This window comes from Talpa occidentalis, unplaced genomic scaffold (genome assembly GCF_014898055.3).
Source record: "Talpa occidentalis isolate TD23 unplaced genomic scaffold, MPIMG_talOcc4v2.1 talOcc4.15, whole genome shotgun sequence".
Classification (NCBI taxonomy): Eukaryota; Metazoa; Chordata; class Mammalia; order Eulipotyphla; family Talpidae; genus Talpa; species Talpa occidentalis.
The window spans coordinates 76,546,509-76,618,206 of NW_023601543.1; the positions used below are offsets into that span (position 1 = coordinate 76,546,509).

The 71,698-nt window shown below is 46.7% G+C and overlaps 1 protein-coding gene across 1 annotated transcript; it reads right to left on the reverse strand.

The window, feature by feature from the left end:
• Positions 1-9,242: 9,242 nt before the first annotated feature.
• On the reverse strand, positions 9,243-57,076 carry PTCHD1 (patched domain containing 1). Its single transcript, XM_037511699.2, has 3 exons — positions 56,724-57,076; positions 21,832-22,492; positions 9,243-11,081 (listed from the first exon to the last, which is right to left on the reverse strand). Exons 1-3 carry the CDS (start codon positions 57,072-57,074, stop codon positions 9,427-9,429), a joined length of 2,667 nt encoding a protein of 888 aa, XP_037367596.2. The 5' UTR covers positions 57,075-57,076; the 3' UTR covers positions 9,243-9,426.
• Positions 57,077-71,698: the final 14,622 nt, after the last annotated feature.

Consider the following 71,698-nt stretch of genomic DNA (forward strand, 5'->3'; position numbering starts at 1 on the left):
TCCATACAGGTGTTGACTTACAATTAATATACCCAGTGTTTCCTCTCTTGTCCACTCCAAATGCCCATGGAAGACTAGATTTCTATAGAAAAGAGGTCAAACATATTTTTCTTAGGCCTCTATTGACTTGTTTTAAGCCCAGGTGTGTAGGTACATAGGGTGTTTCCTGCTATAATTGTATTGCCCTGCTTGTGATCATATGTTAAACTGAAGCCAGGAAATGGGTTTTTATACTCTTTTCTCCAGAGACAGAAGTGTAACATTGTGACCATTAAGCCAAAGAAGGCAGCATATGCAGGGTGTTATAAAGACATCTGCTGCTAAACAAACAAAAAAACCCCCAAATCTCTATCTGTAAGACACTGAGTCATATAGACTTTTTTTTTCATCATCTGCAAAAAACAAAACAACAAAGAACAATAGTAACTGCTGTTAAAGAGCACTGAGATGATCTGGACTCTGCCCTTTCTCTCTTTGGTCTGTGTCTATCAGAGGACTAGAAATCCATGTGAAAGAGTGCAAGCAGTTAAGTTTGAAATCTTCTTTATACTTGGACTTTGCTATCAAGATGGAACAAGATGCTCCATTGGAACATGAAAGGACCGTCAACAAAGGACTTGATCTCTTTGGCAGGAACCATTTTCCAGGCCTGGCGTGCTGAGTGTTCGTGGCTGTCTATAATCTATCAGTTCCATTTGCACACCTGAAATGTTGCCCTCCAGTAAAAGTTGGTCAGATGGAAAAGAACTGTGGGGTTGCCAATCATCAGTGGGATCATTTTCCCTGCTGATTTTGTTTTTGTGTAGGAGTGGGATGACGTAAATCCATATTTTAGGTGTCAGAGAAACCAAGTGGTGCAAAATATAGGACATTTTTTTCTTCTGAGTGGGTCATATTTTACTACGTGGATTTTCCTTAAACATGTTGGAATCTCTCTTGACTTTGGACAAAGACTGCATTTACTAATGCATCTTGAAAGAAACGTTTTAACTTTTTGTGGGAAAATTTTGGGGCCAAGTTTTTGGTGACTTCCAACCGAGCAGGTGCAGCCTGTGGTGGATCCGAGTGGTGTGACTCATACTTTCTCCAGCTTGGGCTGTAACTGCAGGCTTTTTCCCAGTAAGGCTTTATGCTTATCTGTCTGAAAACTGACCAAGCTGAAGCTGAACTAATTATGTGCTCTAGAAATTGTATATTCCTTCCTAGTTTAAAAATTATTCATTATTCTGAGAATCACCTATTTGCCAAGTGTGAAGAAACTCAATGAAAATACTGGGCAATAATGTGGGGGGCTCTTTTGGAGAAATAGATGATGAAATTTCTGAATTGCTGCATTAGTGATAAATCTGATTTGCAAAATGTGATCTTATCAATTGCCATGGAGACAACTTAAAAATTCATTGTGGTTTAACCCAAAACTTAACAAGATAATGTGTAATTTCAGATGCTTCTTTCATTGGCAATGCCAATTGCAGAAGGGCCACATTTTGCTATTTAAAGTGTTCTATGTCTATGGTGAGAATCTTTACCAACATCACCAAATATTTTGCATAAGCTCTTCTCTTCCCCTTTCTCATCTACTATAACCAGACCATAAAGGAACATTTAGCTTTTAAGAGTATTTTGTCATTAGTATTTGTCAGGGTTTATCTTTGATGTTAAAAAACTAAATGCATTGGCTATCTAGAGATGTTATTTACAACTTTGAAATGTGCACATTGATTGAGAAGAATGAGAGAAATTTCACTAAGGAATTACTAACTCCAAACTGAAACTTTCCTAATTTTGGCCTGGCATTCAGTAATTAATTCTGCTGGCAACTTCTAAGCTGGAGTGTGCATATATGATGAAGCGTGGGTGGTAGAATTATGGGATCACAGATAATAGGACTAGAACCTGAGTGAGTTCTCACCAAAATATTAAGGAGAAATTATGGGCTGAGAATTCAAAAGATTCTCAATTCAGATTCAGGCTCCATATCTTTCCTATAGCAATTCCCAAGCAACTCATTATTCCCAGCTCTTGCTTTCAGTCATTCCCCACAAATTTGATTGGTTTCAGCTTTCCAATAATTACTTCTTCCTGCCACACACTGTGAAATTTTTAGGAACTGCGCTAGGGCTTCCCTCTCCAACTCTTTTTAATGTCCACTCTGCAAGTAAGTGGGAATGTGTGGTTGGGAGGGAGGGAGGGAAGGGAGCCACTTTAAGTTTCTGGTCTTGGATCATTTCTTTCTGTTTCCTGTGTGACTATTCTCCCAAACTGGTGTTTCCTGTCACCAGGCTTCCTCCTTTTCTTGAGGAAAGGAACTAATTTTCCCATCAAATTAATTCTGGCGATAAATGAAAAATGCCCACCTCTTAAGACTAGGAGCTGCCAAGATGGAGTGAACCACTCCATATGGCCTTCCCCCTTCTACCCCTCCTTTCACTTTGTCTGGTTTGCGAAGTGAAATTTCTAGAATAGATTCACAATTCCAGACCTTGGAAGAGATGGTGGTTTGCGATCATTGCTGCTACTTACCTATGACTTAGACAGTTCCATCAAAGGCAGCTTCCCAATACAAAATGGTTAGTTAGCAGTTTGTAAATTCCAAGAAACATTCACTTCCCTGGGCTTCTATTATTTATAGTGTTACAGTTTGGCTGGTCTCATCTGTGCTCAGGCACAGAAGACATACAGAAGGGGAAGATAAGGTTTTTGATGGTTCCTGCAGATAGCTGAGCCCTTGGCCTGCCCAGCTCCACAGAACACAGGGCTCGACCTGCTATGGCATTGTAATGTGACTCAGATGTGTCAGGTGTAAAAGGCAGTTGCATGTCGTATGTGCGTGCAAGTGTGTATGTTTATGTGTGCCATGTGTCACAGGTGTATTGAGTATATATGTTACCTGCACATATATCGTGAGTTATCTGTGAGGTACAGTCAGTGGGTCATTTCCAGTTTTGACCAGTCATCGTGGTCCTGGGAGGCATCATGAAATTTGCCTTGGTGATTCTGGATAGGGGGCAAAGGGAATTTTGGCAGGATGTTAAAGAGTGAAAAGTCTGAAAGTTTGAATGAAACATGTTGAAGATTCACTCTGGAAATTAAGTACATTGTTTTGACAATGAGAATCATACAGGTTTTCTCAAGGATAAGCCTGCAACTGGTAATGGAAATAGGTTGAGTCTTTGCCATTTTGTAGAAAGTAAACAAAGCACTATAGGGATCTCACTGAAAAAAGCCTTGAAACTTCTTATCAGGTGCTACAAAGTAGGACTAACATTCCTCCATCTCAATGGAGGGCTTCCCTGGTTATGGCTGGGAAGATGTTCTGTAAATGCCACTGATCAGCTGCCAGTGCTTTCTTTGTGCTTCAAGGGAGTTCAAGTGGTGATTGCCCCAGCCTTGCCTTTAGGACCACCCAACTGCATTCTGTTGTGCCTCAGGTTGTACGAGAAGCAGCGCAGCCAACAGGTACAAACAGTCATTATTGCCCAGCCTCCTCCATCCAGAGACACTCTAGCTATGGCTAGGAGTCAGGAGAACTGACTTTCTATTTGCATATCTACATCCAAAACACGCCTTTCCTTAGAGGAAACCATAGGTCCATGGCCATGATTTCCTCTTTGCCCAATATAAATATTAGCAAGGTGAAGGGGACATGTTCTGTTTGTTGGCGAGTTACCTACTGCAAGGGTGGGCATCTCAAAATAGGCCCCTCTCCCCCCCCCCCCCCCCCAGGGGCAGCTCTTCCAAGGACAAGGTCTGGTGTTGCCATGTGGCATATCTCTCTGATATGAAAGTTGGCTGCTCTGTACCTGTCTTTTTAGCAGGGCCCACATCCCTAAGCTGGCTTTGCTGGCAGCCCCTTCTGTGTGGTTCTGTGGTTACTGTAAATTGGAGCTACATCTGCTTTGCTGGAACAGTGAGAGTGTGGTAGAAACCTGGTATTCTTCCTGCCAAGATGAGCACTGTGTAGAGAGTTCCTTTCCCTAGTCCTGTCCTGGAGAGTGTGTTTAGCTGGGGCTAGAACATAATTTGGACATTGGATATGTTTGCAGAATAAGAAATGTATGAGTGACAAATGAATGACTGGACTAGGCACTTGACTGGGCATGAAGGGACCAGTATTTGGAAGCAGTTTTGGTTCCTTGGAGAAAAGATGATTGGGAATTTCTTGACTGCCAATTAGCCAAAACAAGGATGCCAGGATCACATTCCCAATGAGGTTTTTATTAATTTAGGGCAGTGATTTTTTGCCCTTTTGGGGACAGAGACCTCTTTTGGAATATGATGACATCTGTGGAAATGTACATATCGAACATAGACTCATGCTTTTGCATATAATTTAATTTTAGGGGGTTCAGAGTCCTGCCCTCCCACTGACTCATTCATGGCCTGTGATGTAGGTACACAGAATTTGGCAGTAAAACAGCCGAATGCATGAAAAACTGAGGCCTGGGACCAGGAGACTTTCACAGTCTCCTGTGGACAATCATAGCCCTGTAACTGCTGCGCTAACCAGCACCATGCATGTAATGTCACTTCTCCAAGATCCCCTTTTTTCTTTCTTATGTGGAAAAAGTTTGGAGTGAACTTAAATCTCTCCAAAGATTCATCTGGTGTCAACATTCTAGAGGGAGAAGAGGCCGGCACATTCAATGGGAATAGCGCTCCTGCCCCCAAGCCGCCTCTGCGGGCTGCCTCCTTGGAACATATTTCTTTCTTTGTCCTTTGAAAAGAACCCTCCTTTTCCACCAGGTGGGTTCCTCCAAACCCTGGCAGTGTTCATTTCCATCTAACTTGAAAATGTGCACAGAGGCTCTTGCTCTCGGCTTGCCTTACTTCCTCTTGCCTTGCCTTGCACCCTCGCAGATAGCAAAGAGGACCTCAAACAAATCACTTGGGCACAAGGGGGGCCAGCAAGGGGCGTGCCGGTGAGGAGGTCTTGACACCGCCAATCAGCTGAACGGATTCTAGCTTATTTACTTTCCTCTTTGCTTTCTCCTGGACTGGCATGAAACAGAAATAAACAGTTGTAAGCACCGCGGGGAGCAACTCTGCAGTGTGCTGGCCGCAGCCATTGTCAGTTCTTGGCCAGAGAATCCAGTAGTACGAATTTAATCCTTTCCTTCACGTTGTAGGCTTACCTATGCTTTAAAAAAAAATAGGAACTTTGCCTTCCTGGTGCTTTTTATATAGCACAAACTTAAAAGTAAATTACTCAGAGGGACTGTTCAAATGTCTTCAGACCAGCCAGACATAGTAACTAAAGTGCCCTCCCTCCCTGCCTGGACCCCAAGTGCCAGTATCCCATTCTTTGAAGAATCACAGTCCAACCCCAACATCCAGGACTTGTGCCCCCTTTGACAGTCTTCCCACTGTGGCATCAGCCAGCTGAATGTTGAATGTCCTGAAATGACCAGGACAATTGGCTGCATCTTTATATAGCCCTAATCCTGGCCCCAAATCCGTAAAAATTTACTTTGTAGCTTTACCTCCTAAGCTCCAGTGCTACTGTGTGGGATAGACAAAGTACAAATAATAACAGTGTCTTGGGTTCCTTCTCCCACCAGACCTTGCCAGCCGGCTTTCTGAAAAACATCTCACTTAATCCTCACCAAATCTGCAACATCATTTAGCTGTAGGCTCTTCAAGGGCAGATATTTTTAAATCTGGTTTGTTCTCTGCTCTGTCCCCAGTCTCTGGAACAGTATCTGGGTGATATTAGGCACTCAGTAAATCTCTGCTGAATTTAAAGACAGTTATTGTTATTATCCCCATTTTACAGATGAAAAACACAGATTCACAGAGGTCAAACACTACTACAAGTTACAGGGCTACTTTAATAGGATTCAAAGGAAGAAAGCCTTTATGGGGAGGGTGCCATTTGTCCAAGAGGCTGTACCTCGTGCCACACCCCGAGGTGGCTCCCAACCCACCTGGTCTTGAGACACAGCCAAGCTCTACTGCTGGGGGACTGCAGCCATGGAGGATGGTATCGGATTGACTCACTTCTGACTGGAAATTGAATTGGTAAAAAGTGGTAGGGAAGTTAGGAGCAAAACAAGCAAACACAAGCAAACATATACCACAGACCAAACCAAAGCAAACCCAACACCCCCACCCCAGACCAGACCTAACCAAACCAAACCACACCACACCAAACCAGCACCCCCGACCTGGAAGGATGGAGAGGGAGTTTCACGAGGCCTTGTCTTATTTTTTCTGTGGAGCAAGTGTCTTCCTTTCGGCTCGAGGAGCCTCATGCTACTTGTTGGACCGTTGCTGTGGGACTCAACGATTACGTCCTATGTCAAGTAGCATTTTCTTTCTTGAAAACCCCAAGTTTCTTGCGAATTTAGTTCTTCTGCTGAGTTTTGCTTAATAAGGGAAGATCCCTGATCCTGGCTTTTCCTTTTCTCCCCCTTATGAATATCAAAGAAAACCCAAGTGTCACAGTTTTTGTTTTGTTTTGTTTTGTTTTTAGTTCACCAGGAGAAATATTTTTGATGAATGGAATATTGTCTTTGGTAAACAAGCAACAAACACCAACTCAAAACCAACCAAATAAGTTTCTTTGGTAAAGTGAACATTAATGTCTTGGTTGGAATTAACTGAAAAATAAAACTTTTGCAAGTGTTGGCTAGGATCATTCCTTCCCTCTTTATAGCAATTGAAAAAGTAAAACTTCATGAAGTAGTCTTAAATTTTATGGGGATGTGATTCTTAGTTACTTTTAAAGTGTCTTTTCCATGATGGGTTTAAACCAATGCTGTCAGAGCAGTAATCAGTAGTCAGTATTAACAAATAAATAATGATCTAACAATAAATAAGAAATAAGAAATCTTGACATGCAGAGTCCCCCAGTAAAAAAATTCATTCCACAGTCAGAATTCCATAAGCCTTGATTTCAAGTGCTGGAAAGAGAAGTTGACAAGGTTGAAAATGCCCTTCATTAAAAAATACAATATCCCAAGGTATATAGAGACTCGATCAAGTTGGAAAACTATCTGTCATAAAACAAAGTTTCACAGTAAGTCATTCAGGTTGATGAAACTGAATGATTAAATTCTCAACAAAACCCATTTACTTGGTGTGTATGTTGTATCAGTTTTGTGGAGTCACTTCAACTCAAGATGTTCCACCTGGCGATCACTAAATCAATGGCTGATTTAGAACAAGCTGTTCAGAAAATTATTTAGTAACATATGATTTAAGAATAAAGCCAATCCCCTCTTCAGCTGTTTTATAAATACTAGCCTAGTTGCAGGCCCCTTGGAGAGAGAATTGATCGCAGATCTAGTATGTGAATTTGCCCTTTTTCGAGGACTGTACTTGTCCTCAGATTAAAGCTCATTATCTTCTAGTTGAGTGCATAACACATTGGCATGATCACTTAGTGTGTCTGCAGGAGAGCTTTAACAAGTGTATGATGCACTAGCTACGAACCCTGCACATGTATTTAGAACTGTGGAAACAACGGTACATGAGATAGAAAGCACAGGTTTGCACTCGGTGTGGTTACATCTGAATCATTTGGGAACTTCTGCTGTTGGAAAAGACAATAGCAAACCTAAATCCCAAACATTACCCGGACATTAAAAAAAAAAAGTCTGCCTTGCAGCGGATAAAGTCCTATGTTCCTTCCTTGGAAATGTACTTTGAAGGGAGTGACAGCCCTCTTATGAGAGAATCTAGAATTGGCCTGCCCTGCCTTAGACATGCTACAGCAATGGAAACCCTCTAGTGGTGTGACCCTGGGTGAGTCTCTTTCTCCTTCTGGGTCTCCATTTCCTCCTCTGCAGAGGACGGGGAAGTTGCACAGTATGTCCGCTAAGGTCCAGAAAGGAAGGTGCTTTTGGGAAATGCTTACCACTACAGATGTCTAAATAAGCTACATCTCTACAAGGGAAAATGCCTCACATGTGACCGGGTTTTAGCTTCATTTTTACAGACTTAAAGAAATGCAGGGGTCGGGGGCAGTAGACAGCTTCTTCCGATCAAACCATTTGTTTTGATCCAGTAAGTACTGCAGGTCAACAGTATAAACATCTGGGGTTATTAATGTACAGAAGGGGCTGTGCAGTGAAGTAGAGGGGCACCGAGAGGTGTATGGGGGGAGCAGGAAGATGAAGGTGCAGCCAGAGTAGCAGGAACATTTGACTGTCATTGTTGATGGATTTGTGTTGATGATGACATTTTCTAGTCCTTTCCATTATCTCCCTTTTGTCCCTTTATCTCCCTGCCTGCACTTCATGAAGTTTACTCATTTTGGGACTTTCAACAAAAACTTTCTTTTCTCCTTTGCCTCTGAACAGGCATGTCTCTTCCTAAAGGCAGACTGGTGTTACAAGTGGAAAGCTATGGCAGAGAGCCATGTCCGTGTTCATTTCTCCTTCTTCAGCTATGTGTGGACAGATGTGGTTTCTGGGCATCCACGCAAAAAATGCATGTATGGCCAAATGACAAACAGCTATACCAGCTGGCTGCTTTTTTGGTTGTTGTTGTTGCTCAAAAGGAGACACTGTCTCTAGGTTTGAGTAGATACCTGCTTTTTCTCCATCAGGCCAGGTACTGGGCTTGGCTCTATAGTGTTGGGTACTCAGAGCCTCCTGCCAAGAGCTATAACTAATAAAGCAGATCTGTTTGGTGACAAGAAACAAGATATTCCAGAAGAGAATGGTCCCAGCTCTGCAATACAGGAGCTGTCATGGGTTTAGAGGTGTATTAGCTGAAGCATATGGATGGTAATAGTGTGTTGACGGGGAGGCTGGTGGGAGGGGCAGATATCAGATCCCTTCTAGAAAACAAAACTGCCTCACCTGGGTGAATTTAGGGGTGACTCAATTTCAGTTTATGTCTGATGGTCACTCCACCATGTGCCTGCTTCTGAGGTTCTGGCTTGCTTTTTTTTTGACCAGAATTGTCACAAACATCCTCCTTAGGATGTTGGGGAGCTAGATGAGACAGCTAAGACCTCAAACCACAGACCCTGCCTACAGCTCCTGCTCCGCAGAAGTTCTGGAAGCCTTATTATTTGAACAATGCTTAAGGCTTTCTGCCTTGGCAGCTGACCTTTCAATCAGTAGGTTTTTGTCACAATACTAGCAACAACTCCGTGTGAATACAATAGGATTCTGCTTGCTAGTAAGCTTTCTTCTATTTGATCTTAGTTTAAGAGGCTGTAAGTTTCCTAGGGGCATGGTGTGTGTGTGTGTGTGTGTGTGTGTGTGTGTGTGTAATTCTTTCTGATAACTACCCTTTTGTTTTAAAGATTGATAATATGCAATGCCCATTTCTCCCCCTCATTCTTTACTTTTGTTGGCAATGCTTGCTTCTTATCCTTAAAAAAGAAAGAACAACTTTGAATTTGTTTCATTAACATAATCCTTTTGCTCTTGATAAGACTTCAGGTGAAAATACAACAAGCAGACACTATCACACTGTTGTAATTTGGTCAACCACTCGGGTACTATCAATATCCACCATTTCTACACACTCAATTTCCTCCCGGTTTTCAGGATTTTTCTTCTCTTTCCTTTTTTTCTTAGAGGGTGGCAGGAAAGTCAGTATCACAGGTAAAATGGCAAAGCAGTGAAAGAAGGTGACAAATGCTATTAAAAACAAGCACCTGAACAGTGTACAGGTCAGATTTGAAGGCACAGCTGCGAGAGGAATCAGACCAACGATATAGCAGAGGTAACTCTGTAAAATAGCTACCCCGTGCACTTCCAGGGCATTCTTTACCCATTTAGTTCTTGTGAAATCCTTGCCCAGAACAAATGTGGATAACAGTGGAGCACAATTGTCAATCGTGTAGTTAATTCCATAAATTAAGCAGAGCACAGAAATGCAGTCCAGTTCTACTTTCCATAATGTCATGAAGCCTATAACTCCAAACTCTACGGACACAACCGTCAGAGTGAGCCAGACATTGATCAGAGAATCTGCCACCAGGAATGCCGAGAAGACGAGCAGGAACAAAGCACTGATGCAGGAGTTGTGCAGGGGGGCCCCCAGAGAGGAGGCATATCGATCCATGTACACAAAGGACGGATTGAAGACGATGAACTTCACCTTGGAGGTGACAGAAAGTCTCCTCAGGGTCTCCAGGAGATCATAGAGTTCTTCTCTGTTCGTTTCCATGGTCTTGGCCACCAAGAACATTCTGGAGGCCACGACATCAACCTCATCATTGTACTTTTTAGAGAAGATAATGTCCTCTTGAAAATGTGAAAATTGGGGGGCTTTCAGGAAGGAATTCCTCAACATGTCTGTGAAATTTTTCTTAGGCAAGCCAGTGGACACGTTGAGTTTGCGAAGGTAATTTAAGTAGCTCTCAAACCAGGATATCCGCACAAACCCCTTGGTGTATTCTAACACGTCCTCTTGGACACTAGTGTTCCAGTACTCTATGGACTCGTAGATGTAAAATCCAATCACCGGACTGTAGTTGCTAAAGTACTTTTGCTGGGCAGTAGTGTACTCAATGGTTTGTGTCGCTGTTGCTACGATGTTACTAAGGTCTGACCCTTCACTGACCTGCAGATAGCCCATTAAGGCAAAGGAAATATAAATAAGGTAAAAGAGAACTACAAAAGGCTTGACATAGGTGTTGGTTATCCAGTCACAGTAGTAGCGTTTGAGGAAACATACCAGTAAGTGACTCTCGTAAGTGTTCGCTTCCTCGCCGTCAGCTGTGTCCTCGCTGAATCTGGCTGTCAGGAGAAACCTGTACCATGCCGGCTTCTCCTGCAGTGCCTCGGGCTTTGGGACTTTTCTACAGAAGATACTATGCTGGTAATTGTTTTCTATGTAGCCAGTGAATACCAGGCTGGAGCCGTAAAACGAGAGTACATAGAGGTAGTTGAAGAAGATTGCAATACAGGAATTGCAGCAGAAAATCCTGGCTGCCTCAATGTTCGTGAAAGGGCTGGCCCCTATGCCAAAGGTGACCAGGTACATGGCAGTGGTGAGAGAAAAGGAGAGCATGGAGTCTGCATAGACGGCTGCAGTTCTCTCTTTAACATGTTGGTCTTCTCTAGTCTTCCTCCAGGAGGAGAGCATTTCAAAAGTCCCATATAATCCATGACCTGGGAGGGGGCAGAAAAAGACCAGAATCAAATGTTTAAAAGACAGATCTCTTTAAAGAGGGGAGCCCGCTTGGGCGTGGGCAACTGTTGGGTCACAGGAAATAGAACCCGCCCTGGTGGTGACAGGTTTGTGAGTGCCAGTGACTTCTCCCGTAGGGAGAGAGACTCTTGTTTTGCTGAATCATAAATGTTAATGGATAGCGAAAGGGCAGATAGAGGAGCGAAGACATCCGTGCTCCTCTCTGGCTTAATGGTGCTGGGTGGCCCTTTGCCTAGAGACAGCTGAGTCTGTGTCCCCGAGGGGTTACAAGCGTGGCTAGTTTAGACTTGGTGCAGTTTGCAGAGTATTTCTCTTTTACTTGGTGGAACACTCCAGAGAAGATGCCTGGCCACTAATCATTTTGCTTGTCGTCCCACAGGTCTGGCTGGAGGTCAGCACAGAGGAAGGGAGTGGGCAGACAGTTCTGAGTTACTATCCCATGACCTCATCTGAGCTGGGCCAAGGGAGTGGCTTTAGGGAGAAAGAGGCGCGGTACTTAATTTCAGCCCTGACAGGAAAACCTCAATCACGGCCTCTTTTCTTCCCCTGTCCCCTCAAGTATTGGTGCAGGAAGCAATAAATCTGAGACACGGGGAAGAAAAATAAATAAGTAGGAACAAGTTTGAGTGAACAGGACAGTTCGAAGAAGGAACAAGATTCATAGGAACTCTCCCTGCAACTGGTGAAAGTTAAAATTCACGTCGAAGGTTTTTGGCAGGCATTTTGTCTTCAGGGATGTGTTTGACCAATTTTGGTTGTTCATAGGTCAAGCAGGCAGTGACTCTGTGGGCCTCTCTGCACTCTCTGACAGTGACCTCTGCGGGAGGAAGCCAGGCCTTTCACCTCTTTCCTCAACTCTTAGCACCTCTGCCTCCTTGGTTGGTTTTCCAGCAACACCGGAATGGCGGCTCTACAGCAAGGATACATGTTTTGACTCCATTCTCCTGCCTGACACCACATCCTCTCCCGCCTCTCCTGGTCAGAACCAGACACTTCCCAGATGGGCCTCCGTGGGTTTCCAGGTCATTATAACAATGCCACACCCACCGAAGCGACCCGTGGTAACTTTCAACAACCCCTTGGCCCTGAGATCGAGAGATCGAATTTTCTGCTCCTGCGCCCTGGCATATTTGATCCCATTATGGAGGAGAATAAAATCTTTACCCTGTGGTACAATAATCTCATTTTTAAAAAGGACTTTCAAATCTCCAGCCAAGCGTAATGCTGCGTGAAGTGAGTCCCTGTTATCTTGTGTGGACAATAATGGAACACATGTCTCCCCTTGTGCCCAGGCCGGGGTTTACATCCTTCTTGTCAGGTGTCGGCCTCAAACCCGAATGCCCATTTCATGGTCATGCTATAGGCCTGTTTCCTCAGAGGGATTTGGCATTTATCTTAATTTACTAGGCATCATTTTACAGCCACTTTTAGAAGTCAGGTCAAGACTGTCAATTTGATAACTAGCACCGTGGCCCCTATTAAATTGGAGGCACCTAAACTCCCCAGCCATGAAGTAAAAAGTGCACTCGTTGATTGGCATCCTGCTGTTAATTATGTTTTAGATAGTTAACAGCTAGTCTGGGGCGGGGGGACTATTTAAGTCTGTTTCCACTGTGTTCTCAGGAAGAAGGCTCAACCAACCTTTGATTAAAAGTAATTGATCCCTTGGCAATGAGGGTAAAGAGAGGATTATACCTCTGAGGGCACCTGCACCCTGGGCAAACAATATTGATCATTTCATCTGAGGCGTGCAGAATACATCTGGGTGGGCATAACACCTTGAGCATTTCACTGAAGATGGCACATGGGACTTTAAAACAGTATTTACTTGCCAGAAACAAACAAAACAATGTTTTAAAACAGGGCTTCTGTACTGAGTCATTAATATGGTAAGAAAATAAGGATGTACATAGCAGGATTAGAATTAGTCATATAGTAGAATTTCAATGGAATATGTTCCCTAGTCCTCTTTTTTTAATCGGCGTGATGTTTTATAATGACATTATCTGACCCTGACTCTTGTTGGAAAATACAATAAAAATCCATGTTTTACTTTGCTATTGAATAATGATGGAAGCTAATAGGGAAGAGTCACTTGAATCAACAGAGCTGTTCGGTAGAAAGAGCGAGGTTGGAGGGGCCTGCATGAAATCGATCAAACTCAAGGAAAGGTGGCAGGAGGCTGTGAGGCTTTCTGAAGGCTTGGGGGTTGGGAGAAAGAGTGGTGATGGGATAGGAGTGAAGAGGAAATTCTCGGGAGGATTTCACAGACACTGACTCCTCCAGGTTTCCCTCCAGCCAGCTCTGACTTCATCTGTCACAGTACTACAGAAATTGCCAGTGGAAATCAAAGAAGGGCAGGGAACAAAGATTTTGGTCCATTCTGTTCCGCTTCCTCTCTCAGCAGGTGCTTCCTCTCCTGAGTGCCACTATCATCCATCACTCTCGTAACTTTGGGGCTGGGTACAGCAAAGAGGACTCTGGGGTCAAACCTTACAGGTGCAGATAAATAGTCACTGCTAGTGGACTGACATTGATTTTCAGAAGTTTGGCTTTTAATTCCCCATTTAAAAAAGTGCTTTCAAAGCTAATTTATTGCTGTCTGCTTTTCATTCTGGTTTTAAATTTTCTCTATGAAGTTGGAGCTCGTAGCGTCTCTATAAAATCTGACCGCGAGGCCTGTGTCGCTGGCACAGAGCATCACTTTACCATTTTCTGTCTCTAGTTTTCTGAGGCTGTTCACAAGGACTCCCCGACCGCAGTGCTCATTTGGGGAGCTACTTAAACACCACATTCCTACCAGATTTAGCCCTCGGTGACCAGAGGCCTTAGGGTGGTAAAAAGTGCCAGGAGGGGCAGGTCTCATAGAAAAAGACTGGACTATAGTGAGGATGCTGGGAACTGGCTAATACCCCAGGGCGGTTCCTCTCTTACAACCGCAGTATTGAAGAGCTGCCAAAGGGAACTGTTAAAACACACAAACTCTGAAGATAAAGAGGCTTGTAAAGCAGTCACTGATCTTTTAAAAGCACATTCACGCTGTTTGTTTCTGTCTTGGTTCATTGCATGTCTGTGTTGTCACATGCCTATGACCACACGTGTCTCAGTTGAGGCACAGACACAGGTCCGAGTTCTAATTATTCATGAGTGAATGCTCCGAGGCCATGTGGGCTTGGAGCCAGGTCCCGGGGTAAGGACAGTGGAGGTCTTCACCAATGTTCAGATATAATTTGTTCCACCAGGAGTGCGGTTTAAAGTTTATTAGCAGTAGACTTTGTCTTTATTAGCACACAACTTTGGGGTTGTCATCTGGTAAAATCAAATACCAAAGGACTGAGGCTAATCATTTTTCTTTTTTTTCAAAGACTTATATCTTTGCCTGCATTTAACTTGCAGGCTTTGTAGTCAAGGAAGAGAAAAAGCAGCTCAGATGATAAATAACACTGATGGTGGAAAAACCTCCAAGGGTGAACCCTCCAGTCATTTAGGATGAGTCTCTGGAACATTCACTCTCACCCACACCCTTTCCTGGGGCCTAACCTAAGCCGTCAGGGTTGTTTATAATCCACTAAGGCAGGAATCCACAAACGAATAGTTGGGAGTTAACCTAACTTTACCCACTAAGTATGCTTCTGGAAACTTGGGTGATTTGTTTATTTTCTTTTGTCCATGAATAATCACAGGCAAATTGATTTACTTTGTACGTCTGGATTTTGTACGGCATATTTTTCTTCAGGCTCAGATTCTCCTATCTTCCCCCCCCACACAGCTGTAGCATGGTGGCTATGCCTCTGGGTTTTCCTCTTAGTCCTTTCCATTCTAGCAGGGTCTCCTCGCCCTGAGTGCCGAAAATTAAGGAATGGCTGGAAAGATGAAGAGGTGAAATGGAGTGGCTTGCTGATGTGTGATCTTTCAGTTTCTTTTTTTTAATTTAAGATTTATTTATTTATTTATACAAGCACTGGGTACAGTCAGAAGCGCGGGAGGGTGAGAGAATTCACCAGAGCCAGAGCGGGGAGCAGAGCAGGCAGAAGGACCGAAGTACACTGCTGAGGGGAGCAGCGGGCGCAGCAGGAGAGGTCTGTGCGCCATGTGGGACCCTCGCTGGCGGCTGGGGATCGAACCAGCGCTGTAGAGGCTGCGGGCAGCTTCACAGCCCAGCGCTCAACTGCTGTGCCACCAGGGAGGCCCTGATCTTTCAGTTTCAATGTGAAAACATAAAATGTTAGGAAACAATGAAGCTGTAAAGTGTGCCTGGGCAGAGCCAGATTTCATACATGGTAATAAAATTTCAACATTCTTCTAAAAAAATCCATACAGAAGAATGAGCATGTGGACATAACCTGCTGAAAACATTTTACTCTTTGACGAGCTTCACTAAGTAGCTCATGTTTATAGAATATTTTTCTTCCAATTACATCCACATAAATTCATGATTTTTGTGGGGTTTTTTTTGGAGAAGAAATTTAAAGTGTATATGCGTCCGGGTTTGAGTAATAGCTATTTTCAGGGAGAAGTTCATTAATTGGGTAACATTTACACTTTGCCAGTTATAAACATTTACTTTCTATGCTGGATTGTTTGGTTTACCACTGCCTGTTCTGTGTCATAGTTAAGAGCGAGAGTAAAGGTGTACTTGGCTTACGCTGACATGGATGCTTACATGAGGGGGGATATACACACCTTATTCTTACTACCAGAGGCAAGTCACACTGTGGTAATTCTAATCACAGCATTGGGTTTTAATCTGAGAAATGATTTTCCTTCACCAGAGAGCTGCAAATAAAAGCCCAGGAAATGAATTTGCTAATATTGCTTCCTTATTTAAAGATAAGGTATTTAGATACTGTGAGTATGTATACTTTATAAAATCAGTGTCTACAAATGTGGCCTCTAACCATGCTATGGTGGTTGTAGAACATCTTTTCATAGGAAAGATATGCAGTATAGAAATATGTGTATATGGCATATCCTATTAAAATATATTTTATACATTTACATAGAATGTGTGAATATATACTCTACATGAAGCAATATTTACAACACAATAGATGTTATAAACATAAAATATATATATGCATGAGCTTACTGCATAATATATATTAGATGATACATATATAGCTGGTGCTATATATATATTATGCACACAGATATCACACACTCACAAAATGAATCACAGGCTGATGTGAAATTTACTGATGAAGAAGAGAAATATAAATGCTGCTATACTAGTTGGTGCCAAGAAGGGGCTAGAATCCGCCTTTTAGGTTCTGCCTACATTTTGGTTCTTGTCTGGTGAAGCACCTAGATGACATACAGGATCCCCTTAACAGTGACTGTGAATCTGCTTGTGTTGGGAGCTTTTGTAGACCCACGTGGTCAAGACCATCTGTCCCCATCAGTGACTTTCTGTGGTGTTAGTCCAAATGTAACACCAGACTGGGTGTTCTCCTCATGGTGCATTTTTACCAGCTCAGTGTCCTGACGTTGCCTCCTGTGGCCCAATCTTTGTGAAATCTGTTGCTCCCCCATTCCCTAGACTAGATGGCTAGAGCACCCAGAGGGTACCGAGGAAGAGAAGCACCCCTGTATTCCTCTGCCTGAGTTCTGCCTTCCTGGACCTGCACCCCCCTTCTTGTTCTTGATGTCTTTTGTGGCTAAAAATATAACAACACAACTTGTTTTGTTCCATCTCCCCGAACCTGTTTCTTCCTATCCATGTAGAACATAGGAATAAAAGAGTGAGAACTAGCCACAAAACTAGATTATACCATCTCCTTGTAAATTAGTCCTATGATGTCCATTAAAAAAGATTCAAGAAACAAAATTTGAGACTATTATGTGGAATTACTCTCATTTTCAATCAGATACATACAAAAATGTGAGTATCAAAACCCATATAAACCATTTTCTTCTAGAAACTACTGAACCTATTAGTGATTTATATCTAAGCAGAGTATTTCCACAGTATTCTAATACATTTCTACTCTATTACTTAAGATTGTCATACGTTGCAAATAATGGACTTCTACCATAACATTAGATTGAAACATAAGAAACTACTCTTTTTGCAGTTCAAAAATGATCAGATATTGGTACCAATTTTGTAAGTCAAAAAGGGTTGGATATTAGCAATTTCCTGTGGTTTGAACTTTGTTCTTATCTGACTGATCTTTCTCTCATGTTTCTTATGACTTTAGGAATATACCAGAATACTCACCAGGGAAGCATAATCTTTCAGGTTTGTTCAGTTTAGAGCAAAAAATAATTAAGAGTTCCAATTTCTCAGTATAATTAAATCCCAAGCACAAGAACTTTTACCTGTTTGTAAAAATGAGCTCTATACACTGCATCATATTCCAAGTAGCTGCAAATGAGAACACATTCCTAGAGAACTGAACCTGATCTTCTGGTTCCTGTTACATACACTATAGACAACAAACATCCCTGCTATCATTCTCCTCCTAGCACTTATCCACACCTTTTCTTCCTTTCCTGTCTTTGGATTTAAGTGGCCTGGCTGGATAATTCAGAAGGAAGAAGGTGCCCTGAGTGTGGCATTTGACCTCAGAATCCCAAACATTTTGAAAGGACTCAGATGGACAAAAACAGCTCATCGAATCTTTACAGATTTTGTATCTTGATAAAATGCAGAGCATTTTATAGATTACTATAGAGAAACGAATGTCTAATCTAGCCCTCACCACGGCTTCAGCTCTCCCCTTCTAGCTGTACAGAACATCCATGAAGCAACAAAACCTTTCAAATGAAGAAGGAAGCAAACCTTCCTTCTGTTCCCTTTTATAATCCCCTACATTCCATTCCTTTTCTGTAGAAATATTAAGCCTGTAAAGAGAGCTTCCACATAGAAAACCGGTGCCAGTTTCTTAAATTATACCCACTTGGAGGATAGTGGTGTAAATCCTCATCCTTTAAAGGAAATTCCATAACAGATTTAAATGACGAGTGTCACATGTTTTCAAATACCTTACTACCTGATAGCAGTATCATTTGGAAGGAAAGGATACTGCTTTATACATAAGGAGTATGGATGAAATAAACCCTTCTTCAAATTATAGTGATTTGAAAAATGTCAATGAGCTTTTATAATCCTGTAAACCTTTAAGGATCTCAGCTCTAAATAAATGTATCTGACTCATATGGACAGGGGTTTTGGCAGAAGTGGGATTGTCTAATATGCATGACATTGATTAAAAACATTGTAAGTCATGATGTGTCTATACTTACATCATTGCCAAAATGATTCATCTGTGTAGGATATAGTCTTATTGCCAGAGATGTCACGTATCGTCTTGGCTAGAAATACAAAATCATATCCCCTTATGGTGAACTCTCAGAATTTATCCAGATTCTTTCCTGTTCTGGAATTTTGTCAGATTAATACTGCTTGACACACGTGGTCTTAAAATTTTCCATTCTAAATCTACTGCCATTTTGGCATTTGGCTGGATCTGGCCTAATGTGACCAGCATCACACTGAGAATGTTTAATTTCTTGAATTTTAAATCCATATTGTTTATTATATTATAGACCTATTGTTAATCAGGAAAGGTCTGTATTCCAGGCTTTTTCTAAGATACTTTTCCTTATAAACGAGATTGTACATTTTAAAATTTTATTTAATATTGTATTTAATGAGTAATCAAAATCTTTAAACATGCCTATTTTTGGTTATGGACAGACAAATTTAAAAACTGGACAGCTGAGGGCCTCCCTGGTGGCGCAGCAGGTTGAGCGCTGCGCTGTGAAGCTGTCCGCAGCCTCTGCAGTGCAGGTTCAATTCCCGGCCGGCCAGGGAGCAACCCACATGGCGCAGCAGACCTCTCCTGCCTCACCCGCTGCTCCCCTCAGCAGTGTTTTCGGCCTGTCTGCCTGCTCTGTTTCCCGCTCTGTCTCTGGTGAATCCTCTCACCCTCCCGTGCCTCTGACTGTACCCCAGTTCTTGTATAAATAAATACATCTTTAAAAAATGATATATCCTCAAAAAAAGCAAACCAAAACTGGACAGCTGATTGGCCCATGGTGCAAAACCCTTCGCACCATATCTCTTCTTGGTCATTGAACTATTTATTGGCTCTTAGGAATGGTGATCAAAAAAAATAAGCCCAAATTAAACATTGGCCCTGAATGTCACATTTATAGACATGCTCTTGCTTATATTTCATTTTACAATCAAACTCAGAGAACGAGGAGTTTTATCTGAGAAGTACAGAAAGAAGGGCAGCCATCCTAAATGCAGGCACTGTTGGCATTCCCAGCATAGGGAGCGCCCGTGACACGGTGCTAGGCATTTATTGAGACTGGGTCTTAGCTACTAAAACACGTGGCTTCTTTTTATGATGTGACTAAGTAATTTGACATCCCTTTGGGCTGAAAATGTACAGAAAGGTTACACACTGATTGTCAGCAGGGAAAACTGTCATCAAATCAATACATGGAACATTCCTCACAAATTGCAAACCAGGGGTGCTGGGCACCAGCAGCGCTGGGTCTCTTTCACCACAAATGCCAGGTTTGTCTGAATTGAACTGACATGAAGGTCTGCGATACCTGTTTCTGAGGGTGTGGGCACGACTATTTCTGGATTTGCTTTTTCAAGACACTGCCCTGTGAACAGCATTCTTCTCTGCACCAATACTTTCTGGCATATTCCTTTTGGAATTTTAAGAATTTAAAAATATTATCATTTATATTACCTAATATAATTAGTCTTAAGATATATTAAATAATTTCATGTTAGTAAAATTGATGTTTTGTGAAACTGACATATTTTGAATATTAGTATTTTACTTCAAAATGAATAAGCTTTCCATAGTGTAATTTTATTTTACTAATTCAGTTAGTTTTTACCAAGTTGTAAATAGTGCAACATACTTCGAGCTCTCTACTTCACCTTACGAACCTTGCTGTCTGTCTTCAGTTCTCCACCTTTCTTCCTTGTTTATATTCCTCCCACCAACATAATCACAACAAAAACCTCTATATTTTTAAAATGAAAAGCTAAAAAAAATAGGCAAGCATGTGACTAATCATGAGCAAGGCATCTTAATTTAAACCTTGAGTCAAGCCTCTGAGGAAGCTGCTACCCAGTCCTACTCACTCTTCAGGAGGCCGCCCTGGATTCCACAGTCGACCCACATTGGGGTCGGGGTTATTTTAAAGAGGCAAATTATGCTGCCTTTTTAACTAATTGAATTCAGGAGGAAGTACAGCAGCCTCCTTCTCTGTTGTTTGCCAGTGATGAGTAAACTGATCTGGTAAATTCTCAGCTTTCTCAGTCTCCACACTGCGCCCCACTTCTTTACAAATGCTACTAGTCTATGTTTAGTGCCTAGGTCTAGATTCCCACAGGCCACAGAGCATCAAGGCAGCATGGGATTCCTGGCTTTGCTGCCTCGGTTATGATTATTGAATTTAACCATAACACGACTGAGATTTCCCAAGGAAATTCTTTTCTTTTCTGCTAGCCCAAAACAGGGCATAAGGGCATATTAATGAATCAGCCATAGCTCTTTCCCCGTCGGTGAAAGATGCCACTTCATTTGTCATATCAGTCTCTGATTCCAAATGACATTTTAATTTTGCTAAGTGAATTGACGAGAAGTTGCCACAGAAAAGGGAAAAAGCTAAGTGTTTGAATCTGTGGCCCATAAGAACCCTGCTGTCAGCCTCGCTGGGCCTGCCATCTTCGATACTCTCAGATGGACAGAGCAGCTGATGTCACATTATGACCACTGAGCTTTCATGTTGACCACGAGCTCTAGCAGGAAATTCCCACAGCTCCCAAGAGAGAACAAACAGGGGTCCTCAAGCTGTCATTTTAAAGCATTCTCCTGAGTTCATAGCAAGGGAAAAAAAAGAGTTACCTTCCTTTTTTGTGTCTCAGTTGCCACTTTCAAAGTTCTTGAATATCTATCATGGCCTGGTGTGTGGTGCTCACATCTGCTCTCATGGTGGGGGCAGTGAGGAGTGTTGAGGGAAGCAGATAGTCAGTGCCCAGTCCATTTGCCCTCCTAGCTGTCATTCTTGAGCTCACTGAAGGCTTCTTGCTACAAACACTGGTTCCCTGAGGGGCTTCTGGCACTGCGGGTGTGTATCTGGTCATCTCTGGGAAGTGCTGGGGCGCTAAAGACCCCGGGAGCACCCTCGATGAGTCACACATAGGGTTTCTAGGTATACAGCCCAGGTTCTATCTTCCTCACCTCTCAAGGAGGGCCCCCCCTCTCTGAGGTCTCCCGAAGGTCCCCAGTAAGTCTGAACTAAGGGGCCTATGGCAGTCACCTGCTCATTCACATCCTGTGTCACGTCCTCACTCCCATGCCAGGGCTTCACGGATTCACCTCCCGAATAAACTACTTGTATCTAAATCCTTATCTCAGGGCCAGCTTCTGGGGAAGAAGCCCGGCCTGGGACACTGGAACACAAAGAAGATTCCTCTCTGCTAAATGCCCCCCCCCATGCTACTTCACAGGGAAGCAGGGCTGGGCCCCAGGCTTTGGGACTTCTGGCACATTCACCAGGTCAGGTTGCTTCTCGCTGACAACCAGCACCTGACACACTGGGTCCCAGGACTTCTGGGCAAGAGACACTCTAAATGAAACAAAATTGTTAGAGGACTACTCCTGGCCTTTTAGGAACCCAGTCACCACCAGAGCAGGAAGGAACAGAAAAATGAAGGATAGTAATTACCTAGCATGACGAAAGGGACTCCCAGGAAGGTGGAATTGTATTTCCCACCAGTGAGATTGATGATCCCGGCCGCGGTGAGTGTGGCCAGGCTTATGGTCACCAACCCGAGCAGGCCGAGCCAGGGTTTGCTGCGGACGCAGTCCTGCATGGAGCAGCAGAGGATGGCCATGGTGACCACCAGGATCAGGCTGGTGACCAGATAACGTTCGGATACGCGACTGGTCTTCTGGAAATCTTCCCTCAGTGAAGAGGACGTATAAGGGTAGATTTTGACTTTGCTGTTGGATTTCTGGAACAGTCGGACAGTGTCACAGAAGCTGGACTCCCACCTCTCGGCCACCATGTCATTGAGACTGTTGATTGACTGCAGGTAGTAGGTGAGCTGGACAGCTTCTGCGGATTTCACTCGGTCCTTGCTGTGCACGGTGACACCGCCAAGCTGGTGCCCGTTGTACACTGCCCTCCCGTCCTTTAGGTGAGTGATCGGGTAGGTGATGGCAAAATTGGTCCGGTTGGTAGCCCGAGCATTCTTTAGCTCCTCCAGAACATGCACTATGTCATCCACGATGCAAGTCTTATCATTATTCAGGATACATATGTGAGCGAATGTGTAATTAAAACCAGGCCTTGGGACCTGGATCTTGGTCACAGCAGCATGCAACTACGAGGAAAAAATGAAAGTTAGTGTTTATTATCAAAAATAAGACGTTAATACATAACATTTGCTGCGTGGGTTCAAATATCTCCATGTTGGGGAGGGCAGGGAGTCACTCATACCGTCTCTAAGCTAAAGAGTTCAAATGAAATGCGATGATAACCTTAGCGTAGAAATACGTAGTAAGGATGCAGAACACACACTTGACTGGTGCTCCTCACAGTGTGGTCCCTGGACCAGCAGCATCAGTACAACCTGGGAGCGTGTCAGAAATGAACATTCTCAGGTCCTACCTCCGATCTCAATCAGAATCTCTGCGGTGGGACCTGGGGAATCTGGATTTCAACCAACCTTCCAGAGGATTCGGATATAGTTCACCTTTGAGAAGAATCATGCTGGCTGAAAACACCAGCATGATTTCCAGTGTTGTTCTTTATTTGTGACTCAGTTGGTCTATAGATGTCTGAAAAATCTTACACACGTCCAGCATTCAGTCTCCCCTCTGGAAAATGTAATGTGAAAAGTGAACTACGGTGCAATTCCAAAGTCACACATCCTCTCTGGACCCACCCCTTGATGCTGATTTGTGGGGCAGCTCAATGACGTCCTACTTCAATCACTTGGTGCCATAAATGAGGTTCTGCTTGAGGGCCCTCGTATTCTTGGGCTTTCCTTGTCTGCTTACATGGGAAGCAGGCTGTTACTGCAAGAACCTGACTAGGAATGCACGGGAATCTCGCTAAAGGAGCACAGTGGGATGTATTCAACATACCTCTCCCCAGTCAAAGTTGGCTTGGCTGGGGTCTGCACGCCTGTGATGGAAGTGCGCATGGGGACGGAGGCACTTACTTAGCAGCCCCCTCTACAGGCCAGGTGCAGCATCGCTCCATTCTCACAAACTATGAAGTAGGTACAAGTACTAGCCTCGTTTTACAGACGAGGAAACCAAAACACAAGAATCCAAGTTGCTGGCTCAAGGCTACACACACAGAAAGAGAGAGCTGGCCTCGCTCAGGCAGTCTGGTTTCAGAACCTGTGCTCTTAGCCCCTCATTGTACACGTCTAGATTGGCAATGGCAGCAGCTGAACGAAGGTTCTTGCCAGTGCTGCATTCCTGGATTTGTGCTTTCATTGTCCCACCCTTAAAAAGTCAGAACTGTTCAAGTTCTGATACGTAGGAGTGTGTGTAATCTACAATCTGAGAAAGCAAGGACTTCTCTCTGTAAAATGTGACCAGTCTGCGAAACGAGACCAGGGAGCTAAGTAAATGAGCGCATCCTGGCCTCGCCTGGACTGGGGGCCTGTCCTGAGCAGAGCTCGCTGTCACCACGATTCTGATGAATGGAGCAGAATGTGTCATACGTAACGGAAATGAAGTTTCACATCATAACTTCTGAGTGTCTCCATAGCCCTGATATATCTTCTCTTAAATCTGCAGTAGATAGGTTATTTGCTTAAGACATTTTGCTATGCATGCACCAGGGTGACTGGGGTATTTATTACGCTTTTGAAAATGTCTGAGGGGCACCTGCTGGCAAAGTCCTTTAGTTAGCAGAGAGCATGAGTTGTTATTCCTAATTCTCAGTGCCCCCCCCCCCATTTGTACCAAACCCCAGCTTCAGGGACTGCTTCATTATATTTATCTAAAAGTTTTCTTTCTGCATGTGTGTGCATGCACACATGCACTCACACACAACCCCGCAGGCACACCCAGGAGACTATTTTCATAAACTCCAACCATGTGTTAAATTTTTGTTTTGATGCTTCAGGATTAATGATGAGCAAAATGTCTTCAATGGTTTTTTAACTGTGAGAGTGTGTTTCCATCCATTCTTCTCTACATATGGCTCAGTGAATTTTGATGAAAAGAATGCCTAACTCCAAAACGTTTCAAAATAGAAAAGGTTACTGTGGAAGAGAGAAGGACCAAGAGGAATTTTAAAATGAGAGAGTTTTGATAAGAGTTAAAACAGAGAGACTTGGGGGAAAGATTCAGAATAGTCTAGAAAAGGAGAGGTATTAAAAGCATGCATATGTGTAATCTTTAGTATATTGTTTGTTCCCACGAACAGTCTAATAAATCTCCCTTAGAGTGATTACTAAATATGTCAAGAGACGAAGATTGCCAAATAAGATGGTGTTAAGCCCAGGGCTGAACCCAATTATAGCAAGGGGATATTTTCCATCCATTCTGAGATGACCACGCCCTGCTGGCTGGGGAGTCGTCGACAATGGAGCGATCTGCAGGCGCTGCAGATCTATCCCCATAGCCCCTGGGACCACCGACAAGACAAATCGGACGCTGTGTCAACCCCCATGCCACCAGATCATAATCTCAGAAAATGAGGACCTTACAGACGTTTGTCAGGGAAGGTTTCTTCACTCAGCACCAGAGCTGCTGTGAGATGCAGCTGCTTTGAATTTCAGATGGAGAGGTGGGCAGAACATGTGTCACTCTGGCTTCTGAGTGGCAGAGAGATGCTGAATGACAAAGCAATCAGAGAGGGGGTGTTGACTGAGGCCACCCACCTAGCAGGGGGAGTCTGTAAAGTTCTGGGGTGGGATAAGCGGTGAGAGCATAATAAGAGACAGGGGAAGGAGAAACTGAGATTCCCTTCCGTGACTCCGGAAATGCCTCCCTTCTGATCATGGCTTTTATGACTGCTTGTCACGCAGCCACAATAGCCACTGCTGACTGTCCACACAGCCACGGGCAGACACACGGCCCACACTAACTGCACATCTACCTGCATAGGACTTAGGACACCCTGATTTCCCTTCCTAAAGGAGCCCCACTCGGGACAGTAGAGACATTAACTAGCAAATGTTCTAGGATGTATTCACGGGTGGCGGGGGGGAGGCGAGGAAATCAGAGATTGAAGCTGTGCTTCATAGAACTAATAAATGGCCACCTTAACCCTCATTATTGAGCTATGTAGGAGGCCCCTTCTCAGATCTTTACTATGGGCTGAATCTGTCATGGGCACCAGCACATAATCCATGTTTCTGTGACTACGTGTGGATTCCATGCACAGAGTCACTCAGCACATTCAGTAGGTACTCAGCAAACCTACTGGGTGTCAACAATAGGATAATTTCCCGGAATTTTACCTGCTTGCACTCATACATGGAAAGCCCGTAAGAGCTACAGCTGCCAAACAAAGGGACGATCCTAACAGGCACTTTGCAGTTTCGTAAGGGCCGACCCAACGTGACTCCTCCTCATACTCTTTTTTCATTAGTGCATTTGCTGCCAAAGAGGCCAAAACCGAATGTTAAATTGAGGTTCAATCAAAGACTTTGAACAAACCATTTAAATTGTTAGATTCTTTCTGCTCCTGACCCTTCAGGTTAAGAATGATAACAGCGCTAATGGCTGGTCCGCTAAGTACTTTTTATGCATTTTAAAAAAAAATATTCAATACAGTATAGAAATAGTTAAATCATTATCCTCATTTTTTAACTGGAGCAACTGAGGCCGAGAATGTTAATAACTCATCTCAGATGACCCAGTAAGTAAAGTGAAGACGCAGGATTCTAAATCAGGCCTCATCTCACAGCAGGACACCCAGCCCTAGGCCAAGACAACTTTCGCAGGGAGGATGAGGAGAACTTGGGAAAGAATGAAGAATTGTAAGCCCTGGTTCAAATGATCGGCTGTGGCTATTGCTTGAGCTGTGGGGCAACCCCCACCCCCGGGGCTCTGGGGTCCAATAACAGACACCGGGAATAATACAGACAGCCCCACCTCATCTTCAAAGGGCAAGATTACATGGTGACCTTAACAGGTCTTGAAGGAGATTGGTTTCGAGTTCTCTGACTTGCCTTATTCTCCATGCCGACTTGTCAAAGGGAGGCGTATCAATAACAACACAAGGCCATGGGGTGCATTTGAATCAAGTGGCAAGTTTTGGCTTTAACTTTGGCTTCTGCGGCTTGTGCGGGGGTGTCAGAGCCCCTCTGACTGTCACTGTACTTCTTCAGCTCTCAGATTTTTCAGGAAAAAAGGAGGTTTTCAGCTAATCATTATGGACAGACCCTTTGGGTTCTAAAATGACATAATTCTAAGATGAGTGACAGCCACAAACTACAATCAGATCCTGGGGGAGAGAAAGTTAATAAATATCAATTTGAAATTTATTACAGATGCTTGAAGTAAGCTTTTGCAACAATTGGAAGATCTTTTTAGGTCAGTGGCAGATCTGATAGCAGATGAAACCCAGAAAGATAACCACAGGGTAGGGAGAATAGATTTACTGGGAAAAGAAAAGATTCCCTTCTTGGAGTGATTTCCATTCTGGGGAGGCAGCGGCTCTTCTAATCCCTTTCTGCCGGAGCCTGGGACAAAGCCAGTGTGGGCTGCCGGTCACGACGGGCCAGAGTCTAATTTCCTCTCTGCCTCTCCTTGGCACACGCGGATCTTCCTCAGGAGACAGCAGGGGCGCGAGTGGCAGCGAGTACAGAGGGCCCTGGGAGAAAGGAAGTGCTGCTCCTCAGAGTGATCAGCTCAGGAAAGGTACCTGTGGGCCGCAGATCTTTCACAATACCTTCCTTACCTTCCTGCTCTTTCTCTATGGCCGCCTTGGGGCGGGAGGGCGGGCAGGGGGTTGCTGTGGAGGGCAACGCGTCACTCTGCCAGGAGGGCAGCCCTCCAGCAGCCCCAGAGCAGCCTCTCCTGAGAGGGGAGACTTGGGTAGGGCAGGTGGGGCTCCTCAGTGGGTGGAGCGCCAGTTTCCCCTTGTGGGAATTAGCCTGACGGTGCCACCTTTATCAGCTGCCTTCCCTTCCTGTCTCATCTTTCAGCCCCCCTGCTCTGCCACTCCCAAGTGAGCTGTGCACATGAAAGCAATTTTAAAGGGGAGGGGTTTGGTTTGGCTTCTAACCTGTATCGGTTGCACCCAAATAGCACCTTCAAAGTGACACTGACTCAAAAGTGCTTAAAACATGCTTTCAAGGAATAGCCGGGTTTCACCCCCAAATGAAATGGCTTCTCCACTGAATCCCTCCAAATGCCAGGTCTGGGTCTGGGTCTCTACATGACAACTGTAAGTGCCTGGGAGTTGACTGCGAGCTCTCCTCAGCCAGGACACGAGAAAGCACCTTGAAGTGGATGGATCTGGTCTCTGTGGTTCATCAATTCCGCGAGCTCCCTGGGTGTTATGTTCTGTCTTTGCATGATCTCACTCTCACCCACTCTCTTTCCTCGTCTTTTAATAGAAATACATTACATCAGAACACCAGAAGTCGCAAGTTGGGGATTGTTACCGTGATTCATTTGTAGTGCAGCCAAAAGCAAGTTAGTCATCCCTTAATAAGTGAACAGAAATATCATTCTGCCTTTGAAATGTTACATGTTCGGAGGACACCACATTTAAGCTGTGCATGTAGCCAAACAAGTGACTATCTATCCACACGCTCCATCTGCACACGTGTGCCTGGTATCGTGTTACCATGCCCCAGTGGCAGAAGACAAGTGGTTGCCTTTGTCGGTACTGTAGTGGCAGTGCAGGTCTGGGGAAGTAGAATGCTGCTGGTTTTTTCCTCCTGTTCCCCAAGACTAAACGCTCTCATTGTGGGTATTGAAACTAAAAAGCAGCCAAGACAGCCCCACATGGTAATTCCCCAAACAGGCTGTTTGTCTTTGCCGTCTTGACTGAAAAAAACAATGCAGTTTTGGAGTTGAAGCAGATAAATCGGGAGATTTTAGGGAAAAAAAAAATAGCAATGATGAAGCAAAAGGCAGCTGCAGTATCTCATTTGTAACCCTTGTAAGAGTCCATGTTAGTCTGGATGGGAAAAACAATGCAGGAACCACAGGTCCCATAAGCCCTATATTTTCATAGTCTGAGAGAAAATTTCACTTGGTCTTGGTTACAAAAACGTCCTTCATAGCATGAAGACCCTTGGAAAATGCAAAGTTAAATCTTTCTAATTACAGTGCTTATTTTTCCCAGGCCATTGTCCTCGCTGGACTTTCATGGTCAGGCTTAAACTCTGGTTGAGCAAGTTTGTGGGTCCTGAGTTTTGCTGGATAACTGTAAGAGGGCAGATTTCTGGGGAAGTGGGAGAATGTTAAAGCTGATTGGCCACCATCAAAGAGACATCCCACGAGTCAAATGCCTGGGGGAACAGACAATAGCCGCTTTGGTCAGGAGGCCACAAAAATCCATACAAGGGACAGAAAAACACAAGAGACATGAAAAATAAGATACTGTGCACATCCCAGCCTGCAGGATGGCCTTGGATGTGCGTGGGAAGAGCACTGGACCGGGAGACGGAAGGCTTCCTTTTGAGTCTTGGTTCGGGGTCTTACTGGTCACATGATTCAGAGATAAACAACAAACCTGGGAAAGTCCTGCTCTAATCCTCAATGGTTCCCCAACCCTGTGAGCAAGAACCCAAGTCCTGATGGTAGCTGAGACAACGATGGTACATGGTTCTTGCTGATCTCACTTTGTGCTTGTCTTTCTCTCGATTCTGCCAGCAATGTCCTTCCTCTCGCTGTGTGCACTTCCTCCTTCACTTTCCTGCTCAGAAGCAGTCGTCTGGACTCCACCAACTAAAAACATGAGCGTGCCTCGCCTTCCCCCATCCCCCTTTTCTTGTTTCACGTTTTCTTGGCAGCAGTCAGGATGCAACATGACATTGCATGTCTTTGTTCCTTTACTCTGCTTCCCCCACTTGAATGTGAGTTCTGTCATGTCTGTGTGTTTGGCCTACTTCTACATCTCCAATATCTAGACGACTTCCTGGAACAACAGTTAGGGAGGAAACACATGGATACAAGAATCTTGTGAAGGAATGGATTGTACGTAGCCTGTCACCAAATGAGGTGATGGTTGTGCGCGCATTTTGTAAACTCTGAGGGCTACATGCAGGTCATCAGTCCTGGTTCAGTAGGAAAGCATGGAACATCAGCTCCTTGGTTAGCGTCTCACAGCTGCCCAAGTGTAACCCTAGAATTGACTCCTGAATCTCCTGGAGCCCCTGGACTTTCCTGGATTTGACAACATCTTATGCTTTAGTGGGAGGGATGTGAGTTACGAGGTCAGAATGTCCTAAGTTCAAATCTGCCTTTGCTAGTTCTAGCTGTGGGGCTGTAGTTGACACAGCTGGGCCCTGCCTCTCTCTCCTCACCACTGTGGAGCATACCAGCCCAACTTCTAGCCTCATGTGGAAATACTTGGGCACCACTGGACACCTCAATCCTGAGCAGCCCGGACCCCTGACTAACAATAGTTTGTGTATAAATAGCCCAGCTCCTTTGTCCTCAAGGTGGGACAATTCTGCCATGTGTGTTCTTCGCTGTTTCCCAGAGACCCCCAGTGGGGTAGGCCCTGCTTGCTCACAGGGTAGCTGGCTTAACAGCCCCCTGTAACTGACTGTTTTTCCTTCCCTGTCTCATGTTGCTATTCTCTTACTGGTGCTTCCTGGGATCAGCTTCCAGACTCACTACTTGCATCAAGTCCTTGACTCTTCTCCCTTGGGGAAACCCAAACTAAGATAGTAACTTTAGGCATTTAATTCAATTTCATTTTCTAGAAAATGGTGATAAACCTCCCCTCATAGGGTCATTATGAGGATTAAGTGTGAGGAAAGGGAAACGCGTCTGATCTGACATTTAGTATTGGATGAACCCATAGAAACCCCCATTTCTATAGGTCAATAGTGGTACAATAGTGCCAGTTTTATGAGGTTCACCTAACCGGCCTTCAGTGAGGATCTGTTCTTTCCTGCTTCTGTCAGCACCGTGCAGGACACCTGACATGGGCGTTTGTTTCCAAGGGACAGTCTGGTGCGACCAGGGCAGGCTTTTAGGAAGAAGCCCACAGCTGTGAGCTAGGACAGATGGCACAGGGCCACCCCTTCCCTTCCCCACAAACAAAAACAAGATCCTTACACGGTGGGTGTGAGCCCCTGCGTGTGCCTGGAATTCACACTTCAGCAGTTTCCTTTTATGGGGGAAAAAAAGCTATAAACTCACATCTCGAAACATTTGGAACTGAAAGTAAATGACAAGGTTAAATCTACAAAACTATGAACAAGTATGTCCATCAGATGAAGTCTTTGGCGAGATTTTTCCTTCTAAGGATTTACTTAGTTGCTAGTGGGCACTGAGCTTGAGAACAATGAAAATTACAGCTATGAGAGAAGCAGCAAGGAAAGAAATTCCCTCTAATTACACGGTCACCGCACCCCTGAATGATGAACCACGAGCTTTACAGGAGGAACGCATGAAAGAATGTATTACCTGGTGGTGCACTTTTTTCTTGGAAATACCTTTTTTGGTTCTCAAACAGAGCTGCTGGCCTAAAAAAATCACAGTGGGGTGGGTCGCAGCCGCCACCCTCCTTTCCAGATCTGAACAGAGCCTATGGAGCAAATGGTCATGGTTCTGATAATGTCTATGATTCTGTTGGCTAAGGACTGTGACCCTCCCGGGAGGTGCTAATGTTAGTGCGTGGACTGGTGTGGTAGACACGGATGGCCTCGGCTCAGCTGCCAACTTTGCCCTTTAGTACATGTGTGATCCTGCACACTAAGCTGGTACTTATAGCTCTCTCTGTGCCTCAGTTTCCTCATCTGAAAACGCAGACAATCGCAGTAGCTATCTCAGCAGGAGGGTCAGAGAAAGACCGAGAAATGGAATGTTTTAGCACCACGCGCTAACCACCGCGCTGCACCCTGCATCAGTGCCATGCGAACTGCTCGGCCTGGTCTCTGACACACAAGTGGTACCCAATAAAGGGTTGCGAGCAAAATATAAACTGAACAGAACACCCCATTTCTACCCTCTGGTTTGCCTTGTCCCCCTTCAGGCTGGAGTATAGTATGCAAGGTATGTGTTTAAAAGTTGGCACTTCCCAATTCCAGGAAAAGTCCCAGCCTGAAGCCACCCCACTTTTTTCAAGTTAGCTACCTGGTTGGATGCCTTTGCCTACTGGACCAGGTAGGGGACCATGGTGGGGATGAAAAGAAGGAAACTAAAAGGTATGACATGTCCATAAAGTATTTGGCTTGGTGCAAAGAATGTTCCACCTGTCCTGTCATTGAATCCCCACAGCCACTCAGGAAAGTGGATGTTGTAGCACAGGTGAGAAAATTGAGCCTCAAGGAGCTAAGTAACTTGCCCACGGTCACACATTTCATAAGTGAATCAGCCTAGACTTAAATCTAGCCTCAGAAGACCATTCCCTTATAGGAGTTTCTTTAGCAAAGTAAAGACTTAACCCCTGAACCTCTCTGATGTGGCCATTTGGATACTAATAAACTTGCTTTGGGGTGTTTGGCTTAAGCATGCTCAAGCCACAGCATGAGATTATGAGTAGTTTGTTGTGAATTAAAAGTGGTAATGACTAGCAAAGCCAAGGAGCCAAGCATGACAAAGCAGCCTAGGAGAAGCAGCAAGACTCTGATCTGTACTAAACAGTGGGGCGCAGCCAGTGCCAGCTATTCACAATAGAGAGAAGCCACAAGCCCCTTACTAATGAATGACAAGCACACACAACCAGCTGGAGCTGAAAAAAACATGTGAAGGAGAGAGAAAATAATCTAAACTATATATTTGTGCAAAAGGCTGGCCATTTGGGAATTTATTGCAAAATACCAGATTGAATTTGGGGGTGCTACAGGATTTGGGTATTACCATTCCCGAAGGCAGTTTAACACTAGAGTATGCACGCTCCATGAGGGCAGGGACATGGTTTCATGCTGTCCTATGCCCCTAGCATCTGGGGGGAAGTCCAGCAAAGATGTCCTAACTGAGCCTTCAGTGCCTGTTCCTTCTTGCTGTTGTCTACTTTCTCTGGTGACACTGAATGATACTTCACTTGTACCCAAAGGCTACTGTGCTACATACATATCATTTCCATCCCAAATAAACAGATGACATTGAATTTAGTCCTGTCACTTATAGACTGAGACAAATGGCTGATCTCATTAGACAAATGGATGCAGTTAGAGTATAATAGAAAAAATATAAAAGCAGAGAAACAATTTAGGTGGGAGATTGGGTACTGAAATAATTATGTGTTATGTTTAATTATAGAGCAGTTTGAATTTTTCTTTGTGTTTGTTGGATTTCTTTTTTTGGAGGGGAAAAGTTTTTTAAAAACACAGAGGAGTTTATAGAAACTAATATAAAAACTCCCATGTACCTATCAACTGATGTCATGTCTGGTTGGAGATTCTGCTTTTAATGCTGTTGGTGGGCAGGCCGACCATATCATTGAGCATCAATTGGAAGACTTTTGAGGCTGCAGGAGGGCACTGCTTATTTCACAGGAACACCAGGCGTGACGTGGGTCAGCGGCAGCAAAGCACAATGCTCTTTAGGGGTTTCATGAGGATGTGAGCACCGATGCAACTTCATTTATGCCTCCCAGCGGGCGTGAGAGGGCAGCCTTCGGTGTGCAGACCCATAACTGCGGATGGGGCCTAGAATATTGCAGGGGATGCTAACCTGTCCCCCGATCTGCTTCCAGGAAGGGAATCTGGAAGAAGGCTTTCCATCTCTGCTCCAGCCACACCTACTCTCCGCCATTGCAGTGGTCTCCTGTGTCAAGGAGGACAGGACTCAGCGCTCATATAATCCAGTTCTGCTCACCCCCGCAGAGGCGGCGTGCACTGAAGGGCCCTTGCTCCATCCTGCTTACCTGCCCCGAGCATAGCAGCTCTGCTGGCCTCTATTTGTTGTCTCACTGACATGTGACTTTACCCAGTCAGGAGCCTAGATTGCTGTCATGTGCAAAGACAAGACTCTGGCTAATTCTGTGTTGCTTTAATGCTGATCGTAGCGCACACACTTGGTTGATGGAACTTTCGGAGGCTCACAAATGTGAAGTCTGTGATGGGTCTCAGACAGGTGGTAAGTTGGAGGCCTGAGCCTTTGTTGAAAATTAGAGATCATGAAGAAAAAGTCTTTTGCATTTCAGCTTGTCCTCACCAATTATAGTAATGAGCCCTGGACTCAACTTGTATTTGCCTACACTAGGTTGGACATTAATATAAGCCCTGGAGATACAAAGAACATCACGACATAGCTTCACTGTCTAAAAACTTAGGTCTACAAGAGAGACTTTAGGAAGATTCTCAGAATTGGTTAGCATAGGTGAAGCACAAAGTGAAGCAACATCGCTATAATGGGAGTAATTAAAGGCACAATGGTGGTTCAGGGAGTCTAGTATGTTAGTGTGTGTGTTTATAGCAGTAAGATTGGAGAGGAGCAGGGGCCAGATGTGGGAGAATCTTCACATTCAGTGAATATTTATTAGCAACTATGAGTAAATCTTATGTCAAGCCATGTGAATAAGGCCGCTAGGATTGCCTCACAGAGCTGTGAGAGATAGGTCACCTGCAAGCCTGGCTGAAGATACACGAAAGTTCTCAGATGGGAAAAGTGCCAGGTATTAGGGAAGGACACCTACACCACCGTGTGGGTACCATGGAAGTCTTCTTGGAGGAGGTGTCTTATAAATTAGGGCCTGCAGAGAGGAGGAGTTAGCCACAGGCAGAGGCTGGGCACAGGGTATGGTGGAAAGAGTACACCAGGCGGAGGTGATGGACAGGGCAAGGTCTCAGAGGCCCAAAATGGGTGTCAGGGGGAGCAGAAGTGATTCAAGCTGATGGAAGACCCGAGAGGGAAAAGTTGAAGATTGCAAGGTGCAAATCACACAAGACCTCATGTGCTCAACTTGGAATGGTCTTAAACAGGGGATGAGATCATCAGAACCATGTTTGGGGGAAGATTATTTTTATGGGGTGTACCTGGACTGGGAAGGCTTGAGAGTGGAGGTAGAGAGATGGAAGAAAACACTAATGCAGTAACTAGGTCACTGGGGAGGGGAAGGCTGAACCACAGCCGTCAACCTGGTGGGAAGGAGGCAGGCTGATGTCTCTACCTTGACAGATCCGAACGGCTCAGCCCAGGGAGTAAGCCAGTATTAGAGTTTGATGCCCACTTTTAGATCCATTGTACCAATTAAACATTTGGGCTGCCTTTCCCAGGTTTGGGTCTTAACGTGCCATCGATCAGTCATAGATTTATAGATGTGAGGATCTAGCTGGCGCATGGCCTTTCGCTTCTCTGGATGTGCTTCTAACATGCAGCCAGACCGTACAAGACAGTTCTTGGCCCGCTGCTTCCAGTTCCTCTGCAGCAGATGCAGTTGGCGCCCTGCTCCAATCCTCTAGCCCTTACCTCTTGAGAGCACACCTGTTTGACTTCAAATGCCAGCACCCACGCTTCTTTGTCAGGGAGCCCACTTTGCCATCTGCTTGGCAGGCCAGAAGTTCTGGGGAATTAACACCTCTTGTAAGCAGACTTCAACCAATGACAGATGGGAGTTGGCATATAAATATCCAGCTCTCTCCCCAAGGTTGGTTTACTCTTGGGTGACTGTTTGAAACTGTTCCTCAGCACTTCCCCGGGGAATTGTGCCCCAGCTGCCCCCAGCCTTGGCCGCATGGCCTGCTTCATCACACACTTCTTCAGGCCCCTTCCTCTTTCTGTCTCATTGCCCTGCTCCTCTTCCGGCTGCCTCTCACCTCCTGAATAAAATATCTGTCCTTGATTTCTTATTTCAAGGCCTGCTTTTGGGGGAGCCCAAACCACTCAAAGCTTCTGGAATCAGAGTTTCCTGGTGTCCTCAAAACACCAAACCGTCCTGAAAGCAACTCCCCAATTTCTTGTGTATTCAGCTATAAAATAAAAGAAACCTCAACCCTTAGGGAGCAGAGTGAGGATCTTTTGAGCTCCTTTTATACTGTCTTTTGAGGGTGGATTCTTTTCTTCTTTTTTGATGGTACCAACTTTCAAATAGTAGGTATGCAACAACTATTTCTCAGCTGGCTCTGATGAGTACATTCCTGTAGGTGGCCGATACTATAACTGCTCTTCTCTCTCATTTGGAGCTCGGGCCGGTCTTTTTTCTTTTCTTTCTTTTTTTTTTTTTTTAAGATTTATTTATGGATACAAGAGCTGGGGTACAGACCAGAAGTGTGGGGGTGAGAGGATTCACCAGAGACAGAGTGGGGAACAGAACAGGCAGACTGATGAAATACACTGCTGAGGGGAGCAGTGGGCGAGTCAGGAGAGGTCTGCTGCACCATGTGGGTAGCTCCCTGGCCGGCCGGGGATCAACTCATGCTGCAGTGGCTGTGGACAGCTTCATAGGTTGCATCTTAACCCTTGTGCCACCAGGGAGGCTCCTCAGACCAGTCTTTTCACTAAGGTGGAAGGCTAGTCACAGGGTGGCTCGGGGGGACGCTGGTGACAGGAATGCGCCATAACATCTCGAGAAGGCTCGGCCCTGCATCCTGCCGGGAACAGAGACGCGAGATGACAGGACCTCTCGTCTTTCTTGCTGATAAACAGAGAAGCAGGCATTTCCTTGGCTTTTCCTTTCCTTGGTAAAAAAACTCCGCGACGCAGTCAGCAGCCACTTTGCATACTTCTGTAACATCTCAGCAGGTAAGGCCTCAGGCTTCAGTGTTCTCTGTCGACAGCAAATGCTGGAATGTTGCCCAAGTTGGAAGAGAGTCCCTATCTTTACATTTCTGGAGTTCTGCTGTTACAGTGGTAGGTGTGTGGGAGAGACAGCTGATGTGTTCACTGGATCCCTTCCCAGGCAGTGATGTGCCTGGCGAGTGTGTGCTGGTGCAGGCAAATTCTTCATGCCTCGCAGTGCTGCCAGTGCAGGTGCTGAAAGCCTCCATGATGGCGGCGTGTCGGATGTCAGTAAAACGGAGCTGCTTTGTCTGCCAAGTCTCCGGCTGCCTTTCCTCTTGTTGGCCCTCACCCTTGCCAGATGCGCTGCATTGCTGGCGTGGCAGTCCAGCCCCTCCACTTCTGAACAGGGTCAGTGAGTTGAGTGTGAGTGTGTGCGTGTGCGTGTGCGTGCTCTTCACTACTGAAGTACAACATGTATACAGTAAAGTGCACAAATCAAGTATACAGTTGGATAAATTTCGTGTCTACGCATCCCTATAGACGTTGCTCAGATGAAGATATAAGATATCTCTGCGCCCAGAAGGCCCCTGCTGTGCTTTCCTAGTCAGCACCCCCACAACCTTCAGAGGAAAACTATCCAGAATCCTTTCAGCATTGACTAGTTTTGCTTGTTCTTGAGCTTCTGCTTCATGGGGTCACACACTATGGACTGTCTCGTGTCTGCCTTCTTGTACTCAACCTGTGACCCGTGAGATTCACTTGTGTTGTGTTACAGTAATTTGCGATTTTTTCTTATCTTTGCTGTGTTGTATTCCACTCTATGACGGTTTATGTTCTCATTCTCCTGTTGGTGGATGTTTTGTTTACAGCTTAGGGTTTCTATAAATATCCTGCAGTGCCATTTTGATGTGAGACATGATTGCACAGCCCCGTCTTTTACTGGGGGGAGACACTCTGCAGGTGAGACACTTAGTAAGAAACTGAAGCTGCTTCAGAAAGGGCTGCTCAGTGAGCAGCCAGGCCCAATGCCCAGCCCCACTTCTCAAGTCTGGACTTGGAAGAAGTGGTGGGCGCAGCTCCAGCCCTCAGCAGGCATCGCCTCCTGCGGGAAGCCTCCCGGGAAGTAAAGATGAGGCCTTCCCTGGTCCCCTGCGATCTGTCCCATCGCTTGCTCTATTGTAAGGACATGTATTATAACAGTTTCCCCTTGTGTGTCCCGAGACCTAGTTGTCTCCTGGCCTGGGAACAAGCAAAAGTGCTAGCTAGTTCTGGAAGACTCAGGGGGGCACAAATGCAAAATAAACAAACAAGAGGAGCCAGAACATGTGGGCAAAGTGATGGTTACAATAAGTATATGTGCCTTCGTGTCTGAAAGCAAAGACGCTGTGCAATTTAGGCATGAAACAGTGTAGACGTGACATGGCATAGCATACTTTCCCGGACTAGTGCTCAAGGAAACACTCGGGCAGATATTAATATATCAGTTCCGGAAAGGAGAGTGGAATTAGGAATCAAGAGATTTAAAGATTCTCAGTGTGTCATTTTCTTTCTTCTTTCCCAAGCTTTAGTAGCTTTATCAGAATCAATATAAACCAGCCTGGAGATCGCACACTAAGTTTGGGTTCATTTAAAAAACGGATGAGGGCCTCCCCGGTGGTGCAGCGGTTGAGCGCTGGCTTGAGAAGCTGCCCGCGGCCTCTGCGGTGCTGGTTCGACCCCCGGCTGCTCCCCGGCCACCGGAGGAGGGTCCCGCATGGCGTGCAGACCTCTCCTGCCGCCCGCTGCTCCCCTCAGCAGTGTACTTCGGTCCTTCTGCCTGCTCTGCTCCCCGCTCTGGCTCTGGTGAATTCTCTCACCCTCCCGCGCTTCTGACTGTACCCAGTGCATGTATAAACAAACAAACAAACAAACAAACAAACAAATAAATAAATAAAAACATGCCTCTTAAAAAAAAATTAAAAAAAAAAAAAAAAACGGACGAGCTTCGGTGCTACTCTGTTATAAGGAACACAGGGTGGAGAAGGTTGAGACATAATGTAGAAGAAGAACTTGGGAGACAGCTGCACCCCTATGTAGGCCACCTGAATGTTTCCTATCTAGCGTGAACCTTTTAAGTAATGATTAAACCCTGCAAGGTGCTTATTATGCAATGAGGGGTTTATGCGTTATTATAATAGACACTAGCGGGCTTTGGAATTCCACTTTGTTAAAAGAAAAGGGGGCAAAAATGTCTTTAATGGGGGAAAATTGAAATGCTAAAGGACAGACCAGTTTGAAGTGGGAACATTTCCCTGGTACCTTGCACACAACGTTGGAGAGGCCCCAACAGGCAGCAAGCAGTTCTCAGTGGGGCGAGCCCAGGTTGTTTTTGTAAGATGGAGACAGGTGGTTTCGGCAGTTGCCCTGGTTAGAAACACTCCTTAGTCATTGGCTACTTCCCTCTGTGGCTCTGAGGCCACGGTGCACCCCTCTCCCCCCACAGAACACCCTGTGGTTATTAGTGGTGCCCACTTCGGAGGATCCCTGCACCGCTGACCTGGAGGTGCTGCCACTGCAGCGTGAGGGAGCAAAAGCCTCCCAGGGCCAAACCCAACCAACCCAAGTGAAAGCCTTGCATGGAGGAAGATGGGGCTCGTGTCTGGAGGGGCCTTCCAGAATCTGCAGAGGGGCTACCAGCAGTTAAAAACAAGGAATTGAGCCCCGCCGCCTGAAGATTCCTTGGGATAAAAAACGCCCAAATGTGTGCCGAAGAGAAAGTTACAAAAAATAAGCGCAGGTTATGTGTGACACAAACATTTGAACCAAAGGCTTCCTTGAAGCGATCTGTTTGGCTAGCTCGGCCACAGGAAGACAGCGAGGTGGCGAGGGTTACGGATTTGTACATTGTGACTCCGTTGGACTCCACACACAACAGGTGGACGAGGAAAGGCTGCCTTCCTCATTTCTCCTGCGCTGCTCCCTCCGCTTCCGCTGGCCCAGCAGGATGGGACTGCAGAGTGTGAACCTCTGGTCCAGCTGCTCTCAACCCTGCCTGCTGGGACCGCCAACGCAGGCCGCCCTCACGCCTCTGCGGGAGCACCGGCACGGGCTCGGGCATCTGCCCTGGAGAGTCCCAGGGTCCCGGACACACAGCCAAGACCCGCAGTCCCCGAAACACTCACCAAATCCCACGACTTCACCTCCCAGTTCTCTCAGATTCACCCCCACGCGCTCCTTTTCCGTGGCTCCTGGTTTGGCTCCAGCCCTTCTCACCCCTCCGGACAGCAGAGACGGCTCCCGAACTCGTCTGTTTTGCTTTTAGTCAGGCCTCCAAATTGCCGCCAGATTTATTTTTCAAAAACATTTTTTTCTCCAAAGCACAAACCCAAACCTTCCCTCTGCTTTCAATCCTCAAATGGCTCCCCCCCCAAATGAATGATGGCGCCTATTTATTTCTTAGATGATGATGGAAAACAGCTGCTCCGAGGCAGGCTCGCTCTCTGTTTAAAATGTTTTCTTTCTAACTTAAAAAAATATTTTAAGACTCACAAGAAGTTAGCGAGAGGGTTTCGACTCCCGTCTCTCCGGTAGCCAGCTCTTCCTAACGACACCGTCCCACGTAACCACAGAATATCATCCGACCCACAAAACGGACATCAGGGCACTGCTGCCGGCTCCGCTGCAGGCCAGGCGTCCCATCACTCTGAGGCATGCGAATGCCATGCAATCCAAATGCGGAGTAAGCCCCCTATTTTCAGGTGTAGGGTAGGTAAAAGGTATCAGGCTTTTCTGCCCTCCCGCCATGAGGATAGATGAGGGAACCCTGCGGTCCTGAATGCATGCCTGATGGCGGCCCCTGGAGTGGGCTGAGAGACTGGACTTTGAAGGGCGGCGTCACGGGGATGCCAGCAGCAGCAGAGGCCGAAAGAGAAGCAAAGAAGCAGAAGCAGAGATCACCGGAGAGCCCAGATAGAGTAAGGATTTGCTGGGGGCTGGGAGGCCTGCCAGCCTCCCGGCCCCCCAGCACCCCTGCCTGCTGTGTACCGGGTAAATCCCAATAAAAGACCTGCAAAAGCCACTGAGGGCTCTGACTCCTCCTTCACCCGGTCTGCATGGGATCCTAGAAAACCTGCTCAGTGTCCATTCCTGACCTTACACAGGCCAATGGGATGAGGATCTGTGTGTGCAACACCTATGAAAGCTGCGTCGACCTACATGTAGCCAGGGCTGACAACCGCTGAGATATGGGACAGAATTGGAAAGCTGTGCCACCCTTGCAGGGCACACCACATCAGCCTCTGTTTAAACCATTGCCAGCCATCCCAGAATCCTCTCACGAGCCATGCTGATGCCGAACAACTCTGGAGTTAAGAAATTCTTCCTTCTGTATAATCCATGTTCTTCTCTGAAATGTAATGTATACGGTGTGCACTTGCTCAGCTGGCCACTCATTTCCACTTCCGTTTCTTCTCCGTGCTCTTGCCTATCTTGAGACAAAGAAGAAAGACTCTCCTTTGCTTTCATACCCAAATTCCCCAAAAGAGATGGCTTCAGAGACACTACCAGGTCGCTTTTTCCTTCCTTATCAGTTGCCTCCAAGCCCAGAGAGAATATAGATTCTCTTTTCTGTAGCACTTAACAAGACTCACTTTTAGCTACTGACCTTGTTTTCTGTCTTGCAGAGAAAACCCCAAGCCATCGGGTGGAAATTACCCTCCCGTTGCTGCCACCACATCCATAAAAATACCCATCTGTGTCCATCCTCCCAGCCTGTGGAAATCAAGGCCGTGACCTTCCCTCTCTAAGACTGATTCCTTCCGGGGGGGCTCCGCTGTCCTGTGCGGCCTAGCAGTGTCTCCCCCGCTCCTCCCAGGCCCTCTGACTTCTCCTGCTCACGCCTGCTGCTGCATCTCTCCCCTCTTTCAAAAAGGGCTCGTCCTCATTCAACCGGAGGTGGAGGGGCAAAGTGTAGCAGCCCCCAAAGAACCATGGTGGAGGACTGTGGGTGCCTTGGTGGTGGGGGTCACGCGGTACATGTGAAGGGGTGTGATCCTGTACCTCTGAGTCATACCCAGTGCTGTAAACCAATGTCGCCCCAATTTGTAAACAAAGGCCTCATTGACCCCATTTACTTTCCAATTTCTGCCACTTCTCCCTTGAAGGAGTTTTTCACATTTGCCATCTCCAACTACACCCCAAAGAGTGATTCATGCCTGCTAACTTCATTTCCTTACCTCCCACTTGCTTCTCAAACCCCTCCAGGCAAGACTGCCCTGGCATCCCACCGCAACGCAACAGGGACTTCTAAGCAGGTGAATTCAATGGCTACTGTTCGGTTTCTTAAACTCTCGGTAGAGACACACAGTGAAGTCAATAACGCGGGGTGAAGTAGCACTTAAAAACCACCGCAGGTCGTTCAGCATGCTGGGATTTGGCTCCGCCAAGGCGCGGGCGCGGGTCCTTGACGCGGTGTCCTCTACCCGGCGCCTGGCAGACGAAGGTGCTCCAGAAACACGCCTGGTAGGAACGAAGCCCTCCCTCTCTCCCACGACGAATTCTAGGACACGCATCCCCCTCTCCCCGTTCTCCCTGGCTTTCCCCGGGTCCTCCTCACGCCTCTCCCTTTGCCTACCGTGAAAATTCCATCTTAATCAAGATCTTGGCCCTGGCACTTCTGATCTTGACACATTCAAAGAAACTCTTCTTGGGCAATGAATCCCACCTCGGTGGCTTGGCCTGTCACCTCTCTGCTGCCCAACTTCCAGCGGATATCAGTTCCTCCCCTCTCTTCCCCGCACCATGTCTGAATTTTCCTCTGCCTCCTGGAGGTTTGCAAATACATGTTACGGCCGTGTTTCCACTGGTGTGTGTCCGGCGGTTGATTTTTTTCCCCTCCACATCTGTTCTTCTCCCTCTCTCCTGTTAGCGGTAACGGCCCCCTCCTCCTCCTCCTTTGCCAGCTGGCGGATTTCTAAGCCAGTTTCACTCTTATCCCTTTGCTTACTTATCAGTGGCATGGACTTCACGACCTGCTTATTACCTCTCCCAACGTTGGGGATGGCATTTTGCGTGTGTTTTCTGAAGTACATTTGTTCTGTGGGATGTTCACAGGGGTCTCCAGAGAAGTATGAGGTAGCCTTTATGCAACAAATTTGAAAATGCTGAACTGGACAGAATTAAAGACTTCCTGAGTGGAACTTTGGAGAGTCTTTGCTATGCCCAGGTGTGATCAGATGGGAATCTGATAGAGGGTCACACCAGCAGTGTTTCCCAAAGTTATTTGGTCATAGGCCCAAGTGTTTTTGTGTGATTTTTGGGCAGCTTATAAGGAAACCTTCCCAAAACACATTTTGCTCGATGCTGGCCCAGTGTATCTCCCGTGTTTGCCTTCTGCAGCTGCCCTACTCAAAACTCTGTGCTTACACCTTCACAGCAGCTCTGGGCGGAAGAGGGGTCTTCCTATGGCCAATGTTTGTTTTCCCAACTGAACCTCTAGACCTCGCCGGGAGCCAGCCTTACAGTGAACACTTATGTTAATCTTGGAGTTGGGATGTATTTGCTTGTTGTGCCTATAGAAACTGCAAACTCCTCTACTGTCATTTTTCTGTCTCAAGTCTTGATGTTGGGCTTCCATAAGTGTCCCTCCTCAGAGAGCTTGCGTGGTGACGTTCTTTCGCTGCCACTCACTGTGAGCACACTGGCGCACAGCTGATGTGCTTGTGAGGTGCAGGGAGGGGAGATGTATATAGTCTCCCAATGAAATCTCAGTCTTTAAGTGGCCTGTGCCTTAGGACTATAAATGTCACTGATCTGTCTCCAGTGGTAGAGTGTTCCCCCTCCCTGCCCCTACTCTCCTCTCTGCCTGCAGCACTCCTAATCCACTAGCTTGAAGCCTGACACCTCTGGGCTCTTTCCCCCTCCTTGGTGATGCAGGAAGGCTGAAGGGGGCTTTCGTGGGGAGGAACCTGGGATGGAGTTTCGGACGTGTGCTCCGGCAAAGTCCTCTTCCCTGGACTCTGTTATGGAAAAGACCGGGTAGATTTCATGATTGTTCTTCTGCCTCTCCTTGCCATACCTTGGGAAGCTGGTGGAATTTCTGGAGGGGCAGTCCAAGAAAGTGTGAGTCCCTTGCCTCCCATCCTTACCAAGACACTGACCACAGCCCCTAGTCTCACTCCCCTGCTACTCCACACTCAGCTTCCAGCCATTTGTGGAAACTGGCACAAACTGGAAACGCTGTGTGTCCATGAGGGACTAATGCCCCAGGTGAACAGGTTGTGTCTCTAGGCATGCTTCTGCCTCTGCCCCCCGTGCACGTGCTCACCTCTACACACCCTGCCATGGTAGCTTGCCCTGTGACCGCGACTCTCTGAGGTCCAAGAAAAGTCGTTGATTTTTAGTTTGTTTAAGTTGTCTTATAAGGATGGTAGTGACAGCTTCCAAGCTCATTACATGTCAAAGCTGAAAATGAAAGTCCCCCCTTGATCTGTTACTGATTAAAATACTACTTCAAGGCTCTCAGATACCAGGGGTCATTCCCTACTCATCGACTGCTGTATTTCAGAGGCAATCTGGTATAGTTATGTTTAAAGTGATGCTTCAGAAGCCAGACCTGTGTTTGAATCTTGATTCCACAGTTTATTAGTTATAATTATATGATGTATCAGTTATTTTATCTGTGAAAAAGAACACCGTTAAATAGAATTTTCTTTGATGATGAAAATATTTTTTATCTGTTCTTTCCATTTGTTGGCTACTGTGCACATGAGAAGTGGCCAGTATAACTGAGATAAATTTCTAATTGTAATTAATTTAAATGTAAATGAAATAGCCAACAGTGGCTAGTGGCTTCTGAATTGGACAGTGCAGACCTAAGGTTTTAAAAGTGTAGAAAATGAAAAACAAAACAAAACAAATGTAAGTGTAGAAAATGGATGCTGTTTTTTCTTCTTGGGTCATTCAAAGTAGATAGAGACCGATGTACTACCCTGTCACCTGGGACCATGAGGCTGTGTCAGAAAAGTCTCTGGTTAAGCTAAAATGAAAGGTGCTCACTGACTTTATAGGTACTTTTTACAAAAGGAATGGTAATGTGGCATGTGCCTGCTGAGTGACTAAGGGGGTTCTTCTTCGGTCCTTGGAGTCCCCAGTAGCTTTTTTCTGTTGCCCCAAACTGGGCATTCAGTGTAGCTATTTTAAGATTTGTGTGGCTCTAGGCACAATGAACTTTATAAAGTCTGTTCACACAATTATCTCCTTGAGATGATATTGCTGGACCCATTTAAGGGTGAGGAAATTAAGGCCCCAGAGTGGTTAAGTGACTTAATAAAGGGCTCACTAATGGTTCACAGTCTAAAACACAGAAGTTTGGGGGGCTCTGACACTACACTTTATTTCCCTATGCCAAAGTCTGTACTTAGTAGCCTTCACCCCAGTTACCCCTCAGCTCTAACGGCATTGACATCAGAGAGCAGCTGCTGAAACTGAACAGTAGCTGCTGGGGTCCTCCCCATAGACACCTCACCTCTGGCAACCAAAAGGTTGGGTCCTTGTCTCAGAAACACAGATGGAGTTTCTATTTGTTCCTGCTGTGCCCTGTGGTTTGATGTAAAGAAAGTTTCTGCAAAGGCAAATGGCAGGTGACCTGTGTGGGGAATCTTTGAAAGAGAAGAAGGTTTAGCAATCACATGGTGCTCTTAGCAGTGGCAGCCACAGTGTGTGTTTGTGTGTGTGTGTGTGTGTGTGTGTGTGTGTAGGGGGTCGTTTATCTCCTTCCCCCCATCTCAGAGTGTCCTTCTACTCAGCTTTCTCCTAAACTGCAGCACCTGGAGAAAGGCAGCAGAACAAATGACTAAAATCTCTATTTCTCATGCGTATTTGGTTTTCACACATACTTCCTAGGACACAGCTCCCAAACCCTTGAAATTTCCTAAGTGTTGAGAGTGATAAAGGTGTCTCACTATGTTAATGAGTAACTTTTGGACTGAGGATGTGGCGTGGTTACCAGGGGAGCCAATCATGTGATTAGAAGGTTGGAACTTCCACCCCCTCCCCCACACACACCTCCAGGGAGGGGAGAGGGGCTAGATTTCAATAGCCGATGGGCAGTGAGTTAACTAATCATGTCTATAGAATGAAGCCTTCATAAAAGCCCAGAAGGAGGGGGCTTCAGAGAATTTCTGGGTTGGTGAGCACGTGAGTGTGAAGATTTGGGGGAGACTGGCACACCCAGAAAGGGGTTGGAAGCACCATGCCTTTTCTTCATACCTTGCCCTGTGTGTTTCTTCATTCTGGTTGTTTATTCGGATCCTTTAGTACCGTTTGTAATAAATCAGTGAGTTTTGTGTGTTATGTCAGTAATCAAACTTGGAAGGGGATCCTGGGAACCTCTGATTTATAGCCAGTCGGTCAGAAGCACAGATAGTAATCTGGGCTTGGGATGGGCACTTGAAGTGTGTGGAGGGGCTTGTGGGAACTCTGTATCTGTAGCTGGTTCATCAGCAGCCAGGTAACAGCCTGGACTTGCAGCTGGCATCTGAGGTCAGGGGGAGGGGTTGGGAGACTGAGCTCTTTACCTGTGAGATCTGATGCTATCTCTGCCGGGGTCTGAGAACTACTGGTTGGTATGAGGTAGCCTACTGACACCCCAAGTGGGACCTGGATCTAAGAACCCAATATTTACCATCAAAGTCTGATCCCTAAACCAGCAGGAACAGCATCTTGGGAAACTCTTAGAAATGCAAATTTTCACCCCTTCCCCAAGCTTACAGAATCAGAAACTCACCTGGGGGTGGTGAGGTCAGACATCAGTGTCTGGACAGGCCCCGCAGGCGATGTCTGCTCACGTTGGAGAACCACTGCCTTAGAGTATGGAGGCAACTCAATCTCACTGAATAATCAGGGCCCCCGAGGTTCGGGTCCAACAATCCCCTGCTCTAGTCAGTGTGGCCCACAGCAGCGGCCCTAGGAGCCCGCCAGAAGTGCAGAATCTCAGGGCTGCTGTCCTAAGCCTGAATCAGACGACACCTGTTACTAAAACTTCCAGGGAATTCTGAAGCACATTCGACTTTAAGAAGAACTGCTACTGCTCACTTACGCCGAGGTTACTTTGGTTTAAGGCGGGTAGGCACAGATAGGCAGAGGAATTTTCTTTGGTGGATTTGATTTTGATCCTAAATAATTACAGATTTCTTTTCTAACCCTATGAAAAGAAATTTTAGTAAGGGGAAGTGGGGAAACGGCCTGACCTAGATGGTTAAAATCTCCAGTCAGCAAAATTCTCCATTTCACAATTTCAAAGGGCTTTACAACGATCACTGTGCCTGCTGCTTCTGATCTCTGGCAATTCCGAAGACACTCTTGCCTTTGAAGTGCCTGCAGATCTACTTATGTCGGCAAGATTTCCCGGGGAAACACTGAAGTCATGTAAATTAAGTGAGAGAGGAGAGTTATCAACTCTCACCTAAATTGCTGGAGAATCCCTGTCTGGCAGGCCGGGCTGTCAGGACAGGCGAAGAGAAGCTTGAGGTGGAAGCCCACAGCCTCCTAGGGCTTTTCATTCCACAGCCACTCCCCTAGGCAGGAAGTGAAGCTTCCTTTGTGTGCAGAGCCCTGTCAAGCTCGAAGATGAGGTTTCAAGCCCGAGACACCACCTTGAAGAGCTGAAATGCAATCTGCCCACCCCACTGACAGCTCTGCCTGCGAAGAATTTAGGAGCTGCGTGCTCAGCAGTGGGATGGAGCCAATCGTTTGTAATGACTCAGATGGACTCTCTGAAGACCAACAAATTGCCAATCTGAGTATTGAGAATGTAGATTAGCCCCCATCCTTGCCTGTTGGATCAAAGAGGAAAAAAACCTAGGCAATAGTGGCTCTTCAAGACCTGGTCCATATGAGGAAATAAGAGTCATTGTCAAAGTGAATAGCAATGATGATGATCCCCCTGCAGAGGATATCCCATAACGTATGTCACTGCATCCTCACCTATGTGGGGATGGGTGCGTGTGTCCATGAGAAACCCTCTTCTCCCGGAGGTGAGACGACTTGCCCAGTCACTCCTTAGAAGAACTGGGGCTTCAGCTCAGCTTTCCTAACTGCGGTGGCAGTGTTCTGCTCACAACCAAGCCATATGAGCCTTGCTACGCGAAGTGCCCCCCCTCCCCCACGCAGCATCAACATCGCCGGAGCACTTGCTATAAATTCAGAATCGCGGGGCCCACCTCAGGCAGAATCAGAGTCTGCATTTTCACAAGATGCCCCAGTGACGCACACACGTTAGAAAAGGGTCTAGGAACAGTCTTTTCTCTGTGTGACCTCCGGCCTCCATGCTCAACCAAAACAAAAGGCAACCTACAAATGGGAAAAATTACAGTACTAAGTATCACAAAGACCTTTTGAGCACTTACCATGCTGGTGTATATCAGAGAGGCTTTTTGTTTGTTTTTTGGAGATGGAAGGAATTGACACAGCCTTGGTATCTGACAGTTAAGGAGCAGGAGAGCCTTGTGGGGAACAGGCAAAGGAATTTCACCTTCATGGCTGAGAAATGAGCAGTTCTTAGTGTTTTTGTGAAACTCACCAGCGATGCAGAGATATACTGATTTTATACCAGTATCTTTTTTTTTTTTTTTTTAAGGTTCACCTCTTAGAACAAGTCTTTGTGTTTTCCTGGGCTCTCAAGATGAGCGAGGCAAAGCAACACAGAATGAGAACCTCTCGAACATTCATACCACAGCTGAGAAAGCCACTTGTTCCTGATTTTTTTTTTCTTTAAACCTGTCTCTTGTTTACATTTGAGTATGGTTGTGGCCAATGTTTGAGACTTTTTCTTGCAAATGAGGATGTGCAGTGAAGCACTGGCTTTGAGGATATTTGTTGAGAACTGCATAGTGTTTGTTCCACCCTTCCACATGGGACTTAAACCTCTAGAAACTGAGGTCAAGTTGATGCCTTTCCAAACTGTACTTGGACTAGCGGAGCTAGTCAAGTGTTTGGTTTTCTAAGAATTTCCCTTTGGCTGATCCCGAAGCAGAATGGATGCTTCTTGCTTGTAACAAGTTTGAAATCAGGGGTTGTCAAGGATGAAAAATGAAGACAGATCTAAAGAAATTACATGGTCATGCCACCAGGCAAAATTCTATTTGACCAAAATGAATCAGTAGGGCAGGAGAACATATTTCCTATCCTCCAAGCCATAACCAACGGGGACTCATTTAGTACCTGCTACACACCCTACATAGCTCCAGGGGAGATGCAGGGATGTTGAACATTGTTCCTGTCCTTGAAGAGCTTACGCTCTTCCTCAAGGGTAGCTATCACAAGACAGTTCAGCAAATTATATAATGGTGTGTATACAGTTAAGTAGCAAAGAGCATGGATACAAGAAAAAAAAAAAAAAGAATGTGGATATGACTGAAAACCAGACAGATTTAAGGAACAGAAGGAGCCATGGATCTGGGAAGGTCTTAGAAAGTAGTAGGCATGGGAGTCTGACCTTAAAGCGTAGGAGCATTTCTAGGGAGAACAACAAAAGTAGACGAGTGGAGAGGGGCTAATGACAAGAGGGCCTACAGACTTCTCTCGTAGTCATAAAGGATGAAGGGGCTGGATGCGGGCCATTCAAACGAGGTTTGGCTTGTAAAATCCCAAGTCCTGGTGGAGTCCAGGCCCTGTTGGGAATCGTCTTAGCCACCATCCAGGGGCAAAACTGAAAATGGCAGATGACGATCAAAGTCAAGAATAATGACACGGCTGTGCTGGGTTCATTCTTGCTTCATGGAGATGGAATCCTGGCCATCTTGTTGAGGAAGGCCTGAGCATCCCCGAGGAACCTGGGCCCTGGAACCCTACATGCATAACTCCAGATGGGCGAAAACCCTCAGGGAAGATGGTCTCAAGGTCGCACCCATCTTCTGTCAGCGCTGGCTTGCCTCTACATACGTACCAGGCACTTACTGCACCTGTAGTTCTTTGCCTGAGGTTTTTATAAAACAACATCAACAAAGACAATCCTGATGTAAGGATCCGGACAACATCTGCAATCGCCAGAGATTTATTTAAAACCCGTGATGCAGTCGGTTCAACCAGTGATGGCCGGGGAGTTGGGGAGTAAGTAGGTGGCTTCTCCACCCACAGTTGGGGTACCTCAGACACCTGCTCCATAGTGTCTCCCCGTGTCCTTGGGAGCTGGGGGGGTGGGCCATGGGGGCACTGGCAAGAGAATACTGCCCTGACTGGCTCCGCCTCTCTGAGGATCACATTTCCACTTCCTTACCCGTGTCTTAGATGTCATCTCCCCCAAGATGACTGCTTATACGCAAATTCTCATCTCACCTGTGTCTAGGGCCTAGAAGTTAAACCGAAAGTGGAAGACCTAACAATGGGGATTTTTTTTTTAATTCCAGAAACAATATTCTCAAGAGCATTTCTTAGAGAGCGAGAAGATAAAAATAGCCTCCTATTCCCTCATTGCCTCTTTTTTGGTTCAAAATATGAATTCTGAAGTTGAAGGCACGACATGTTATTCAGGGCTTCCCATATGAAATAACAACTGGTGTTGATTTCCTCCCCCCTTTATTTTTGTCTCTTAAAGGTTAGAGATTACTCACCTCCCCTGCTGGTCATTAAACCCGTCTGGCAGGATTCCTCGGAAGTTCTGCGGCCTCCTGGGCATGGGGCCTTGGCACAGGCAGTCTGCAGACAGGCCTGCTTGCTGTGATGTGCTACCAAGCAGGTGACTTCAAAGGTCTGCTTCAAGCCTAGCTCAATGATCACTTGGGGCTCATACTGAGCCCCAAAGTCAGGTACCAGATGGTGCATCCCGCAGAGTCAAAGTTGATCAGCCCCTCAGCACCTCGAATCTCCCCAGCTCCTCAGTGGAGGGCTGCTGCAAGCTTTCAGGTGAGAACCAAATCACTTCTGGCTCCCGGCCCCATTCTCTTCGTTTTCCTAAGGAGTCACCAGTTCGTGCTGAGCTGTTCTGCCAGGGGTGTGGGGCTGGTGACTCCTGACAGTTTTTGTGTTAGATTTTAAAAAGGGTCACCCTTCACTGTCACCAATCCAGCACCTGTCAAGATCCCAGGAGTCATTAAAAAAGGGGGGTTTCCTCACACAGTGGCTTTATGTTAATGTTTCCGTTTAAATGGAAGCTTACCCTACCTTTGTCCCAAATGCTTGTCTGCATGGGGAAGTCAAAGATCGCTCCCCAAATCTGAATGAGACAAGGGAGTGGGCATTTTGCTGATACCAGTCCAACAAATGAAATGTGCTCCAAAGCCAGACAGCCCTGGAATGATGTTGTACCTGCATTATTTGGACGCACCACCTCTGAAAGGAGAATGCAGCATGGTCTGCTGGTTTCAGGTTTTCTCAAGTGCAGAAATAAAGTGCAAAAGGCACCTGGCTGGCCCAGCAGATCCATGAATGCTGCACTCTCTCCAGCCTGGGCTCAATCTTTTCTAGGAGTATCTGGCTGAGTCCCTGGAGACCAGCCCGTCCAAGGCATCATAGCACCTGTCACCAGACAAAGCCCCTGAGGTGCTAAGAGCAGATTCCAGCCTGAGGGTCTGTGGAGATGACTTTTTTTTAAAAGATTTATTTATTTATTTATACAAGCACTGGGTACAGTCAAAAGCGTGGGAGGGTGAGAGAATTCACCAGAGCCAGAGCGGGGAACAGAACAGGCAGACCGACGAAATACACTGCTGAGGGGAGTACTGGGCGTGGCAGGAGAGGTCTGTCACGCCATGTGGGACCCTTGCGGGGGGCCGGGGATCAAACCGCGCTGCAGAGGCTGTGGGCTGCTTTGCAGCCCAGCACTCAACCGCTGCGCCACCAGGGGAGGACCTGTGGAGATGACTTTTGAGGTACCTTCCAAGTGCAAGGGTCTTTGATCCCCTGTTCCTTGGATGCAAGCCCTTCCTTGATAATTTAACCTTCAGAAGCTCAGAGCAAGGGGACTAGGCGATGAAGTATGGCCTCCTCACAGGTCGCTGCTCATTGGGTGGGGGGGTGTCTCCCATGTCAGAAGCTCGGCCTAGCAGGGAATTGCTACAGGGTGAGGGTCTGGCCTGCTGTGGCGACACACTGACAGGTCTCAAGGCCAGCGTCAATTCAGCAGCTTTGCCATTCAAACAGTTGGGCCGTGTTCACTTTCTTGGGTTGCTCTCCATGGGAATTTAGACCATTGGCCAGAGGTGTAGGAGAGAGCGAGGTAACTGGGGAAAGTGACATGGCAAAATCAGGTCTCTGCCCGATTACCCAAAAGAGTATCTCCGCAGAGGTGGTAGTACTGTCAAAGTTCCATAAGATTTTTGGATATGAATTTCACTTTTGCATTTTTTAGCTTCATATCAATGCAAGTGAAAAAAAAAAAACCTAACAAAACAAGAGGCACATACGAACAAACACCTTTAAGCAGAGTTTGGTGCCAGGTGATTGTTTGCAGTGGTGGGGGGGGCTGTCCTGTGTGCATGAGATATTTGTCTGCCTCCCAGTTTCAACCCACTTAATGCCAGCAGTACCAACCCCCCAGCTGTGATAACTGAAAATGTCTCCAGCCACTGCCAAATGCCCCCTGGGGGCCACACTCTCTCAGAGGTTATTTAACAGAATTAACTTCCTGAAATTACTCTAGTCATTGGGGAGACAGTGTAAGAACTCCTTTATGTTAAGGACCAAAGAGTAAATATTGTAGGATTGGAGAGCTACATGCCATATCTGCCTCATATTCTTCTTTGTTTTTGTTTTGTTACAATTTTTAAAAATGTGAATACTCATTGGAGGCCCCAAAACAGATTAGGAACTTTCTGATCCTCAGTTGGTGGAGGTGATGGTGATTCCTGTAATGATTGAAAGTGCTGAGACAGCCACTATGGAAAGCTGTGCAGAGATTCCTGAAAACACTAAAAATGAAGCTACCATATGACCCAGAGATTCCACTCCTAGGAATCTACCCAAAGGACACAAAAACACGAATTTGAAAGGAAACCTGCACTCCTATGTTTACTGCAGCGCTATTTACAATAGCCAAGCTATGGAAACACTCTAAGTGCCCCGAAGCAGATGACTGGATCAAGAAGATGTGGTCCATATACACCATGGAATACTACCCAGCCATCAAAAAAGAGAAACTCATGCCATTTGTGGCAACATGGATGAAGCTGGAAGGGATCATGCTCAGCGAAATAAGGCAGAGGGAAAAAGAGAAATATCAGATGGCTTCACTGATATGGGGAATACAGAGAAACCAAAGGGTCAGACAAAGACAGAACTTGCAAACTGACCATAGACCCGAGGCCTGAGGGGAGAGGGGCAGAGGGGAAAAGCACCAAAAAACTGAGGGAGAGAAGAGCACAGGGACTGTGGTGCTGGGAGAACCACCAAGAACCACCAGAACTACAGCTAAGAGGACAAATCAAATACTGTCCACAGATTAGCGATGCAAGGGAAAAAAGTACTTAATAAAAAAATAAAATGAACAAAATCTAAAAAATTCTACAAAGAAAGAGTGCTGAGACTAAGTATTTGAACGAAACTGGGATCCTGAGCCAGCTACTGGGTCTTCCTAACCCAGAGTTAACAGACAGGCTGCCCTTCTTTGAAAGCCTTAAGTAAACCCGGCCAAGTCAAGTTCTATTAATTATGTTTTGCACTTGATTCTACCCAATGTATTTAAATGTAAAAAGCTTAAATAAGATAGAAACTCCATGCTTGAACAAAGTGAGATTCTCCAGCAAATGTAAGAATGTCTGCATAGTGAGGAAACGGCCTCTCCTTGGCCTTGAAATAAAATAGTTTGAAGCTCTGCCCGAGAAGACACAATGTGTAGAGAAATAGCCTAGCCGATTTCAGAAGGGAAATATGTTTTGATAGGACTACAGAGGTTGTCAAGGAAGGAGGAATGGTGTCCTGGAAAAAAAGAGACGCCTAGAAACAGCTTGTAAAATTGTAACTACAAAAAGGTCATTTTGAAAATACATCTGGAAGTAGTTTCTATGCAACTTTTGTTGCCAATCACGTAAAGGTCTAGGTAAACTAGGGCAGATCCATTCAACAGGTATTTATTGAGCCTCTACTGGGTGTTACGGACTGTGTGAGGCCCTGGAGCTGACGCCACAGGGCCTCTGCCAGTAAACACCCCTCAGAGTCACTACACTCAATCATGCAGAGAATTTTTTCCAGTAAGATAGTCATCCTTTGTGGATTGCTAATTATAAATCTCTTACCCTTTCATCTAAATGCTTTGGGGCATTCTATATGTGGATTTCATTGAAACCAGACAGAATCAGTCTCTGGAAAATGTCTTTATGATTCACTTACTACCGTTAGGACATCGGTAGGGGATGGGTAGGAGACTTTGGTCAAATGTACTTCACGTGGACAGCAAAATGTACATTGAATATCATTCAAATATCATGAGAGGCAGTAAATGCACATGAGAGGCAGTGAATGCACATGAAAGGAGCACTGGGCTAGGACTCAAAAACCCTGGGTTCATTTCTGGTTCTGTCCTTTTCTTCTTTCTATGGCCAAGTCAGCTAACTTCTAAGAAGCAGCCTTCTCATCTGTAAAATAAGATAACAGCACTTTTCCTGCCTACCCTGGGGGTGTTTATTGTATTTAAACATACCGTCTGTTCCTAACTTATAAAATACTCTAAAATGATATTATTATGTGGACTAAGCTAAACTGTTTCTTCGTTCCACATGGATGATCCTGAGTAGTATCCTGGTCCCAGCCCAGACCAGTTATCAGTAAGACTTTCTCATATTTCATTTTGGTGAAGAAATGTTATCAGAGAAAATGTAAAAGTTTACGAGGCCCTGCTTTGAAATTTGCTCTGAAACCAACACCATGGGTTTTGTTAAAATATAATGAGGTCAATTTAAGGTTCAGAAACTGATGGTGGATCCCTTACCAGCACCATCAGGCCCCGCCCACTTCTGCCTTCCAGTGTTCAGAGCAAATCTCTGCTCAGGAGTCATCCCTCCGGAGCCAAATTTTAGACTGCAGGATCGGTATGGCCATCCTGTCGCGCTTACACATTTGAGAAAGCTCTTCCAAGCCAGATCAAGCTGGATTTTCAAGCATAGTTTTTTTTTTTTCTTTTCTCAGTGAATTATATTAAAAAAAAAAAAATCAACCCAGATCATCATTTGTGGTCATCATCACCTCCCAGTCTGTCTTTGGCCAGAAATGAGTGGACTCATGTCCCGAGAAGGATGTCCCTCACGGAACAGGCACATCCGCAGAGCGCCGTGAGGAGTAAGAGGGCTCCTCCCCAGCTCCAAGCGGCACCTGCTCAGCCCGGCCAGTGACTGCCCCCGGCTTCCCCGTGGGGCCCTGAGAAAGCCTCCAACCCAGGTTATGGCTGGTCCACTCTGTTTCAAGTGTGATGCCAGAAAACAGACAGGGGCAGGTTGGCGTTGTGTACAATGTCAATGTCAGTGCCAGCCTCGATGCCAGCTCGAGCATCCGAATAAGCCACTAAGGGGGCGAAATGGTGACTCGAAAACTCCTAACACCTCTTGTAAAGGACAAGTCTTCATCACGTCTCTAGTGGAAAACAGCGGCGACGTGTACGTGCTTGTTCCCGCACTTTACATTGCCATGACTACTGAAAAGCTATTCGCCTGTGCCCCCATACCTGCCAAATATGGGGGCTAGCTGTAGAAAGAAAAATGGATACATATAAACCCAAAGGCGATTTCCTTGGTTTCCTGAACCTGGCTTTCCTAAGCTGCATGAATTCACTTGAGCAGAGAGCCAGCCATCAGCTGGAAATGAGTGCTGACCACAGCTGGACTCAGTTTTGACTTCACCCCACACCTGGGGTATGGAAAACCATCCCAATGTTTAAAACGATTGACTGGCAAGACCTCTGTCCTTAATGCTGCCCTTTACACATGGAGGCGAAGCCAGACCCCTCTCCAGGGCCCGCTTTCCCTCCTAGTATGGTTTTCGGTCTTGAGCAGATCAAAATCAAATAGAGAAGCCATCGGGTTGAAGAGAAATCCTATGTGCCCGCTGTTGTCTCATTAACATCGACAATGAATGTAAACCCTTCACAGTGGCATTTGTTGTGTGTGTGGGGGGAGACACAAAAGGAAACATCATTTAATAGATCATCTATCAAAAGGTGGGGCAGCTTTCCAACTGTCAGGACTGGCTAAATTATAGTTTCCCTAAGCCTGTGATGAAACTTCTACAGGTTTGGTTTTTTTTGGAAAGCATTAGCAGCACTGTTTATCTGTGTCAAAATATGTTCACTGAAGTATGGGGGGAAAAGTATGTTGGAAGTATCATCCTGAGAGAAGCAAACTGCTCGGGATTAATGTTACTAAGGTTCTGTGATGACTGAAGATGTGTGATGATGTGTGTGACATTCAAAATATCGTGAGCCATGCAATGTGGGAAGAAGGTCCTAATTTCATTGAATGCCCAGATTCCGAACCTCATTACTAATTGCTGACTGATCATGTGTCAACAAATGGAGGGAAATAATAGAGGAAAATTCGCTTCTCTAGGGAGAAAGGGTTACCTGTAGAGGAAGAGAAGGGGAAAGAATTGCCCCCTGTTCACTGGCTGACTCCCCTTGGGGTAAGCAGATTAGAAACCTAACTGGTCTGCAGTGCCATATCTGCAGCAGAGACCCACAGAAAACCAGCACCTTCCACCCCTGGGCTGCAGGGCACCCGTTGGGACTGGTTCCCCTTAGCCCTCCAGGCAGGACAACCTTAAGTAAAGCAACCCCAGTCCACACCAGGGACCAAAAGAACATTCTCACGTATTTCTGCTTTGGTCTGTCAAGGTGTCTACTTCTCCATCCTTAGTCATCTGTCCTTTGCTTTTCTAAGGAACTTCCTGAAAGTTATCACCATTAACCTCACTGTTCACAGCAAACGCCCAGCCAACCTGTTTATCCAGTGGCGTCCTCTCGCCAGCTGCTAGGTTGGCTGCGCTCTTCAGGGCCATACAGCGTGACTGCTGTCCTCCATGTTCAGGCTCAGCCCCTGACCCTCCCGCCGCAAGTCACCCGAATAAGAGTGGATCCTTGGAATCCCTCTTTGCCCAAAGAAGTTTCTGCATTTCCGAGGAGAGGAGCTGCTGTGCCAGCTTGGTATGACTGCCCATTGTCAGAACCCCTGCAACCCCAGACGACGAGATGGCCACCTCGCTGCGGGGAGCTCGAGGCAGGGCAGAGCCCCTGTCCGGGGCCGGAGCACACTTGTTTAGGGGGGTGGGGTGGGGTGGGGGGAGACACGTCTCTCACCGTCTGCTTCACGGTCTACTCGGCTCCCTCAGAGCCCCTGCCGGCGGCCTTTGCCCAGACCCTCCGGGGCCAGAGCGAGGAAGGGAAACGGGGGACGGGTGAGAGCGGTCTGCGAATTTCGCCGTCCCCCCGCCCCCCTCCAAGCATAGTATTTTGTGTTCGAGTCGCAGACTTTCCAGATCGTCTTTTCCAGTTTTTGTCCTTCCCGGTCCAGTTACTCCAAAGCGCCCCAGCCCCCAAGACCGGTGCAAGCAAAACAAGCGCACCGGCCACCCCGCCGAGGCCGCCGCCGCCGCCCCAACTGTTGCAGCAGCCGCCGGGGTGGCGGCGAGGGCCGGGCCGGGCCCCGGACGCTCCTTTGCCCGGGCGGGTGGGAGGCTGCGGGCGGTCGCCGAGGGGCGCGCGGCGCAGGGGAGCCCCTGCGGCAGCCGCCCGGGATGGGAGAGGCGGCGCCGCGAGCCCGGACCCCAGCGCAGAGCCCGCCCGGCGTCGGCAGCGGGCCCGACGGAGGCTGCCCGCGCCCGCCCCCCGCTCACCTTCAAGATCAGGTCCGTGTGGTGCTGGTCCAGCATGTTGGCTTTCTGGAAGGAGGTGACGATGACCCGGCCGTAGCGCCCCGGGGTCTGCAGGTCCGAGTAGAGACGGTGCTTGGAGCGGTTGACCGGGAAGAGGCTGTTGACGAGATTGCGCTCGATCTTGGCGAGGCTGTGCTGGGGCGCCAGCAGGTGCTCCACGCTCTCCTCGACCTGGTAGCGGCTGAAGCTGGCGCCGAGCAGGATGGAGATGAGCACCGGCGCCGAGGCGAAGAAGACCGGGTGGCTGGCAATGAAGTGGCCGAGCCGGGAGAAACACGTCCTCAAGCCCCTGTGCAGAACCTGCCGCAGCATCCTAGAGCAGAGCGGGCGCGGGAGGAGGGCGAGGCGCACGCTCGGCGCGGGCTCGGGCGGCGGCGGCGGCGGCGGCGGTGGCGGCGCCCGCGGCGGCGGCGGCGGCGGCGGCGGCGGCGGCGGCGGCGGCGAGACCCTGAGCTCTCCCGAAGCCGCGGCGCCACCATCGGGGAGTCCCGCGCCGCGCCTCGGGAGGGTCCCCGCGGGCCGGAGACACGCCCTCCTGCCCGCGGCCGCGCCGGCCCGGAGAGCCCCCCAGCTCGGCGGCCTCCGCGCCGCCCCCACCCCGCCCTACCCCGCGCGCCCTCCCCACCCCCCCGCCGCCTCCCGGCCCGAGGGCTCCGCGCGGCGCGGCCGCGTCCCGGCTCAGCGCGGGAGGGGCCCGGAGCGGCCCCCGCGGCGCGTCAGGACCCCACTCACCCGACCCCCGAGGCCAACGACGGGGTGGCGCGGGGAGCGGCGGCGGCGCGATCGCGGGGAGACTCTGCGCGCCAGCCTAGGAACACGAGGACAGAGAACGCCGGGCTACACCCAGTCCCTCCCCGCCCGCGCCCCCTCCCCCGGCCCGCCCCGCCGCGCGCGCCCTCCCCGCCCGGCCTCCGCGAAGGGCCCCGGCTCCGCGAAGAAAAAGTAAAGAGTTCTCCCAGGGGCGTCGGACGGACCCGCTCGCAGCCGAGTCCCCCCAGAGGCGGAAAGGAGGAGGCCGAGGGCTGCGTGCGCCCCGGCTCTCGCCAGGCTCAGGTGGTGGCGCGCACTGGCTGGCGCGGAGAGGGGGTGGGGAGCGCCGACGCGCGCGCGTGGAAATCACGCCTCCTCCCAAGTACGAGCCACTGAAAATGCCCCCCAGGCCGCAGCCTCCGCGGGCCCGCGGGGTCCGGGCGCGCGTCTGGGGCAGGTCCCCCCGAAAGGCGCCCGCGCCCAGCCGCTCTTGTCGCCCCGCTTTCGGGTCGCCCCGGAGCGCCGCGCGGCTCGGCCCGTCCGGGCGCCCCTCCACCTGCCCCCCACCCCGGCCCCGGAATAAAAGTGCTGATAATGACTGTCGGTCGCTGGATCCTGCGGTCGCCGGGGCTCCGGAGCTGCCTGCCCGCCGGCTCCACTCTGCGTCCAGCTTCTCCTCCCTCTGTCGTCACTGGCGGGTCTGGGGGACCTGGTGCGGCGGGGCTGGAGCGGGCGCCCCTGCGGGCGCGGAGCGTGTGTGAACAGCTGCTCGGGGACTCAGCCGCGCTCCCCCGCGCGCCTCCGGCCCGCCCTCCCCTCACTCGCGCGAGCGGGGCGGTGGGGACACCTTATCCGGGACCCGGAGAGAGCGCGGCCTCGGGGCGTGCCGAGCCGCAGGGGGCGCGGGGGAGCCCGGGGGGCGCGGACGGCTCGGCAAAGTTGGGCGTGTGCGTGTGCGCGCCAGCCGCGAGCTCCCGGGCGGCCGCCGCGGCTCCCCTCGCGCTCCCCCTCCAGAGAATTCCCCGCGAAGGCGGGCGCCGGCTCCGGGCGGGGGAGAGACCTGCGGCGGCGGCGGGAACGGCCACGCACAGGTACAAGTGAGCGCGTCTCGTCGCGCGCCCCAGCGCCGGGGGCCGGCGGCGGCACAGCAGTCTGGGGCCGCGGAGCCCGGGCCGCCGGGGCGTTGTGCCCGGCCAGGGGGCGGGGGCCGCGCCGCGCCGAAGGGTCCCCGGGCTTCGCGCCCCGAGCTTTGGGCCTGCCCAGCCCGCGCCTCCGGCCCCGCCCGCTCGGCCTGCTGAAGCCGAGGGGCGAGCGAGAGGCGGCGGCGACTGCCACCCGGTCCCGGCAGGGTGGCCCGCACCCCGGAGCGTGGGCTGGCACGTTCACCCGAGCTGGAGGGAAAGGGGGTTGGGAGGAGAGGGGCGAGGGGGCGGGTGAGCGGGTGGGGGTACGCGGCTCAGGGACGCATGGCCCCGGCGTGGCCACCCCAGACCGCCCGGTGCCAGGCCCTCCACTTCTCACACTCAACTTGGGAACTTGCACGTTACAAACAGGAAGTCGTGGGCTGGGGATTCCTCCTTTTTTGGCTCCTCGCCTCCTTTCCGCCCCGCTCTCTGACCCCCGCACCCCATAGTTCTCGGCGACACCTGCAACTCCCGCGCGGTCCGCTCCGCGCCGCCTCGCTCCCGCGCCCCTGTCCCCTGTCACTCTCTCGGCCACTTTCCCCGCTCAGCCTCGCCTTTGCCCACCCCGCTCGCGCCTTCCAAAGGCTCTTCCTGGACGCCCCGGGTCCTCCACAGCTTCCATCCAGTGCCCCCCTCTCCGCAGGGCCAGCCCCAGGAGCGACTTCTCGGGAGAGGCTAGTAATTCCCCTGCAGCGCGCCTCCGTGCCCTTCCCCCAGCGTCTTAATTTCTGCTCGCCGAGACGCCGCTGCTCTGCAGCGCTTTGCTGATTCACGATGATCACGGAGGGAAAAGCCTCTTTGACTTGTGCCCCTGCAAGAGGCAGGGCGAGCGCGAGGGGCGGCGAGGGCACACACTTTGAGAAACGGCCCAGCCCTGCGCAGCGGAGGTGCTACAGGGCAGATGGACGCCCCGCGCGACTGGCTGCTGGGGCGGACGGAGGGCCGGGCAGGGGAGGGGTGCGGTGGCCGCGGGAGACACTGCCAGCCCGGTTCTCGGCGGCTGGGCCGGTGGCAGCTGGTGGGGAGGCATCTCTCGGGCGGCCTACAGTCGGGCTCTACGCGGGGACCCCGCGGACACGTCTCCTGTGCCCTGGTGCCAGCGCAGCCACGGAAGTAAGAGAAGGGAAATCAGCCTGCAGTTCTCCTCGGGAACCCTTAACATTTGGGCGAAGCGCTTTTCGTCCTGAAGTCTTTGTCCCTCCAGATGGTTCCCTCCTAGCCTTGGTTCACGTCCCTGAAATTTCTGGCCTCTTCCTGGAAGCGCAAGGGCGGGCCTCCCCTCGCTCAGTGCTGCCCGGGGTGGGACTGCTGTCCTCCCACACGGAAAGGACCTTTCCTTTGAGACCCGGGCACTCTGTTCCGTGCTGTCCTTCTGTCCACCCTACCTGCTTCCATTTGGAGACATAGAACAGTCCGGAAGTGGATCTTCCAGTCGCCTTTTGTGGCGGATAATCGAGTTAGTATTGTCTAAGTTGACTTGGAGCAAGGCAGCAGAGCTGGCGGTGCCTCCTCCCCATTTGTCTGTCTTTTCATTCAGACATTCAGGGGAGCATTGCCACCCCCAAACACTTGGCTTTGCATTTGGGACAATGACCTTGGGGAGAGAGCTTCCAGGAGTACCTAGTACATTTCTTTTTCTTAAAAATTAACACATATTAATTGTAGCAAGTCGAGAAAATGGGAATAAGAAAAAAGAAGGAAGCAAAAAGACAATTGTATCCCGGCCCTTCCACTACCTTCCCAAGGTAACCTCTGTCGATAACTGACTGTACACACAGACAATAGGCAGCTTAAGGCTTTGAGTTCCTGGCCACTGAGGTTGAATCCTTGCTCCACTATTTACCAGATGGTGGGTGAGTAACCTAACCTCCATGCCACACTTTTCTCTTCTGGAAAATGGAGTTGCTGTGAGAACTGATTAGACTAAAGCCCTTAAAACATTGTCTGGACTATCACAACCCCCCTAGCAAATATTTGTTAGAATTATAGATTTTTTTTTTTCCTGAGTGTGTGTGTACAAAAGAAAACCAGCCCCTGACATACAGAAGTGGGCCTGTCATCATCAGCTGGGGTGTGGTGTTGCCCTGGTACTCACAGCTAAATTTTGCTGTTCCCCAAAGTACTAATATCAGATAAGGTCATTCTGTAGCTAGGATGGATCCAGACAAAATTATTAGGATCACTCCATAGGCATGTTCAAACACAGACAGAATGTGAACCTTGTGCAAACCACAAAAATGACCAAATCTGCCCCTCTCCTGGCTACTGTCTGTGACTATCGTGTCTTTTTTTTGAAACAACAAATTATAGGCTTAGCCTTGGTCTAGCCTTCTCTCCCTTGAGATTCAGATTTGTTAACATACCCAATCATACAAACCTACCCTGGCTTCCTGACAGCATTCGATCCAGAACAGGCTCTTCTGCCTTCAACTTTTCCCCAAATCACTTAACGCAAGCCCAAATTTTATAAATGCTTGCTAGAACCTATGTACTGAGATGCCTCTCAGTTCTTCAGTGTGTATGTTCTCTTTCACTGCAACAAAAATCCAATTTGTTCAACTACTGGTCTGTTCCTGGTGGTCTTTGGCAGGAGGGCTTAAGCAATTTCTATTAAGACACTTCTCCACTTACTTTTTCTAAAACTGACTGTCATAATAAACATTCTGATTGGTAACCATTTTTTAAACAGATCATGAATATTTTCTCATGTCAATTAATATTGCTATAAAACATTTTAATGGCACATAGAATTCTGTCCCATAGCTGACATTTAATCTATTTAAAGCTACCATATTGTTGGAATTTAGTTTTTATTAACATTTTTATTATTGTGTGTAGCAATGAGATGAGCATCCCGTACATAAATCTCTAACTGCTTCTCCATATTCTGAGGGTCAAATATTCACAACTACACTTAAAGTAGACTGCTCCTAACAGATGCCAGTCTAATTATTGTTAGATTACAAGAGACAAGGGCATTCCTTCACAGGGATTACATTTGTTGATAAAATAAATGAAATATTCCTGCTGGGGGTGATTTCTATCATCTGTTACATTTGGAATCAGTCTCTTGGCTCAGTCTTGCTTAGAGATACCAGAGAGATTGATCGCGGTGTAGAAGGAGTGGGAACTCAAAAGAAAAGCTTGTTTGGTTTCATAAGATTAGAAACAAGAGTCTACTCTTGCCCAGCAAAGCATCAGCATCAATATTTAATAATCACACCATCATTTTCTGCCTGACGGAGAACAAAATTTTTCATGCCTGTATCTTAAATCTAATAGTTCTTTGTCAACCATGAAATCACTCTGTGTAGCAGGATTGTGCAAAGGATATGTAGGCCACTACAATTAAGGGTGGCACTTAGTGTAGTGTGCTCATTAGTGCTTTATACTATCCTGAGCTCAATAACACTGATCTCTTTCTAAGTGGTGAGTGTTCCTGCTATCTTCAAAGATCTAGATAGGACTTCTTAGAGAATGAAAACCAATGCAGCATTGATTCATGTAACTCAAAAATTTTATTTGAATTATTTCAGTAAGAAAATGCCTACTGTGGTCAATAACTAGGAGACATTGAGCAAGAGAGTCCCAGCTTTCAAGGAATTGATAGTTTAATAGGGTTGAATAAAAATACTGAGGGTTAAAATAGGAACGTGAGTAAAGGAAATGCCAGAGGAGAGGACACAGATGATAACTGGTGGGTCGCTAGTGTTGGACTACTTTTAGCCTAGGTTAACGTCTTGCTGTTTTGAGCTTCTATGTAAATTATGTGGTATTTATGTGATATATTAATATCACTTACAATTTTTGATAGCCTTTTAATCACTGGGCTTTCTTGGCAGAAGTCCCTTTCTCTGTTCCTTTGGTATAGTCCTAAAGATGTGAGCTTTGTCAAAGAAGGTGATCACTCCTCATTCGGGGAATTCCTGAGATACGCTGTTCTCTTGCTGTCAACCTAAGTGCCACTCAGGTTTTTCCATCAAGTTAAGCTTTCCTTCCCCCACACATCTGAATGAGAATTTAGGTACATTACTCACGTTCAGCACCAAGGACAGGTCCATTTAAACCGAGTTACTCCGCCCCTTATCGCCCCCCATCACTTCTAACTTGATTTAGAGAGATTTTCACGCTAAAGAGGTTCTTTAGTATAAACCAGAGAGTTAATCATCTTTTTATAAACCAGAACAGTTAAGGTGGAGATAAGTTTAAATTGCTGTACCACCATATCCAATATGATTGTTTAAAATTGTGTCCAGTATTTTCATCCCTCTAGCATGTGTTTTTATGGGAAGAGGGACATTAAAAGGGAAACATTAGGACTGACTCTAAAATATAACATCTTGAACTTTAGGAATAATTGTGCTGAAAACATAAAAGCATGGTAGAAAATGGGGGATAGAACATTTTAATGCATTTTTTGGTGCAAAGTTTAGCCCTGGGCACTCTCTTGCTGATGTAATTTGTGGAATAATTCTATGGGCTCTTAAGTTTTGTCAAACCCATTTTAAAGAGAGGAAACTGAAGATTAAGAAGATTAAATATCTTGTGCAGAGGGTGAGGGTAGAGCATGAATAGAACATGTACATATATGGAGGAGAAAATGTAACCCTCAAATCCTAATAATAAAATAAAATAAAAATGATATAACTGTAAAAAATAAATATCTTGTGTAGGGTTACACTGTAATAGACGGATAAATGGAGCCCAGGAATATCTGATCAAAATCCATGTTTTTCTAATCAATCATTCTTCTTTTAAGCAGAAAATTACTTAATTCCTTTTCTAGAACGCCTTGATTGGATATGTATCAAAAACATCTTAGTGAGATACCGTAATATGCCATGGATGTAATAAATGATGAGATTTCTGTATTTGCTATTCACTTAATAGTGTTGTAAAACAGCACTAGCGTGGCCTGTTCACTAATGTTTTCCTGTGTTTGGATTCATTTCTGATGTTGGTAATCCTTAGAGGAGTTCTGTGGACCAACAAAAATATTGTTATGGAACCCAAAGTGTTTACTGAACTAATCCAGCCCACTCTTTTTGCAGATGGCAAAACTTCTGTAGTTTTTGTCCGGATTCTACCAAGAAAAATCCTTCAAAATGTTAAAATGGAAAACTGTCAAGTGGTTCTAAAATACATAACAGAAAAAGCAACCAAATAGACTCTGACCTTATGCCTGTTGAAAATCTTCCATTTTTAAGTGGTTCACCAGAACTCATAACACTGCAACGGGAAAGAGTCTTTAATTCTATTCCTTTTCCTGTGTGAGGTGAAGAGACCATTATAATCTCCAGATCCATTGTCTTAGGTATGAGTATAAGGGCCATAAGGAAGCAGGGGTTTACCTGCTTTGGGGCAGTCTTTCTTTGCTGTTTATATGTTTAATCCCTTTAAAAATTGCACTCCAGAGCATAACCTAAGAACAAAGTGCTTCATCCCTTCTGTTATTAGGACTGTGTACTTCTTGCTTTGACTTTTAAAAATGACAGAGCTACAAGGCATTCTGTTCCCCATGGCTGATCCCTTCCTTCTAGTTGAGTGGCATTATGTTGGTGAATTAATTAATAGTAAAATCTGATTTACATATTCACAAATATTAGAATTGTAGAAAAGTTACATCAGGAGCAGCTCCTAGGAGAGACTAAGTGAAAGAAGAAAAACAGGTTCCTTTTTCAGACAAAGCTCAGGACTTGGCAGTTCTCGAGCTGCTATGCTTCTACCTATAGGCATCTTCTGACTATTATAAGGGGATTATTCTCAATATGGGAAGATCTGCTCCACTATGGGGTAGGAGGTTTAGCCTCAGGTGAATGCCATTATGTCCTGTTGTGTGCCAAGCACCAGAAACTGAAGTAGTTTGGATACTGGCTTAGCTATCAGCAAATATGGTCCTCCATCTCGCTGTCTCCTCATTGCACTTCACATTTCTGTCCATAAAATCATCATAATAAAGATGATGATGATGTCTCCCCGGTGCGGAGAGTTTCAGGTACAAAGCATGGTAATGAATATAAAATATGTTGATGCACCACGCATATCATCGGACCTGGTAGTTCCTAGGCCCTTTGCTAAATGTGGAGCCCGAGACATGGAAAGACCTTGCCATTGAGGTGTCCTCAGTGCATGGACTGAGGCCAATAAATGGAACAACAAAATTGCGTAGGGACAAGGGTGTTGGTGTCACAGGACCAGCGAGAAGGTTCCCCTAATGCAGCCTGAAAAGCAGAGGATGTGTAGAGATGCTGTGTGGTCCTCTCTCTTGTCCTCTTGGCCCATTCTAGAAGTTCACGCTGGGTAGTTCCCACAAATGCTGATGGCTTCCTGCCTCTCTGTTTGAGGTATTCTCTGGCCAGAAGGCAGGCTGGAAGTGCCAGGGAGCTAACACTAGGAGTGACCCTCCATTCATGAGGGACAGGAAAATTAGATAATACCCAGGCTTCTGGGCCTCTCTGGGGACAACTCAGAGATGTGTTTCACACGCCCTCAAAGACTTCCCCGTAGTGGCCCCCCGGTTGCCCACAGCAGTAACCCACTCACGAGCACACCCTTTATTGTTCTTTTCTCTTTTTGATATCTCCCTGCTTCACTCCCTCACTCTGCTTTCTGGGAATCCCCTCCCACTCACACCTACATCTTTGTTTCAGCATCTGTCTGTTGGGGGAACCCAGCTGAAAACAGGAGGTGGCATCCAAATGGAGCCTCAAAGGTTAGCAGTTAGTCAAGCCTGGTGAATTGAATGGCATGTAAATTATACTTCAGCAAAGGAAAAAAATACATTAGCCAGCCTGCTATGGAGGGAAAGAATATCATAGGCAGAGAGAAGAACTTTTGAAAGGACAAGGAGATGGATAATAAGGATAATTCAGGATGGATAGGCAATAGTTTGGAAAAGCAGACAAAAGCTGGGTTAAAAGGGACTTGTAAGTCTACATAGAGAGCTGGGTATATATCCTGAAAGTGTTGGAGACCCATTTCAGGATTTTAAAGGGGAAGTTTTTGGCCAGGTTTATATTTTATAAAGTTGCCCTGGTGGCCACGTGGAAGGTAGATCGAGAAACGGTAAGAATTGAGTTAGAAACCATCTAGGAGGTCATCATAGTAATTCGGACAAGAAGAGATCAGGACATGAAGCAAAGGAGAAGCCAGTGGGGTGGAGAGAAAGGGCAGGAGTGACACAATTTTAGGAGATAAAATTGACAGGAAGGACGTTATTGACAAAGGAAGCTTAAGATACTGCATCGTGGTTTCTAGAGGCAGTTTCATTGCAAAACGGTATGCGAAACCATATCCAACCCCAGAGGTGCTATTTTTTTTTTTTAACCCAATTCCACTGGAGAACAGAGCTTCTTGTCAGGGCGAGTGTGAAGGAACAGTGGGCTGTATTACGGCAATGGGGGTTGAACGTAATGGTTAACATGGCAAGTGCATCAGAGCGGCCAGTAGCCTGGAGAAGTCCATAAGGTGGAGGCTAAAATTCATTCCGTCAGATCTGTAATATGATCATTCATGTGGATTATTACATGTGTTTGCTCCCAAAGGAATTGAGTTGCTTTAGGACCAATTGATTAAATGAGCCAACTTCATTAGGAGAAGGGACAGCGAGGACGGAAGTGAAGCATGTGGCTTGATGGGTGAGAGTCTGTGGAAACCTCCCTCTTTGATCTCAGTTGTCTTCAACTTTGCCATGCACACCTGATGGTCCTCTGGAGCCCATCCCTGAAGGGGAGCAAAGACCACACCCTCATACATAAGGCCCCCATTCTGGTGGCTGCTTGTATTTCTGTGAGAAACTTGTATGCATACATACGCACACGCACATGCACACACACATGCCACATGTACATGCTTTGAGTTACACAATTAACAATCACATTGAAGAAATAGGCACCAACATTTTACACTATTAGATTCTTTCATTGACATCTTCCCGGTTCACTGTAAATATGAGATCATTTTAATGAAATATTGTTCGTCCTCTTGGGCGGCTGTGAACATTCACATACAAGATTTTGTATGCATTTGTGTTTTCATTTCTCTTGGGTATATACCCTAGCAGTGGGATGGCTGGGCCATATGATAACACTTTGCTTAACATTTTGAGGGCCTGCTGAACTGTTTTCTAACGTGCCTTTACCATTTTACATTCCCGTTGTCAGTGCTTTTTGTTTGCTTGCTTGTTTTAACCATTATATGGCTAGTTTTTTTGGTCTCTACTTAAATTAGATAATAGTTTCACAAAACCTGCGCAGTCTCTTCATTCGTCTGTCTTTTAAATTCTCTTTCTTGGCTCTTTTTTTTTTAACATCTTAAATGGTTACTTGAAGATTCCCGTAATGTCCTAATAAGAATTAGGCTAATGAGATTGTGTAGGAAATAAACTAGATTGAGCCAATGTATCACTTGGATAGATGTGGGAAGCTTAGCATGAGGCTGCTGCATTTCAGACTGCCATATTTCTATCTTGCCATAGAAGCCCAAACCTGACTCGGAATCTCCATTTTGGGGGTATTCTTTTAAACCACAGAGCAGCAAAAATGTAATATGGGGCCACTGTGGTGCTGTCTCACATTGCGTCTCAAAGTAGGGGAGAGCAAAAAGAGGTGAAAGTCAGAATTGTGGGGAGGCCATCAAGACACAGTGAGCTGGTGGTGATTTGTAGTTTGAGAGCCAGGACTCAGGGTACCTTGCGGAGGGGGTGTCTGGTGTGAACACTCTTAGAAGCTTGCCCAATTCAATTCCTCCTTTTCCCCAATTTAAACTACTCTCTTCAACTTACTTCTTCCAGTTCTACCCTACATTTTTCCATCTAGTCCCCATCACTCTGGACACTGAGTGGGGAGGAAAATTAGGGAAAAGGAAAAAAAGCAAAACCACAATTGTGTTCACCACCCTCCCTATTTATTGGCAGTGCAGGAAACGTTCTGTTTCCTGTGCTTCCCCTGCAGCCACAGCGCTTTGGTCTCTATAAAGCTGTAGTACCACCTGAGCCGTGGTAATGAACTCCCCTATCGAACAATAAAGGTGAAATAAGAGGATGACAAAATCCCACAGGAAGGACTATTAACTAATATTATTAAGTATAACGTTCTTAGGGAAAATTCCCTTCACTGTAATATTTCATTATTAATAGTCCTTGGGAGTGTAAAGGAAAGAAATATCTTTTGATTTCTCTGGTTTGGTCGCCTGGTACTCATAAAGAATCTAGGCTATGCTTTATGATGCCAAATCCTCATGTCAATCCAGTCAATTTGGTAAGAGAATGATAATCAACCACAGTATTTGAAGTTGTGTAGACAAAACAGCTAATTGTTTGCCTGAAATATTCACATGCAAATCAGTTATTGTGACATCATATGGGCACAGTCCAAGTCAATATTTAAATAGTCATTTAAAAAATCATTAATTGGCACCATATTTGTTGATTATCTTGTATGTACAGGAATTTTTCTCATTTAACAGATGGCTTTGCATCAATCCCATCTTAGCAATTAGTAAACACAGATTTTTCTAACCGTGGAAAGGAAGTAAATATAAAAGAAGGGGCCAGAGGCAGAAGGCAACTTAAAGATAAGGAAGAGAACCACGGCAGTGGCAATTCTTCAGTGGTGGTAAGATATCTGTAGAAGGGACTCTTGGAAATTCTCAATTGGAGGCTGCAGTTGTCACTCTGGTCTATTAGTTTCCTGGGGCGACTGTAACAAAATGCTAAAAAGTGGGTAGTTTTCACAACAGAAGTTTATTGTCTCCCCGTTCTGGAGGCTGGAAAGCTGAGCTCAAGCTGTGCAGGCTTGGTTCCTGCTGAGGTGGTGAGGGAGTATCTGCTCCAGGCCTCTCACCGCCGGGCTTCTGGGTGTGGTGGCCATCTTTGGCGTTCCTTGGTGCAGACTCATCGCGGTCACATGGTGTTCTCCCTGTGTGTGTCTGTCTCTCAGCGGCCCCCTTTTATAAGGACATCAGTATGACCTCATCTTAACGAATTACATCTATCTTGACTCTATCTTCCAATAAGGTACTGGGGATTAGAACTTCAATATATGAATTTGGGGGGATCCAGTTTAGCTTATACAGCTGATAAGAGAGCAATAGCACCTCCACATAGGCTAAGAAGTTTCTGTGCGCTCTGACAAGGGTCATCTTAGATTGGATGTTTCGGGGTGACAATAAAGGCCAAGCAGAAATCTGTGGCCAACTGGATGCTGGAAACATAGAATCCCATTTTTTTTTCTACTTAACACTCTTCTCCTCTCTCCTTTCCACACTGAGTGGATGGAGACTGAAAGTCATTTTAAGATTTGGAATCCACGAAAAACTTGAATTTTGGTGAATCCCTCACATTTTTGAGGGGGTTGTAGATTTCCCTTTGGCTTAGAGATTATAATGCAAGGATATTCCTACTTTGGTGCTTCATATATTTTCCAGTCCAGCTTGAAGTTTTGTGACCAGACACCTAAAACATATTTTTAATATTTTTATAATATTACTCTTTCCCCTGGGAAATGTTGTCCCCAAGAATTTTCATATTCTCTCAAATGTGCTTCCAGGGTCTCTCTTTCTACTTTATTTCAAAATGCGGCTCCAGTTGCCCATCTTACCAGCCTCCATCCTCTTCCTCAGCCAATATGGTGGCTGTCTCTGCCCCATCCTCATCCCTATGTGACTTTCTAGGTTAGATTTGGGGGAATCCCTTGACTCCCATTCCCCGTCTGGAAGACAGAGAACAGAAGTCATCCTTTCACATATCCTAAACACCTAGATGAGAACCATCACATCTGAGTGGCTGGCCCTTGTCGTGAGTGATGGACTGACCGTTCACAGGCTCTTTCCTGAGGAGATCACTACGCAATGCCCTTACGCTTCCTATGAGTCAGGTCACAGGAAATTTGCATCAGTGTTAACACTGGCCTTAAAAGTCACCTTCCTCTGACCTGTGATGAACCCTCTTTTCTTGCTCTGGAAAAACTTCAGAAATAGGAGAACTTTAAAGTAGATCCTTTTAATTGACTTAAGTGATGATTTTTGCTGTGAAACTTTTAGTAAGAAAACCATAGAGTCTGTGCATGCTGATGCAGGAACAATTGAGTCAAACCACGGGGCAATTTGGTGGGAAAAAAACATCAGTCCAAGCTTTCATTTGGCACCTCCTAGTGCTGTGTGTGCTGTTTGTTTATACATATGTGTTTCATGATTAGGTGTTTATGTATGTTCATGTGCAAACAAAATCATGTTCCTTGGTTGTCAGGTGGATGTTATTACAGCAAGACATGGTTGTCTCTCTATACAAATCAATAACCAAATGTGTATTATCAGCCCACTGTGTAGGGGACTGCAAGGAAGCAAAAATCCATATATGCCTTTCTCATTGAACTTTGATCTCTTGATGGGAGATAAGATTCTTCATTCACTCATTGCACAACAATTTATTAATCGTGTAATATGTGCCAGATCCAATGTGAGGACAGATAAATGTTGTATGTAAGATAGCTTCTGTATCTCAAGGAGGTCATAATTTACTAGAGGATGTGGAGCAGTTTTGTCTTAATGGCCAAACCTATAGCGCTTGGCCACTCCTAAAATCATGAGTCTGGGAAAGAGACCAAGGTTTTCGGTCTGTCAGAAAAAGGGGAAGAGGATTAGAAATGAGTGTTGTGTGGACCGAGCAGTTGGTGTGTGTGTTGGGGAGATGGAGCTGGGGCTACCTGGAGGCGTAGGCTGGGGTGTAGGACTAGGAGCATTACCAGAAGTGGCCTCAAGGGGGAGCCAAAGAGAAGGCCACTCAGCTGGAGCCCACGGAGTGGTCACATCATGGCCCTTTGAGGTCACTGCTTGCCACATCGTTACGTCTATAGTGCTCCTGCTGGGTCTGTATTTTGTTCCTGCCCCCCAGATGTTGTGTTTCTGTTCTTTCTTGAGCCAAACCTAGAAGCTGTGCCAACCACGAGCTTGCTCTAGATAGGGCTCAGCGTTGCCAGCTCCCGTGTCCCAGCCAGACACAGAAGAGGGAAATAACAGGGACTTGCGCGCCTAATGATCAGTGCCAGGCCAGTCAGCGTGAAACCAGACTGGAGTCATTCTGGTATAAAAAATCTGTTCTCTGAAGAGAGCTTGATTCGAGGCTTCTGAATGTTCTACCTTTCCCTTGACTGTGTTGGTAAAACTTTCGAGAAACCCAACCTTTCTCATCTCAGAACTAAAAGAAAAAAGAATTGCCCACATCACACCAATGAGACTCTCTCCCGCATTTCCCAGGCCAGGAAAGGGAGCAGCCAGCCTGTCCCAGCCAGGGGTTCTGGTAAGCAAAGGGTGGTTAGTGAGGGGGACCCCTTGGAGGGCGTTGCCAAGGACCGGGGCAATTCTCTTTTCCTCTCAGAAGGCCATTCACTTAGAAGCAACCCTCAACCGACGCTGCTGGTGAGACGGGAGAATCTGAATTTCAGGTGAAGATGACGTGGGGTAGTTTCAACCAGGGCGGCTCTTTGTCCCATTATGTGGTTTCTAATCCCAGTGTTGATCATGTTTTGTATTTCAGGGAGTACTGAAGGTGGACTGGAGTGTTGATTAAAAAGTAGTGTGGTCCACAACGTCTGAGAAACACTGCTGGGGAGAGCGAGGCGGGATGGGGTGGGGCATCGTGTGGAGACAAGCAAGACAAAGCTTATCTAGGCTGCAAAGTATTAGTGGGACAATTTGGCCATTTTAATTCATGACTTAATGGGGGGAGCTGGACTTTGGAAATCTGTAAAATCTCTAAGCTATAAATGTTTTTAAATGCAGAAAACAGAACACATAGGATAACAAAAGAAATCAATACAGCTATCAAAATATTTAAAAACCCAGATTTGTGATAGAGTAATGCCTGTGCTTCTTTATTAACGTGTTAAATAATCAGAGCTGGCAGCATTTCTAATACCTGCTGTAATTTTGAAGTAGTGATGAGTGTTAACAGTATTTTGCGGTATCTGCAGCAACTGAAATGTGATATGAAAACAACTGTGAATT

Bases quoted from the DNA above. Each gene is read 5' to 3' on its own strand.
- PTCHD1 (XM_037511699.2), bottom strand. From the start codon at position 57,074: ATGCTGCGGCAGGTTCTGCACAGGGGCTTGAGGACGTGTTTCTCCCGG. The intron at 22,493-56,723 runs GTGAGCGGGGGG...TTTTCCTCGTAG, and splicing joins ACACGGACCTGATCTTGAAG to TTGCATGCTGCTGTGACCAA. The intron at 11,082-21,831 runs GTAATTACTATC...GCCCCCTCCCAG, and splicing joins AGTCCCTTTCGTCATGCTAG to GTCATGGATTATATGGGACT.